General features: G+C 39.9%; 2 long non-coding RNA genes and 1 other non-coding gene across 3 annotated transcripts; 2 read left to right on the top strand and 1 right to left on the bottom strand.

Moving 5' to 3' along the window:
• Window positions 1-36,261: 36,261 nt before the first annotated feature.
• LOC117274672 (uncharacterized) lies at window positions 36,262-56,008 on the bottom strand. Its single transcript, XR_004504818.2, has 3 exons — window positions 55,908-56,008; window positions 55,516-55,827; window positions 36,262-36,519 (listed from the first exon to the last, which is right to left on the bottom strand). It is a non-coding gene; the product is annotated as an uncharacterized lncRNA (long non-coding RNA).
• LOC117274673 (uncharacterized) lies at window positions 54,493-55,870 on the top strand. Its single transcript, XR_011411024.1, has 2 exons — window positions 54,493-54,807; window positions 55,542-55,870. It is a non-coding gene; the product is annotated as an uncharacterized lncRNA (long non-coding RNA).
• A 7,616-nt stretch (window positions 56,009-63,624) lies between the features above and the next one.
• Window positions 63,625-63,731, top strand: LOC117274674 (small nucleolar RNA R71). The gene has a single exon (XR_004504820.1). It is a non-coding gene; the product is annotated as a small nucleolar RNA R71 (small nucleolar RNA).
• The last annotated feature ends 8,358 nt before the right edge of the window (window positions 63,732-72,089 follow it).

The raw sequence follows: 72,089 nt of genomic DNA, 5'->3' as shown, positions 1-72,089 counted from the left end.
ACTTATTTTGAAGCTATATCTTCTTCAGAAACTAATTATTGGAAAGAGACAATAAAAGTTGAAATCAATTCTATTTTGAAAAATAAAACATGGATTTTAAAAAATTTATCTCCTAGTGCAAAGCCTATTGGTTGTAAATGAATTTTCAAAAAGAAATTTAATCCCGATGGATCTTTAGATAAATATAAAGTTCGGTTAGTAGCAAAAGGGTTTTCTCAAAAATAAAATATAGATTATTTTGTAACATTTGCACCAGCGACTAGAATTTCTTCTATTCGAGTTTTAATTGCATTAGCTTCAATCCGTAAGCTTTTTATCCACCAAATGGATGTCAAAACATCTTTTATAAATGGTGATTTAGAAGAAGAAATTTATATGGTTCAACCTGAAGGTTGTGTCATTCCTGTAAAAGAAAATAAAGTTTGTAAATTAATTAAATCTCTTTATGACCTTAAACAAGTTCCTAAGTAGTGGTATGAGAAATTTAACTTAGTCTTACGGAGAGACAATTTTTCTTCAGTGAAGGTGGATAATTGTATTTATACTAAAGTGGTAGACAATGATTATGTGATAATATGTCTATATGTTGATGACATGCTTATATTTGGTACAAGTTTAATATTGTTCAAAGTACCAAATTATTTTTGTCTGCTAATTTTGATATAAAAGATCTAGGTGAAGTAAATATAATATTGGGAGTTAAAGTTATAAGGAGTGAAGATAGAATAATATTGTCACAAGAACATTATGTTGAGAGACTTCTTAAGAAGTTTGAATATTTTAATGTCACACTTGTGAGCACTCCTTTTGATGCTAACTCTCAGTTGAAAAAGAATAATGGTGACCGAGTTGCTCAGTCTAAATATTTACAGATTATTGGGAGTCTGATGCATTTAATGAATTTTACAAGGCCTGATATAGCCTATGTTGTGTGTAGACTGAGTAGATATATTCATAATCCCAACAGAGAGCATTGGTCTGCATTAGATAGACTAATGAAATATTTGAGAGGAACCATGAATTATGGTATCCTATATAGTGGATTTCCTACTACCTTAGAAGGGTACAGTGACGCAAACTAGATCTCTGATTCAGATGACATAAAATCTACTAGTGGTTATGTATTCACCCTTGGTGGTGGTGTAATATCATGAAAATCAGCTAAACAGACGATCATTGCAAGATCTAGAATCAGAGTTTGTAGCTCTGGAGTTAGCTGGTCTGAAGCTGAGTGGCTAAGAAACTTCTTTGCTAATATCCCTTTAATAAATGACGTATTCCCTCCTGTGTCTATACATTGTGATTGCCAAGCGGCAATAGCTATAGCAAAGAATAAATCTTATAATTATAAAAGTAGAAAGATGAAATTAAGACATGATGTCATAAAACAGCTGTTGAGAGATGGAATAATTTCCATTAACTATGTGAAGTCAGAGATAAATTTGCCCGATCCTCTGACTAAACCTGTGAGAAGAAAATTAATTCTTCAAACCTCAAAAGAGATGGGGTTAAGGCCGACATATTGTCAATAGAGATGGTAACCCAACCTATGTGATTGGATATCCCATGAGGTAGGTTCATATGGGTAATAACAAGTCGATATTGGCACTGAAGTACTAAAAGAGAGTGCTTGACTACTACTAATTGAGAGGCTGAATTATAACTCTTAATGAAATTCATTGTCCTTATGGATGGTGTATTTAAAAGCAGTATACACTTGATGAATTTACCTATATGAGAGTGGAGTGGGCCACTCCTATAAGATTTTGGCCTAGTCTCCAGAGCTCTCATAAATAACCAGGCACGCGCATGGCCTAAGTGGCGCAAAACCGCGTTAAACAGCAAAATTGTGAGGGTCAAATTGTGATTAATAAAATCTCTTACAATAAGAATTATTGGTTCATAGAAATATTATATTTCACCAGTAATTCTGTAAGTTATGTTTTATTGGTCTATATTTGGTTCATAGTCCAAAAGACACCAAACCTATTACATTTGGACCATACAAATCCAGCAAGTTTATTTTTAAAGGTCTGTACAATAGTGGGAGACTGTGGCAATATTTTAAAGACTTTTTATCACGACCCAAAATTCAACTAGTCGTGATGACACCTAACCCAACCCGCTAGCTACGCCAATTAATAATTATCCAATTCCAATAATATTAATAAAATAATTAAACAAAAGAAATTATCTGAATCTTATACATTTTTCAAGGACTGATAGTACAAATCATGAGCTTCTAAGAATAAAGTTTACAAAGCTGAAATGAAGTAAATACATCATCTGTTTGAAAAATACATTAACAGAGTTTTATAGATCTAAGGCTACCATGAACAAGAGGCAGCTACAATCGGGACGCAGGTAAATCTTCAAATCCAGCTCCCATCGAACACAGCAATATCAGCAGCCAACATCTGCACACAAGGTGCAGAAGTGTAGTATGAGTACAACCGACCCCATGTACTCAATAAGTAACAAAACTAACCTTAGGTTGAATAGTGACGAGCTAACACTAAGGTCGGGTCTAGCACCAATATTCCACAACAGTTCATAAAAGCATAGTACAAGTAACAAAAGAGATATCTCAGAAATAAAATGCTCAGTTCGTTCACAGTTCCAGAAAAATAGGCATTGCTTTTCAAGTATTTCAGTGAAAACCCAAATCTTTTACCAAAAATTCCAAAATACGAGTAAGTTTGAAAACTGTGATTTTTTCCAAAAAATAATCCTTTCAATAATCAATAAGATGTATCATTTTCCTATCAGATAGCAAGTGTAAAATATCTCTCTATGACCATATGTCAAAATGTATGAGAAGTCATAAATGATGTGATACTATACAGAATGAGGAAAGATGCATCTCTATGCCTGTATGTCAAGTGTGCATGCCAAATGCGATGCAAGTCAGTGATAAACACCATATGGATACTCTCAGAGTATTAATTCACTCAGTCCTCCTTGTCACTCAGTCCTCCCAATCACTCAGTCCTCACAGTTACTCAGTCTTCCCAATCACTCGGCACTCGGCACTCGACACTCGCACTCAGTAGGTACCTGCACTCACTGGGAGTATGTACAGACACCGGAGGGGCTCCTACAGCCCAAGCACTATAATCTGCACGGGCAACTCACTTGCTATAGTATCAATATCTGGATCCGCACGGATAACTCACGTGATATAGTATCAACATCTGCATCCGCACGGACAACTCATGTGCTATAATAAGCCAATCTGGCCTGCTGTGGCGTGCATCCCGATCCCATAATTATCCTCACAATCAGGCCCTCGGCCTCACTCAGTCATCAATGTGTCCAGTCTGTCGGGCTCTCAGTGTCATGAAAAGAATCACCCCAAAAATAATTATGTGATGTATTAATAAATGGTAACAGAGACTGAGATATGAAATGCATATGAATACGTATGACTGAGTATGTAAATGCAATGTAAGCAGATAACTCAACAATAGAAATGACCTCAGTGGGTCTCAGCAGAAGAGGCACGTAGCCTAAACATGGTTTCTAACATGGATCGCAACTCAATAACTCTAGTACGTAGAAATTTCATGGTTACAGATAAGACCAGGTAATTACACAGTACCACATAAGTAATATTTTATAATTCCCATGGTGCACACCCACACACCCGTCATCTAGCATGTGCGGCACCTCCAAATAATTCACATAACACATACAATCAGAGTTCATACCCTCAGCTCAAAGATTAGAGATGTTACTTACTTCGAACAAGCCAATTCCAATACCGAGCAAGCCAAGCGATGCTTCACAATGCCATCCCGCGCGTTCCGACCTCCGAACGGCTCGAAACTAACCAAAAGTAACTCAAATACATCAAATGAAGCCCAAGGAAACAATTCCAAGTGATAAAGATCGAATCCTTAATCAAAATCCAAAATTGGCCAAAATCCCAACCCGGCCCCGCACCTCAGAACCCTACAAAATTTACAAAATCCAATAACCCATTCAATTACGAGTCCAACCATACTAGTTTCACTCAAATTCGACTCCAAATCGATGTTCAAAACTCAAAAATTCACATTATGATACTTTAGGCTAAAACTCCCAATTTCACTTTAAGATTTATCAACCAATAGCCAAAAATGAAGATAGATTCATGGAATAAGATCAAAACCAAGTGTAGAACACTTATCCCAATTTTTGTGATTAAAATTTCTCCAAAAGTCGCCTCAATCCGAGCTTGGAAATGTTAAAATGAAGCCCAAATCGCGAACCCTTGTATTTATCATTCTTCCGAGCACTTTCGCATATGCAGTTAAAATGTTGTATCTGCGACCTTCGCTTTTGCGAAAAAATTTCACTTCTGCGAAAAATAGCCTTGCCTAGCAACCCCCGCCCCTGCGATATTAAACTCCGCATCTGCAAAGACCCTCGCACCTACGCTTCCACTCGACGCACCTGCGCCCCTTTCTCCGCTCCTATGGGCATCCTCATCCAGCTCTCATCCCGCTTCTGTGATGGCGTTGTTGCTTCTGTGACCATCGCACATGCGCAAACCAGCCGCATGTGCGATCACACCAGAACCAACAACTTAGCAATTCTCCAAAAATGTAACGAAATAATCTGAACCTCGTCCGAAACTCACCCGAGCCCCTCGGAACCCCGTCCAAACATGCCAATAAGTTTCATAACAAAATACGGACCTACTCGAGGCCTCAAAACATGCATAACAACATCAAAATAACGAATCACATCTCAAATCGAAATCCATGAATTTTGAACTTTAAAATTCAATAACTTGTGCCGAAACATAGCAAATCAATACGGAATGACTTCAAATTTTGCACACAAGTCCTAAATGATATAACGGAGCTATTCCAATTTCCATAATCGGATTCCGACCCCGATATCAAAAAGTCAACCACCCGGTCAAACTTTCCAAAAATTCAACTTTAGCCATTTCAAGCCTAATTTCACTACGGACCTCCAAATAATTTTTCGGACACGCTGCTAAGTCCAAAATTACCATATAGAGCTATTGGAATCATCAGAATTCAAATGCGAGGTAGTTTACACATAAGTCAATATCTGATCAATATTTTCAGCTTAAGTTTTCAATTATGATCATTTCACTCCAAAATCCTTCCGAACCCGAACCAATTATCCCGGCAAGTCACACAATAACTGTAAAGCATAAAGTGAACAGTAAATAAAAAAACGAGACTTTAATACTCAAAACGACCAGTCGGGTCATTACATTTTTGGACAAATGTCTTAGCCCTTCTATAAGGCTATGTTAAGTGGCAAAAGAAGGGTAAAAAGTGGCAAATCCTCTGCCACGTTTTTGCCATGCAAAAACAAAGTTCCATGCAATTACAACTATAAATAGCCACCATTGGTTACATAATTCTCCATCATGAGAAACAAAAAGCTCTTTCTACTTAGCTTTCTTCTCTTTCTCCCCTGGCTTCTCTTATTTCCAATTTTATTTATAAATTTTCTTTTTCCTTATTCTCTTTTCAATCTTGTTGGATTATTGTAATATAAATATTTTGCTGATTCCTGTATTCTCTAAATAAATAGAGGTAAGCTTGTTTAATCATGGAAAAATATTTCACACTGCTGAAATAGTTTCGTAGGACAGTGCCCAGCACGACTCAAGTTAATTCGTGTAACTGCTCACAAATAATATTATCGCAGCATTGTTGTAATTTTTCGGTGTCATTTCTCTACAGAATGCTTGACATAACTCCAAGATTATGTCTATGGTATAATTTGGTATGACGTTTATTATGTCTATGGAATAATTTGGTATTACGTAAGTGACACATTGAGATTTAGAGTCACTATACACCTCGTTTACACATTTGCTAATGTTTTCAACAAAATGTTCACCTTCCTGCTACACAGACATTATTTTTTTCTTATGCGATCAACTAAATATGCATTATTTGATTAATTGAAATTTTATGTTGAACTTTGTGTTTATGCAATCAGTCAACTCCTAACATCATGAAACCACAATAACAATAACACAGTGAAATTTTATAAGTGAGATTTTAGGAGGGTAATATATATGTATATTTTATCCTTACTTCGGAGAATAGAGAAGTTGTTTCCGATAGACTCACGACCCAAGAAGATGAAAAGGAAAGATCGTGAAACAAAAGAAAAGAGTTCATTCTCTTGTCATGTTGTGCAAACGTATTTCTCGTCTTAAATGCTGTAGATACTATTGTCATTGCTTATTAATTAATTTTAGGCTAGTTGAGAGAAAGAAATATTATACCACATTGATGCTTTATATATGTTTGATTCATAGTATTAGAAGTTTAATTTAAAATAAATATTGATTTTAAACTGAATATATAAACTCTTGTTTCAATTGTATAACATTAGGAATACTAATATATATATATATATATATATATATATATATATATATATATATATATATATATATATATATACTCCCTCCGTTTCAATTTATGTGAACCTGTTTAACTGGGCGCAGAGTTTAAGAAAAAATGAAGACTTTTGAAATTTGTGGTCCTAAACAAGTCAAAAAGGGATCTAGAGTATTTGTGTGGTTATAAAAGCTTCTCATTAAGGATAGAATTGGAAGTTTAAGCTAAATTGTTTCCAAATCTAGAAAGGAGTCATTTTTTTTGGAACGGACCAAAAAGAAAATAGGTTCACATAAACTGGAACAAAAGTTTTATATATATATATATATATATATATATATATATATATATATATATATATATATATATATATATTGCAGTTGGATCTTTTTATCCAAGTATAACTAATTATATTATTATTATTATCACAGATTGAATGTGGAATAAAATAATATAACGATTCTTGTACAAAATAATACATATATTGACCATATATTAAGTGGCAACCAAATAATGTATAAAAGAATATTCTTTTGTAACGAGATTACTTTACCCGATATTGGTAACCAAACGTGTCCTAAGACTCCTATTATAGAAATACAAAAAGGAAAAAGTTTCTTTTGCATTTATCTTTTCACGAAAAACAAAAGTGATGAACACTCAGTGTTATGTTTTCCTCTTCTTTTTTTTTTCCTGTTTCGTTATCAACTCATATTAAAGAAGACTTTTCTTGAGCGATATAAAGCAAATGAAGAGAGTTGTCTTGTGCCTATAAGAATTGTGGTAGAGTTATAAATAATTATTTATTTTTAATCAGATATCTCAAATTCGAATTCGAAATATGAATTTGCCTTCATTAGAAAGCGGTGAAATGCTTTATCTGTCAAAGTAGAAATTTTCAGTGTAAATTTAAATTTAATCGGGCTCAAATACGCGTATAGAACACTAAGTGATAAATCTGAAAGACAAGTTGTCCTTCTTGTTTGACTTGAAACATAGTCATTGGGTACGTCATTTAAGCCTATGCGTATTGAACAGATCAAAAGAGTATATATGCACCACTATTTCAAGATATTTTAGGATAAGGTAGTCCTACAAGTTGAGCAAACTTAAAAATTCTTTATTGCGTGATTTTCCAGTAATATATCAATATTCAATATATTATGATATTATCATCCCACAAGTTCTGTCGTCTCCCCTGATGCCTTTGTGTTTAATTTAGATATCTTTGTTTACACGTAAAACGATATAATTGAATTTGTTGCGAGGTTCATAGATAAGCGAACTGATTTGATCCAAAATGATAAATAAAATAAATTAAAATAAGATTTAGCGTTAAAATCAAAGGAAATGGCAAGCCTCGCTCCGGGAGCAATGCTTTCGAGGACAGCAGTAAGAATAATATCAGGCAAAAAGTAAAGTTGTATTATTTAGCTTGAGAATAAAGTATGACATTAGGTTTATCATAGATTTCGTGTCTTATAATGGTTGTTGAAGCCACTATTTATAGCTATACCTAGTGAGCAACATCCTAGGATCAAACCTCTCTTAAATGACAATAAAGGGGGTCATTGATGAATATGTAATGGCAGACCATGAATGCCAAAGTTCTCTACAACGGGTGCATATTTAATACTGAGGAATATTCTTCATTAAATGCCATATGGTGACAAACATTCGTTTGCTTCCGTTGACTGTGTTTCCTTTGGGATCTACCCGGTACCAATAGAAGTTGTTGTCCTTGGTCTTGGTTTCCACTCAGTTTATCTTCTGTCTGTCTTCGGTTCCACCTGTCATGCAATCATTTGAACATTTAATATAAATCAATTTTACCCTATACAATCTTACGCTTGAATTATTATATACCTATAACCAATAAGGGTCATGGTAGAATGATCGGTAATTATTTTTTCATTCTTACTTAAGCGTTTTAGTTCGAATTCTAAATATAAAGTAGTCTTTATTAAAGAATATTTTCAATGTATAACTTTTCGGCGCAAATTTGATTTTAATCAAGCCCAATAAGTACTAAATACTGGGTGTACATTACCCCCAAAGGAAGATACCTTCACGTTTTATTTTAATTTAATATTCTTTGATATAGTTACGTACCATACATCTTTTTTTTTTTAGTTTGGTTTGTAGGTCGGTGTACGTAAGCCACTTGGTCATACTAAATGGTTAACCATTAATATGGATTATGGACCCACAAAAATAAGGTTGAGAAGTGTTTTGCAGTTTGAGATTCTATACAGGTTGGATTTTATACAACTTGGGGTATTTGTGACTAATATGTATGTCACGACCCAAAATCTAACCCGTTGTAATGGTGCTTATCGTGATACTACGCAAGCCGACATTTTCAAAACACTTTCAACATTGAACAGAAATAAATTAAGACATTTAAAATAATCGGAGTTTTTCATAAAAACGGAGTAAAATCCAAAACATAAGTGCGGAAAAATAGCCCGACATCGGGATGTCACTGAGTACATGAGCATCTCTACCAGAAGCAGTCTAATACAACATTTAAGGAATAAGAACTGAAATGCGAATAAGATAATGAAGGAGAGACAAGGCGTGCGAACGCCATGCAGCTATCTTGATAGTCTCCGGAATCAGCTGCTCAATATCAATACCCACTAAGACCGGGAACACCTGGATCTGCACATAGAGTGCAAGGTGTAGCGTGAGTATAACCAACTCAGTAAGTAACAAAAATAAATAAGGAACTGAGAAGGTAGTGACGAGCTATACAAATATAATTCATTTTCAATAATTCCAGCAAAGAATAGACATGCTTTCAAATCTGGTAGTTTAAGTCAAATCAGTTTTTATACAGTTAAAGTTCAGGTAATACGGATATAGAATCTTTCAGAAATTTCACAACAATAACAGATAGCAACTAAGTGCATCAACAAATGAATAGCAAGTACAACCTCTCAGGGCAACGGTTACTCAACTCGTCACAATAACTTAATCACTCGGCTCTCAGCCCTCAGTACTCACACTCAATAGGTACATGTGCTCACTGGGAGTGTACAGACTCCGGAGGGGCTCTTTTCAACCCAAGCGCTACATCGCTGCGGCGTGCGTCCCGACCCAATCATATAAGTAACCATAAGGCTCGTTGCGGCGCGCAACCCGATCCATATACCTCACATAGCTCACAGCTCGGCACTCAGGCCCAATCTCAGTCACTACCCTCTACAGCCCTCTCGGGCTTTCATAAATCATACAAATCAGCCAAAAGTGATAATAACAAGTATCAACAAGAAAATAAGAGGAAATAGAGATATGACATGCAAGTAAAACTGTGACTAAGTTCAAGACAACAAAAAGCGGCTAATTCATCAAGAACCCGAATGCTGAGGGTCCCAACAGTGATATCATATGGCCTAAGCATGGTTTCTAACATGAATGACAGTCAAATTTCTAGATGACAGAGAAAACATGTAATTAACAATAGGCTATTCGACTCTACAGTCTCACGGGACGGACAAGGTTACAATCCCCCACGATGCACGCCCATACGCCCGTCACCTAGCATGTCTGTCACCTCTGAAATAGTCACACCATACCAAAATCGGGGGTTTCATACCCTCAGGACAGGATTTAAAACTGTTACTTACCTCAAACCGTGCAAAATCCTACTCTGAAATATCTTTGCCCCTCGCATCAATCTCCAAACGCCCCAAATCTAGTCACAAGTAGTACAATATAATTAATATAGGCTAAAAGAATCAATTCCACAAGAAAAACATGAAATTATAAGCCAAAATCCAAAATAGGCTCAAACCGCCCACGTCTCGAAATCCTACAAAAATAACAAAATGTGAACACCCATCCACTCACGAGTCTAACCATACTAAATTCTTCAAAATCCGACATCATTTGATCCTCCAAATCCCCAAAATCCACTCTCAATACTCAATCCCTAAACCCCCAAATTCCACTTCAAAATCTCGCTAATTAGGTGGGAAAATCAGTGGGGAATCAAGATTTATGATAAAAAATGAGTACTAGAAGCTTACCTCAATAATCCCTTCCAAAATCGTGAACCCTTGCTTTTAAACCTTCTCCCATGACTTTTCGCATCTACGGACCTACTGTCGCATCTGCGATGCCGCACTTGCGAAAAATCCATCACGGGTGCGGATTTCACTTAAAATCCCAGATTCCACTCCTGCGGCTACAAGACCGCATCTGTGTTTATCGCCGGTGCAGAAACCCATCGTACCTGCTGCTAAAACTCGCACCTGCGCCCAGCTGCCCGCCTTTACGACCATCGTAGGTGTAGGAAAATCTTCGCACCTGCGGCTTCTGCTCAAATCATCCTTGGCCGATTACACCAGTAACAATAGCACTTCAGCTGCCCTTTCAAATTCAAAACCAAGTCTAAATCCTCCCAAATTCCACCAGAGGCCCCCGAAACCTCAACCAAACATGCCAAAAAGTCATATAGCCCAATACGAACTTAGTTAAACCCTAAAAATCAGTCAAACAACAACAAAAACATGAATCACCCTCCAATCCAAACTTAATGAACTTTGAAATTTCAAAAATCTACAAACGATGCCGAATCATACCAACCCACGTCAGATTGACCTCAAATTTTTGCACAAAAGTCATATTCAACATTAAGGATCTACTCCAACTTTCGGAATCGGAATCCGACCCCGATATCAAAAAATCCACTTCCAATCAAAATCTCCCAAAAATTTAACTTTCACCATTTTAAGCCTAAATTAGCTTAAGACCTCAAATTGACAGTCTGGACATGCTCCTAAGCCCAAAATCACCCAACGGAGCTAACGGGACCGACGGAACTCCATTCTGAAGCCGTATTCACACAATTCCGACTACGGTAAAAATCTCGAGACTTAAACCAAAAACAAGACCTCCTGACAAGCCATATAAGCAGAAACAGATAGGGGGAAAACATTAAATAGGGGATCAAGGCTAATACACTCAAAATAACCAGACGGGTCGTTACATCCTCCCCCTTTTAAAATAATCGTTCGTCCTTGAACGAGCATAGAGACATACCTAAAGTGGTGAAAGGATAAGGTTAACGGCTGCGCATATCATGCCCGGTCTCCCAAGTCGCCTCCTCGACCGGCTGACCCTTCCACTGAACCTTCACAGAAGCAATATTCTTTGACCTCAGCTTTCGAACCTGCCTATCCAAGATCGCCACCGACTCCTCAACATAAGATAAATCCTTGTCCAACTGGACTGAGCTAAAATCCAACACGTGAGACAGATCACCGTGATACTTCCGGAGCATAGAAACATGGAATACTAGGTGAACTCCCGCTAGACTGGGAGGCAAGGCAAGCTCATAAGCAACATCCCTAATAGGCCGCAACACCTCAAATGGGCTGATAAACCTCTGGGTCATCTTGCCCTTCTTTCCGAATCTCATAACACCCTTCATGGGTGACGCCTAGAGCAAGACCCACTCTCCAACCATGAATGCAACATCGCGAACCTTCTGATCCGCATAACTTTTCTGTCTGGACTGGGATGTGCGTAGTTTATCCTGAATCACCTTAACCTTTTCCAGAGCATCTTGAACCAAGTCTGTACCCTATAATCTAGCCCCGCCCTACTCGAACCAACCCACTGGAGACCTACACCGCCTACCATATAGAGCCTCAGATGGTGCCATCTGGATGCTCGACTGATAACTGTTATTGTAGGAAAACTCTACTAGTGGAAAAAACTAATCCGAGGAACCCCCAAACTCCATCACACATGCACGGAGCATATCATCAAATATCTGAATAGTGCACTCGGACTGTCCATCCGTCAGAGGGTGAAATGTTGTGCTCAACTCCACTTGAGTACCCAACTCATGTTGTATGGCCCTCTAGAACCGTGATGTAAATTGCGTACCCCAATCAGAGATGATAGATACCGGTACGCCATGAAGCCTAATGATCTCGCGGATATACACTCGAGCCAGCTGCTCGGAAGAATAGGTAGTCATCATAGGAATAAAATGAGCTGACTTGGTCAGTCGGTCCATAATTACCTAAACTGCATCAAACTTCTGCTTAGTCCGTGGAAGCCCAACAACGAAATCCATAGTGATCCTCTCCCATTTCCACTCCGAAATCTCTAACTTTTAAAGCAACCCACATGGTTCCTGATGCTCATACTTCACCTGCTGGCAATTTAGGCACCGAGCTACATACTCCACTATATCCTTCTTCATTCTCCTCCACCAGTAATGCTGTCTCAAGTCCCGATACATCTTCGCGGCACCCGGATAAATAGAATACCGCGAACTGTGAGCCTCCTGGTGAATCAACTCACGCAAACCATCTACCTTGGGCACACATAGCCTGCCATGCATCCTTAATGCACCATCATCCCCAATAGTGACCTCCTTAGAATCATCGTGCTGGGCCGTGTCCTTAAGCACAAGCAGATATGGGTCATCATACTGATGCTCCCTGATACGAACATTAAGAGAAGGCCGAGAGACCACACAAGCCAATACTTGACTCGTTTCAGAAACATCCAATCTAACAAACTGCCTAGCTAATGCCTGAAGATCCAATGCCAATGGCCTCTCTGATACTGGAAGATATGCTAAGCTCCCCAAACTCTCTGCCCGGCGACTAAAGGCATCGGCCACCACATTGGCCTTTTCGGGATGGTACAAAATGGTGATATCATAGTCCTTAAAAAGCTCCAACCACCTCCGCAAACGAAAGTTAAGATCCTTTTGTTTGAACAGATGCTGCAAACTCCGATGATCAGTGTAAACGTCATAATGGACCCCGTACAAATAGTGCCACCAAATCATCAAGGCGCGAACAATAGTTGCTAACTCAAGGTCGTGGACATGATAGTTCTTCTCATGGGGCTTCAACTAGAGCGAAGCATAAGCAATCACTCTACAATCCTACATCAGAACACACCCAATGCCGATCCGCGAGGCATCACAATACACCGTGTAAGAATCAGAAGCTGATGGTAAAACTAGAACTGGAGCCGTGGTCAAAGCAATCTTGAGCTTCTGAAAGCTCTCCTCGCACTCCTACGACTACCTGAAAGGAGCACCCTTCTGGGTCAATTTACTCAAGGGTGGCACAATAGATGAGAAACCCTCCACAAAACGATGGTAATAACCAGCCAAACCGAGAAAACTTCGAATCTCCGTGGCTGAGGACAGTCTACGCCAACTCTGAACCGCCTCTATCTTCTTTGGGTCTACCTGAATACCCTCACTAGACACCATGTTCCCCAAGAACGCCACTAAACTAAGCCAAAACTCATACTTAGAGAACTTTGCATAATGTTTCTTCTCCCTTAACTGTTGTAATACAATCCTCAGATGCTAGGCATGTTATTCTTGGCTACGAGAGTACACCAGGATATCATCAATTAATATAATAACGAACAAGTCAAGATAAGGCTGAAACACATTGTTCATCAGATGCATGAACGTTGCTGGGGCGTTGGTCAGCCAAAAAGACATCACAAAGAACTCATAATGGCCATATCGGGTCCTGAAAGTTGTCTTAAGAATATCTAAGTCCCGAATCTTCAGTTGGTAATACCCTGACCTCAAATCAATCTTGGAGAACACTATCGCTCCCTGAAGACGGTCAAACAAATCATCAATATACGGCAAAGTATACTTGTTCTTGATTGTGACCTTGTTCAACTATCTGTAATCAGTGCACATCCTCATACTACCATCCTTCTTCTTCTTCACAAATAGAACTGGTATACCTCAAGGTGACACGCTAGGCCAAATTAACCCCTTATAAAGGAGTTCCTGAAGCTTCTCCTTCAATTCCTTCTGTAACGACTCGACTGAGCGTTGACTACTTGATAAGGGGTCTATTCGTCCTAGCGTATCACGTTGGGGTGCACCAGTTCTATTTATAAAGAAGAAGGATGGTTCTATGAGGATGTGCATTGACTACAAGCAGTTGAACAAGGCCATAATCAAGAACAAGTATCCTTTTTCGCGTATTGATAATTTGTTTGACCGGCTTCAGGGAGTGAAGGTGTTCTCCAAGATTGATTTGATGTTAGGGTATCACCAACTGAAGATTCGGGACTCATATATTTTTAAGACAGCTTTCGGGACCCGATATGGCTATTATGAGTTCCTTGCGATGTCTTTTAGGCTGACCAACGCCCCAACAACGTTCATGCATCTGATGAACAGTGTGTTTTAGCCTTATCATGACTCGTTCGTTATTGTATTCATTGATGACATCATGGTGTACTCTCATAACCCGGAGGAGCATGCACAACATCTGAGGATTGTGTTACAGAGATTGAAGGAGGAGAAGCATTATGCAAAATTCTCCAAGTGTGAGTTTTGGCTCAGTTCAGTGGCGTTTTTGGGGCACGTGTTGTCCAGAGAGGGTATTCAGGTGGATCCTAAGAAGATAGAGGCGGTGCAGAGTTGGCTCAGACCATCCTCAGCCATAGAGATTAGGATCTTTCTTGGTTTGGCGGGCTATTACCGTCATTTTGTGGAGGGTTTTTCATTTATTGCATCGCCTTTGACCAAATTGACTCAAAAGGGTGCTCCATTCAGGTGGTCGGATGAGTGGGAGGTGAGCTTTCATGAGATCAAGACTGCTTTGACCGCGACTCTAGTTCTAGTTTTGCCATCAGCTTCTGGTTCCTACACAGTGTATTATGATGCCTCGTGAATCGGTATTGGGTGTTTTCTGATGCAAGGGGATAGAGTGATTGCTTATGTTTTGCGTCACTTGAAGACCTATGAGAAGAACTATCCTGTCCATGATCTTGAGTTAGCAGCTATTATTCATGCCTCGAAGATTTGGCAGCACAACTTGTACGGGGTCCATTGTGAGATCTACACTGATCATCGGAGTTTGCAGCATCTATTTAAGCAGACCGATCTTATCTTGCATCAACTAAGGTGGTTGAAGCTTCTTAAGGATTATGATATCACCATTTTATACCATCCCAGGAGGGCCAATGTAGTGGTCGATGCCTTGAGTCACCGCGTGGAGAGTTTGGGGAGCTTAGGATATCTTATAGCAGCAGAGAGGCCATTATCATTGGATGTTCAGGCCTTAGCTAGGTAGTTTGTTAGATTGGATTTTTCTGAGTCCGAGTCGAGTATTGGCTTGTGTGGTCTCTCGATCTTCTCTCTATGATCGTATCAGGGAGCGCCAGTATGATGACCCTCATCTGCTTGTCCTTAGGGACACGGTCCAACACGGTGATGCTAAGATTGTCACTATTGGGGATGATGGTCCATTGAGGATACACGGTAGGTTATGTGTGCCCAATGAAGATGGTTTGTGTGAGCTGATTCTCAAGGAGGCTCACAGTTCACAGTATTCTATTCATCCGGGTGCCGCAAAGATATATCAGGACTTGAGGCAGCATTACTGGTGGAGGAGGATGAAGAAGGACATAGTGGAGTATGTAGCTCAGTGCCTAAATTTCCAGAAGGTGAAGTATGAGCATCAGGAACCAGGTGGGTTGCTTTAGAAGTTAGAGATTTCAGAGCAGAAATGGGAGCGAATCACTATGGATTTCGTTGTTGGGCTTCCACAGACTCAGCGGAAGTTTGATGCAGTTTGGGTGATTGTGGACTAGCTGACCAAGTCAGCTCATTTTATTCCTGTGATGACTACCTATTCTTCCGAGCAGCTGGCTCGAGTGTATATCTGCGAGATCGTTAGGCTTCATGGCGTATCGGTATCTATCATCTCTGACCGGGGTACACAGTTTACATCACGGTTCTAGAGGGTCGTACAATATGAGTTGGGTACTCGAGTGGAGTTGAACACAACATTTCACCCTCCGACGGACGGACAGTGCGAGCGCACTATTCAGATATTAGATGATATGCTTCGTGCATATGTAATGGAGTTTAGGGGTTCCTCGAATTGGTGTTTGCCACTAGCAGAGTTTGCCTACAACAACAGTTATCAGTCGAGCATCCAGACTTGGTTCGAGCCGAGCGAGGCTAGATTATTGGGTACAGACTTGGTTCAGGATGCTCTGGAAAAGGTTAAGGTGATTCAACATAGATTACGCACATCCCAGTCCAGACAGAAGATTTATGCGAATTGGAAGGTTCGTGATGTTGCATTCATGGTTGGAGAGAGGGTCTTGCTCTGGGTGTCACCCATGAAGGATATTATGAGGTTCGGAAAGAAGAGCAAGATGAGCCCGATGTTTATTGGCCCATTTGAGGTGTTGCGGCGTGTTGGGGAGGTTACTTATGAGCTTGCCTTGCCTCCTAGTCTAGCGGGAGTTCACCCAGTATTCCATATTTCTATGATCCGAAAGTATCACAGCGATCCGTCTCACGTGTTGGATTTCAGCTCAGTCTAGTTGGACAAGGATTTATCTTATGTTGAGGAGTCGGTGGCAATCTTGGATAGGCAGGTTCGAAAGTTGAGGTCAAAGAATATTGCTTCTGTGAAGGTTCAGTGGAGGGGTCATCCGATCGAGGAGGCAACTTGGGAGACCAGGCATGATATGCACAGCCGTTATCCTTATCTTTTCACCACTTCAGGTATGTCTCTATGCTCGTTTGAGGACGAACGATTGTTTTAAGAGGAGGAGGATATAACGACCCGGTCAGTCATTTTGAGTGTATTAGCCTCGATCCCCTATTTACTATTTTCCCCGTATCTGTTTCTACTTATGTGACTTGCCGGGAGGTCTTATTTTTGGTTTCAGAGTATTTTGGGACACTTAGTCCCTAAAACGGAAGCTTAAGTCTTAGGATTTTGACCGTAGATAAAATTGTGTGAAGACGACTCCAGAATGGAGTTTCGTCGGTCCCGTTAGCTCCGTTGGGTGATTTTGGACTTAGGAGCGTGTCTAGACTGTAAATTTGAAGTCTGAAGCTAATTTAGGCTTAAAATGGCGAAAGTCAAATTTTTGGGAGATTTTGATCGGAAGTGGACTTTTTGATATCGGAGTCAGATTCCGATTCCGAAAGTTGGAGTAGATCCTTAATGATGAATATGACGTGTGTGCAAAAATTAGAGGTCAATCAAACGTGGATTGGTATGATTCGGCATCATTTGTTGAATTTGGAAATTTTGAAGTTCACTAAGTTTGGATTGGAGGGTGATTCGTGTTTTTGTTGTTGTTTGACATATTATAAGGGTTCGACTAAGTTCGTATTGGGCTATATGACATGTTGGCATGTTTGGTTGAGGTCCCGAGGTCCTCGGGTGGAATTCGGTAGGTTTCAGACTTGGTTTTGAATTTGAAAGGGCAGTTGAAGTGCTGCTGTTGCTGGTGTAATCGGCCAAGGATGAGTTGAGCAGAAGCCGCAGGTGCATCATGAGTTGGGTACTCGAGTGGAGTTGAGCACAACATTTCACCCTCAGACGGACGGACAGTCCGAGCGCACTATTCAGATATTAGAGGATATGCTCCATGCATGTGTGATGCAGTTTGGGGGTTCGTGGGATCAGTTCTTGCAACTAGCGAAGTTTGCTTGCAACAACAGTTATCAGTCGAGCATCCAGAGGGCACTGTATGAGGCTCTGTATGGTAGGTGGTGTAGGTCTCCAGTGGGTTGGTTCGAGCCGAGCGAGTCTAGATTATAAGGTACAGACTTGGTTCAGGATGCTCTGGAAAAGGTTAAGGTGATTCAGGATAGACTACGCACATCCCAGTCCAGACAAAAGAGTTATGCAGATCAGAAGGTTCGCGATGTTGCATTCATGGTTTGGAGAGTGGGTCTTGCTCTGTGTGTCACCTATGAAAGGTGTTATGAGGTTCGGAAAGAAGGGCAAGATGAGATAGAGGTTTATCGGCCCATTTGAGGTGTTGCAGTGTATTGGGGAGGTTGCTTATGAGCTTGCCTTATCTCCCAGTCTAGCAGGATTTCATCCAGTATTCTATGTTGCTATGCTCCGGAAGTATCACGGTGATTATTCTCACGTGTTGGATTTCAGCTTAGTCTATCTGGACAAAGATTTATCTTATGTTGAGGAGCCGGTGGCAATCTTAGATAGGCAGGTTCAAAAGCTGAGGTCGAAAATTATTGCTTTTGTGAATGTTCAGTGGAGGGGTTAGCCGGTCGAGGAGGCGACTTGGGAGAGCGAGAATGATATGCGCAACCGTTATTCTCATCTTTTCACCACTTCAAGTATGTCTCTATGCTCGTTTGAGGACGAACGATTATTTTAAGAGAGGGAGGATGTAACGACCTGATCGGTCATTTTAAGTGTACTAGCCCCGATCCCCTATTTACTATTTTCTCCGTATCTACTTCTGCTTATTTGGCTTGTCGGGAGGTCTTGTTTTTGGTTTAGAAGTGTTTTGGGACTCGTAGTCCCTAAAGCGGAAGCTTAAGTCTTAGGATTTTGACCGTAATCGGAACTGTGTGAAGACGACTCCGAAATGGAGTTATGTCGGTTCTGTTAGCTCTGTTGGATGATTTTGGACTTAGGAGTGTGTCCGTATTATAAATTTTAGGTCTACAACTAATTTAGGCTTGAAATGGCGAAAGTCGAATTTTTTGGAAAATTTGACCGGGGGGTTGACTTTTTGATATCGGGGTCGGATTTCGATTTTGGAAGTTGGAATAGGTCCATAATGTTGAATATGACTTGTGTGCAAAATTTAAGGTCAATTAGACGTTGTTTGGTAAGTTTCAACGTCGTTTGTGGAATTTAAAAGTTTAGAAGTTCTTTAGGCTTGAATCCGGGTGTAATTGGTGTTTTGATATTGTTTTGAGTGATTCAAAGGCTCGACTAAGTTCATATGGTATTTTAGGATTGGTTGGTATGTTTGGTTGAGAACCCAGGCACCTCGAGTGTGTTTCAGATACTTAATCGATTGAGTTTTGGACTTATGAAATTGCTGAAACCTTCTGATATCTGGTAGTTTAGCACTTGCGGTGGGGAGGCCGCAGGTGCGTACTCGCACGTGGGGAGGCCGTAGGTGCGTACTCGCACGTGTAGAGGAAGGAGCATAGAAGTGGGAGTTGAGGAGATGGTAATGGGTCGTAGGTGCTAGGGTGTTTCCGCATCTGCGAGCCCGCAAATGCGCCTGAAGCTCCGTAGATGCGGAAAGTGAATTGGAGGGGAGGATCGCAGAAGCGGACTTTGGTCCACAGGTGCGCACACGCAGGTACGACCAGTTGCACGCAGATGTAGACCCAGTCCTTTTAGTCATTTCCGCAGGTGCGGCCTCGCAGATGCGACAGAAGGACCGCAGGTGCGGAAGAACTGGGTAGGAAAATGGGATTTCGAGGGTTTGATTCGCATTTCGATTTTGGAACTTTGAGAGCTCGGTGTGAGGCGATATTTCGAGGTATCTTCAAGAAGATTGTTGGGGTAAGTGATTCTAACTCGGATTGGACTATATTTCATGAATCTATTGCTATTTTCATCATCTAATTAGGGATTTGAGTGGTAAATTTGGGGGAAAATGGGAGAAACTTCATAGACTAAAACTTCAAGTTTTTGAAGGTGATTTGAGGTTTGATTCGAGTAATTTTATTATGGTTGGACTCGTGAATGGATGGGTGTTCATATTTGGTGACTTTTTTCGGATTTCAAGACGTGGGCCCGGGGACCGGTTTGAGCCTATTTTGTATTTTGGCTTATAATTTCGTATTTTTCTTTTGGGATTGATTCTTTTAGCTTATATTAATTATATTGTACTGCTTATGGCTAGATTCAGAGTGTTTGGAGATTGATTCGAGGGGCAAAGGCATTGCGGAATAGGAGTTTTGCACGTTTGAGGTAAGTAACAATCTTAAATCTGGTTTTGAGGGTATGAAACCCCGAGAATTGGTATGATGTGAGTGCTTAGAGGTGACGCACATGCTAGGTGACGGGCGTGTGAGCGTGCACCATGAGGGATTGTAACTTGGTCTGTCCCGTTAGACTGTAAAGTCGAATAGCCTTTGTTATTACTTGCTTTATCCTTGTCTTTGAGCAATTGACTGCCTTTCACGTTAGAAACCATGCTTAGGCCATATGATATCACTGTTAGGACCCACATCGGTCGTATACCTGTTGAATTGACTGCTAATTATTGTCTTGTACTCAGTCATAGTCTTACTTGTGTGTTATATCTCTGTTCCCTCTCATTTCTTGTTGATACTTGTTGTAATCCCTGTTTGGGCTGATTACTATGATATTCTGTGAGCCCGAGGCATATGGATCGGGTTGCATGTGGATCGGGGTATACACCACAACAATATTGAATTGGGTTGCATGCCGCAACAAGATTGGATTGGGCTGCACGCCACAACAATATAGCTCTTGGGCTGAAAGAGTCCCTCCGGAGTCTGTACACCCCCAGTGAGTGTAGGTACCTATCGAGAGTGTGTATTGAGGGCTGAGAGCCGAGAGTATGAGATGTTGAGATGAGTTAAGTGACTTCTACCTTGAGAGGTTGTACTTGCTTTTAATTTATTCCTACACTTATATTGTTTTCTGTTATTGTTATTAAACTTCTGGAAGATTCATATTTGTTTTACTCGAGCTTTATCTAATTTGACTTATACCACCGAATTTGAAAGCATGTTCACTCTTTACTGAAAACTTTTGAAATGAACTGTATTTTTATAGCTCGTCACTACTTCTCAGTTCCTTATTTAATTCTGTTACTTGCTGAGTTGGTTGTACTCATGCTACACCTTGCACTTCATGTGCAGATTCAGGTGTGTACGGTTCTGATGGTTGCTGCGTTCGTGCGCGAGCTGATTATCGGAGACTTACGAGGTATCTGCCGGCTCCGCAATCCTTGTTTCTCCTTTCTTATTATCCTTTCTCTCTTGTATTGGCATTTGGCACAGACTGTAGTAGACTCTGTTTCTAGATTGGTTATTAAATGCTCATGACTTAGTGACACCCCGATGTTGGGCTACCATTTTGCACTTGTATTTTGAGTTTTTACCCTGTTATTATGTAAACCTTCAGCTTATTTAATTGCATTAGCTCTTTTCTGTCATATATTGAAGCTTTACTGAGATAATCGGCTTGCCTAGTTCCACGATAGGCTCCATCACGACACCTTCAACTCGGTCGGTGCCAATCAGTACGGTGGAATAGAAATGGGCTGAGTGCCCGGCACCAAATCAATAACGAAATCAATATCCCTGTCAGGCGACATGCCCGGCAGGTCTGCAGGAAACACATCCGGAAACTCTCGCACCACCGGAACAAAATCAATAGCAGGGGCCTCTGCACTAACATCCCTCACAAAGGCCAGAGAAGATAGACAACCCTTCTCAACCATCCGCTGAGCTTTCAAGTATGAAATCACTCTACTGGGAACATAGTCTATAGAGCCTCTCCACCCAACCTTCGGCAACCCGGGCATCGCCAAAGTCATGATCTTAGCGTGACAATCTATAACAACATGACATGGAGACAGCCGATCCATACCCAAAATCACATCAAAATCGACCATACTAAGCAACAAGAGATCCACTCTAGTCTCCAGACTCCAAATAGTCACCACACATGACTGATATACGCGGTCCACAATAATAGTATCACTCACTGGAGTAAATACATGAACAAATGAAATTAGAGACTCACGGGGCATATCCAGATAATGAGCGAAATACGAGGACACATAAGAATAAGTGGAAACATGGTCAAATAATACAGAGGCATCTCTATGGAAAACTGAGACAATACCTGTAATTACAGCATTCGAAGCAATGGCATATGGTCTGACAGGAAGAGTATAGAAATGGGCCTGGTCGCCCCCTGATTGGCCTCCCCCTCTCGGGGCGTCTCCTAGCTGATTGGGCTCCACCCCGAGCTGGCAGATGGTGAAAAAACTGGTGCTGATGTCATAGACTGGCTCCTATGCTGGGCCGGACCTCCCGTAAAGTGGGGATAATATATCCTGATATGGAAAAACTCTCCACAACCATAGCAACTCCCCGGTTCTGGTGCTGGGGACTGAAGGGAGACCCAAGCACTGGGATAACTGGTCGAAGGACCTAGAATAGACGAGCCCTGACCCGATAGAGCACGAGACAAACTTTGAGCTGGGAGGGCGCTCAGAGATGAATGGCCATGCTGATAACTGTGTGAACCATGGTTAGATGATGCACCACGGTGAACTGGGCTAGCCGTCTGAGCATGTCTGAAAGGACGACCCCTACCGTGGTGGAACTGCCCCCAAAAGGAACACCGCTAAATCCACCCTATCCACGAGACCTTTTGGCCTCCCTCTCGACCCACTCGTGGCTGTGAACCATCTCAATCTGACGAGCAATGTCGACAACCTCATAAAAAAAGTAGCACCAGACACTTTCTCTTTAGTCATAAGCAATCGCTGTAGAAAAGTTAGGCCATCTATGAACCTCCTGACCCTCTCCCTGTCCGCGGGAACCAACCAGATAGCATGATGGGCCAACTCTGAAAATCTCATCTCATATTGTGTCACGGACATATCACCTGGACGAAGCTTCTCTAACTTCCTACACAGCTCCTATCTGCAGGACTGTGGCACGAACTTCTCCAGGAATAGATCGGAGAACTGGTGCCAGGTAAGGGGTGCTGCACCGACTGACCTACGCCTCTCGTATGTCTCCCAACAACTGAAGGCATCCCTAGAGAACTGAAAAGTAGTGAACGAGACCCCACTGGCCTCAAGAATACCTGTTGTACTGAGTATCCTCTGACACCTGTCCAAGAAGCCCTATGCTTCATCTCCCTCGGTACCACTGAAAGATGGAGGCTGGAGTCTCCCAAACCTCTCCGATCAATGATGCTCATCATCAGGCATGACAGGAACCACATAGTCCTGAGCAGCTGCAACCAGTTAGGCTGTTGGTACCCCTGGTGTCTGGAATCCCTGTACCACCTGCTCTGGTGTGCGGGCGGCGGGAGTTTGAGCACCTCCCCCAGCCTGAGAAGTGCTGCGGCCAGAACAGAAACTGCCTGAGCAAGACTGGTACACGCGGTCAGAATCTGAGCTAAGGCCTCCTGAAGGCCTGGAATCATAATTGGCAGGGGTGGTGCCTGAGCTGGTCCCACAGTCTCGTCCACAACTGGAGCCTGCTCCTGAACTGGGGCAATTGGTGGGTCTGCAAGTGCTGCCCTAGCTGCGGTGCGAGCTACACCTCTGCCCCTACCGCGGACTCTACCGTGACCTCGGCCTCCTGTGGCCCTGACTGGTGGTACCGGTGGCTATCCATCCTGCCCCGTAGTATGCATCCTCACTATCTGTGAGAGAATTAGAAAAACAAAAATTTAGTTAATAGAATCAAAAGATTCGCATGACAAGAATTCCAGAATGTGAAATTTCTTAAGGGTTCGGCAGCCTCTCGAAGATAAGTACAGACGACTCCGTACGGATCCGTAAAACTCTACTAAACCTGCTCATGACTCGTGAGACCTATATAACCAACGTTTTGATACCAACTTGTCACGGCCCAAACCCTAACCCATCGTGATGGCACCTATCATCATACTAGGCAAGCCAAAATTTCCAAAACACTTTCAACATATAACAGAAATGAATTAAGACATTTAAAATAATCGGAGTTTTTCATAAAAATGGAGTAAAATCCAAAACATAAGAGCGGAAAAATAGCCCGACATCGGGGTGTCACTGAGTACATGAGCATCTATACCAGGAGCAGTCTAATACAACATCTATGGAATAAGAACTAAAATGCGAATAAGATAATGAAGGAGAGCCAAGGCCTGAGAACGCCATACAGCTACCTCGATAGTCACCGGAATCAACTGCTCAATATCAACACCCATTACGACTAGGAATACATGGATCTGCACACGAAGTGCAGGGTGTAGCGTGAGTACAACCAATTCAGTAAGTAATAAAAATAAATAAGGAACTGAGAAAGTAGTGACGAGTTATACAAATACAGTTCATTTTCAATAATTCTAGAAAAAAATAGACATGCTTTCAAATCCAATAGTTTAAGTCAAATCAGCTTTTATACAGTTAAAGTTCAGACAATCCGGATATAGAATCTTTCAAAAATTTCACAACAATGACAGATAGCAACTAAGTGCATCAAAAGATGAATAACAAGTACAACCTCTCAGGGCAACAGTCACTCAACTCGTTAGAGCAGCTCAATTACTCGGCTCTCTGCCCTCAGTACTCACACTGAATAGGTACCTGCGCTCACTAGGGGTGTGCAAACTCCGAAGGGGTCCTTTCAGCCCAAGCACTATATCGCTACGGCGTGCAGCCTGGCCCAATCATATAAGTAGCCATAAGGTTCGTTGCGGCGTGCAAACCGATCCACAATCCATAAATATCCATAAGGCTCATTACGGCATGCAACGTGATCCATATACCCCACATAGCTCACAGCTCCACACTCAATCCCTATCTCAGTCACTACCCTTTCCAGCCCTCTCGGGCTTTCAGAAATCATGCAAATCAGCCAAAAGAGATAATAACGAGCATCAACAACAAAACAAGAGGAAATAAAGATATGACACGCAAGTAAAACCGTGACTAAGTTCAAGACAGCAAACAACGGCTAACTCAACAAGAACCCGACCGCTGAGGGTCCCAACAGTGATATCATATGGCCTAAGCATGGTTTCTAACATAAATGACAGTCAAATTTCTAGAAGACATAGAAAACAGATAATTAACAATAGGCTAATCTACTCTACAGTCTCATGGGAGGGACCAAGTCACAATCCCCCACGGTGCATGCCCACACGCCCGTCACCTAGCATGTGCGTCACCTCCAAAATAGTCACATCATACCAAAATTCGGGGTTTCATACCCTCATGACCAGATTTAAAATTGTTACTTACCATAAACTACACAAAGTCCTACTCTGAAATGCCTTTGCCCCTCTAATCAATCTCCAAACTCCTCGAATCTAGCCACAAGCATTACGATATAATTAATATAGTTTAAAAGAATCAATTCCACAAGAAAAATATAAAATTATAAGCCAAAATCTGAAATAGGCTCAAACTGGCCTCCGGGCCCACGTCTCGAAATCCGACAAAAATCACAAAATGTGAACACCCATCCACTCACGAGTCTAACCATACTAAATTCCTCAAAATTCGATATCATTTGGTCTTTCAAATCCCCAAAATTCACTCTCCAATTCACAAGCCCTAAACCCCCAAATTTCACATCAAAATCTCGCTAATTAGGTGGGAAAATTAGTGGGGAATCAAGACTTATGATAAAAAAAAAATGAGTACAAGAAGCTTACCTAAATAATCCCCTCGAAAAGCTTCTCCAAAATCATCTAAGTTCGAGTCTCAAATGGTGAAATAAGACTAAAATCGTGAACCTTTGCTTTTAAACCTTCTACCCACACTTTTCGCATGTGCGGACCCACTGTCGCATCTGCGACACCGCACCTGCGAAAAATCCATCGCAAGTGCGGATTTCACTTAAAATCCCAGATTCCGCTCATGTGGCTACAAGACCGCATCTGCACCTATCGCAGGTGCGGAAACCCATCGCACCTGCAGCTAAAACTCGCACTTGCGCTCAGCTGCCCGCCTTTGCGACCATCGTAGGTGCAGGAAAATATTCGCACCAGCGGCTTCTGCTCAACTCATTCTTGGCCGCTTCTGCGAGCTCGCACCTGTAGTTCCCACTCCACAGGTGCGATTACACCAACAACATCAACACTTCAACTGCCCTTTCAAATCCAAAACCAAGTCCGAAACCTCCCGAATTCCACCCGAGGCTTCCGGGACCTCAACCAAACATGCCAACAAGTCATATATCCCAATACGAACTTAGTCGAGCCCTCAAAACACGTCAAACAACAACAAAAATATGAATCACCCTCCAATACAAACTTAATGAACTTCAAAATTTCCAAATTCTACAAATGATGCCGAATCACACCAAACCATGTCCGATTGACCTCAAATTTTTGCATACAAGTCATATTCAACATTACGGACCAACTACAACTTCTGAAATCAGAATCCGACCCCTATATCAAAAAGTTCACTTCCGGTCAAAATCTCTCAAAAATTCAACTTTCTCCATTTCAAGCCTAAATTAGCTTCGGACCTCAAATTTACAGTCTGGACACGCTCCTAAGACCAAAATCACCCAACGGAGCTAATGGGACCGACTATGGCTGTCCAAGGGGACGGGAAGGGACAAAATTAATGGAACGGGACGGGACGACATTTAGCCGGGATGGTGGCGGGACAGGACGAAACAGGACAGGACAAACAGGACGAAACGGTAGGCCCATCCGGTCCCTCTAACAAACAGGATGGGATGGGACAGGACTAGACGGGACAAACGGTAGGCCCATCCCGTCCCGCTAACAAACGGGATGGGACAGGATGAGACGGGACGGGACGGGTTCGCGAGTCTTAAGTGCCGTTTTAAAAAGCATTTATTTAAGCATTAAGTTTGGCAACGACTAATTTTTTGACAATGACTATGTTTTTAATGTTTGCAACGACTAATTTTTTGACTTATTTAATAAACTTAAAAATTAAACGAAAATTAGGAAACTAGGTAAAGAATTATAAAATATTAAAATAAAAGATTTGTAATGAAATATTCTAGTAATTATAAATTTATAATAGAGTTATAATTTATTTAATATAATTTCAAGTCATTAAGTAACTAAGTAAGAGTGTAAGACAATTCATAAAAATAATTTAATGCTTAGAGCCTTTTATTTTATTAATAGAACTTTCAAATCTCACATACAAATATAATTCTTTTGAAGAGCACATAATCTACGCAGCCACCTTCTAGGAAGGGTTCTATTTGAACTAGGCCTCTTAGTAACCAATTACAAATTATCATACTAATATTTGTAAGCTCCTATATAATTTCGTTGTAACTTATCTATAATTTCTCCCGGACATTGTTCTGGAATTGGCAATGTTAATTGATGTTCCATGAGTTCCATGCCATCATCGCTCCCAGTGCTAAGTATCTCATTGTATTCTTCTTCTTCCCTAGTGGTTAATTTTTTAAAACCATGATTTCTTCTTTCTGAATTAATCCAATCTCTGAATAATACGGAAATCTCTAGGCTGTCCTCCGCTAATGAATGTCTATGATCTCCGATTTGAAATCTTGCTGCGCTAAAAGCATCTCCGATGCTACTGATGATGCTTGAATAGCAAGGATATCTCGGGCCATTATTGAAAGTGTTGGAAAAGTCTTGCCAAAAGTTGTTTATTGCCTTCTTCGCCTTTATACTTTCCAATCCTTGATTAAGATAAGAATCAAGGTCATCATCAATAGAGGAATCAAAACTTGTTATATCATCCATATTTTCCCATAGAACTTCTACTCTAAACTTAGAAGTAGAAGGAGCAGTTTCACCACCTGTTATTTTTATATATTTATATTTATCAAACATTGATATAACATAAGAATATATGTTAGCTTGGCAGTCTTCGAGAGATGGTTGTTCATTTTGTTGAATTGCTAAATTCTCATAAATTTTACGAACAAGTCCCTTTGCACCTCTTAATTTTAAAGATGGGTTAAATATAGTAGAAATTAAATAAACTTGGGGAATAGGGTAAAAATATTTTTTAAATTTTACAATCATTTCATTAATAGCCGGTGCGTAAATTGGATTAGTTTTATACTTACCAAATACAATAGAAATTCCACAAATATACCATAATATTTGTGAACAGTAGAATAATATATACCAGAGTGTAATTTAATAAACTTAAGGGTTATATTAAAAGTTTGGGGAAGGGGGGGGGGGGCAATTATAGCCGTTTTTGGCCGTTAGGAATAACTATTTTTGCAATTGGAGCCGTTGCCCAACAACTAAAATTTAAAAAAACAAAAAAAAGGGACGCGGGACAGGCGGGACGGGACAAACGGGACGAAATGGCCATCCCGTCCCATCCCGTGTCCCGTTTAACACGGGCCCATCCCGTTAAGAATTAAGTGGGATGGGACAGGACGGGACGGGACGGGACAGGACCGGGACGGGACAACCCGTCCCGTTGGACAGCCTTAGGACCGACGGAACTCCATTCCGGATTCGTCTTCACACAATTTCGATTACGGTCAAAATCCTGAGACTTAAGCTTCCATTTTAGGGACTAAGTATCCCATAACACTCCGAAACCGAAAACAAGACTTCCCGGCAAGTCACATAAGCAGAAACAGATACGGAAAAAATAGTAAATAGGGATTCGGGGCTAATACACTCTAAACGACCGGCCGAGTCGTTACATCGTACCTTTTTTCTTCCACCTGGTTTTCACATCTTATTAGAACTTGATTAATTTGCATTTGCAGTGAAAAGATCCTGTTTAGATATAAAGTCATTTTTTACTGAAGGCGATTTTATTTTTAAGTTTAAACTCGAAACTTAAAATTAAAAATAAATATATTAAATTTATATTATTTAATTGATATAAATATCAAATTCGGACTGATATTTACTGGTTGTGGCGTGGTGTGTGTGAATGCAATTTGGATTTTGGGAAATAAATATATTAAAATTGTATTATTTACGTAATTGATATAAATGGCGTCTGTGAATGCAAGTTGGGAAAAGGCCAAACATGAACAGCCGTTGATAAGTCAACAGATAAGTGACTGTTTGACATCTTCTGCTGCATTATCTGTTTCTTCACTCATGTTTAAATTTGTAGGTCAGCAACCCCTTGCACGTGGTTTGACGATTCCGATTCTCTCTCAAGTACTTGTTCTTAAATTAAAAATATGTATAAAGTATTAAAAATACTTTTTATGGCATAAAAGTTATTTTCTCCGTTTCAATTTAAATGATGTAAGTTGATTTGGCATAAAATTTAAGAAAAAATAAAGATCTCTTATATATATATATATGGTCTTAATACTTTGAGAATTATTAATACTTTTAAAACATGTGATCCTAAGAAAATGAAATTTAAATTTATACTTTGAGAATAAGCGTGAGTTCAACTCTTCAAGAGAGACGTAACGAAGATTTAAAATTTAAGATCCGGTCATGACCATCAAATTGTTCCTTAGGTTGTTTTTGATGGTCTAGAAAAATTTTAGGCGGTTAAGATCCGGTCTCGCGGATGCATGCAGATGAGGTAGGCTATAACACATGAAAATTTGAGAGATGGGCAGAATCCCAATTGTATGGCCATAAAACGATAAAAAATGAGGAACATTCGTGGTGAAGCGATATCTATTGTTCCTTAGGTCGTTTTTAATGGTCCAGCAAAATTGTAGGTTGTTCAGGTGATGACGTCCAAATCCACTACTAAAAAGTAAATGGACACGGTCGCATGCAATATAATTTTCTCAACTATGAGTTGGGGTCGAATCCCACAGAGAACAATATATAGGCGATTAGGACTGTAAGAGAATTATCACTTATTATGCAATGCCAAACAGTTAGAATGGTTGTTGAGAAAATATTATAGATAAATCCAAAAGCGTAAACTAACCTAGAAAGCAAGTAAAATGATCAATGGATACAAGCATGGGTGCATCGGAATTTACACTCAAGTAACGATCCAATATATTTCACGATTTTATAAATATGAACGAGTTTATTATTTATTAGCCTCAGATAACAATTCTATATTAGCTTCTCTCGAAGACTAACAAGACTTCCTAATTGAATTATCCCTAAAATAATTAAGAGATTAAGCACACCCGAATATGGCTACAAGTAGTTCATTCCTATCCTTAGGTAGAATCTATAAAGTGAGGGTTAACGCCTTAAGTTCTTGTTAATTAATCTTTTCCAACCCCGAATTATTTTTTTCAAAATTAATCCGAAGTGAATGGGCGAGTCCTAGGGTTAGCTAATCCCTTTGGAAATATTTAAGAACAAGAATAATTAAAGAAACAACAACTCGCTTCATAATAAATAAAAATCGTTCAATACATAAGCACAACAAGGTATTTAATCCACACTTTAAATATGAATATTTCCATAAACAAGATTCAAGTGTTGAAAATAAATACTACACACTTAAATATATAATACAAAGCACAAAAATGAAGAAATGAGCATAAAAGAGTAAGAAATTCTCAACCAAAAGCTTCAAATCTTTAAGGCCCAAGCGTGTGGGCAAGAACCCTAGCTTCCAAAACTTGTTCTATCTAGTGTATGGACTGAAAATAAGCCAAAGATGTTTCAAGATATGATTTTATCGTGTATTTGTGGGTTTGGAGGTGAGAAAATGTGAAATGTCAATACTGCCCAGGCCAGAAACCCGTTAACCGCACCTACAGAAAGATCCTCGCAGGTGCGGCTCCGCAAATGCGGGCCTTCAATCGCAGGTGCGTGAACTCAGGGGATTTTGCCTACTCCGCAGATGCGGACATTGTGGCGCAAGTGCAACTCCGCAGATGCGGATAAGCCATCGCAGGTGCGAGCCCATGTAGAATTCCCTTTCTCCGCAGATGCGAACAATATAGTCGCACCAGTGACTCCGCAGGTGCGGAGTTTTGCCGCAGATGCGGTCCCAGTGAAGCTTAACTCCGCAGGTGTGGCCTTCCAGCTCGCAGATGCGAGGTCGCATATGCGGACAGTGTTCCGCAGATGCAGAATCACTGAAGGATTTTGCACTTTTGTACAATATTTTGCTCAGTTCCACTTCACTTGAATTCAAGTCTCTTCGTGGCATCAATTACCTGAAAATCTAGAAGTACACACCATAAATAACCTCATATTATAATTAAAGGACTCAAAAACTAAAGAAAAGAGATTAGAATGAGTGGTAAAATCACCACTTATCATCAGGTTCGGTTGCCCTGATGCATCCAGATGGCGTAGGTTATAACACACAAAAATATAGGAATTGGAAGAAATTCTAGTTTTATGGCCCTAAAATACCAAAAAATGAGGACCGCTCATGGCGAGGCTATGACTATTGTTCCTTAGGTCATTTTTAATGGTCCGAAAAAATTTTAGGCGATTCGGGTCTGGTCTCCTAGATGCACGATAGCACACTAAAATCTTAGAATCAAACGATATTCTAGTTTTATGGCCCTAAAACACCAAAAAATGAGGAATGAACATGGCGAGGCGATGACTGTTGTTCCTTAGGATGTTTTTTATGGTCCAACAAAGTTTAAGGTGGTTTGGGTGCGACCACCGGAATGTATGCTGTAACGACCCGGCCGGTTATTTTGAGAATTTGAGCCCTGATCCCCTAATATCTGCTTTCCCCATATTTTTTTTCTGCTTTTGGGATTTGCCGGAGTGTTTGGTTATGGAATTCGGGGAGTTTTGGGACACTTAGTCCCTAGTTGTAAGTTTAGGCTTAGAGTTTGGACCGTAGTCGAAACTGTATGAAGACGCATCCGGAATAGAATTCTGTCGACTCTGTTAGCTCCGTTGAGTGAATTTTGGGGTTCGGAGTGCGTCCAGAATATGTTTTGGGGGTCTGTAGTAGATTTAAGCTTGAATTGGCGAAAGTTAGTTTTTCGGCGATTTCGGCCGATAGTGGAAATTTTGATATCGAGCTCGGAATGGAATTTCGAAAGTAGCTGTAGGTTCGTAATTTCATTTGTGATATGTGTGTAAAATTTGAGGTCATTCGGATTAGATTTGTTGTGGTTCGGCGTCGTTTGTAGAATTTGAAAATTTTTAAATTCTTAGGCTTGAATCCGTGCTTAATTCATGATTTTGGTGTTCTTCGACGTGGTTTAAAGGATCGACTAAGTTCGTATGGTATTTTAGGATTGGTTGGTATGTTTGGTTGAGGTCCCGGGGGCCTCGGGTGTGTTTCAGATGCTTAACGGGTGAAAGCTTGGATTTAGAGGAATTTCTGATTTTTGATGGTTCTGGTGTTTTCGCACCTGCGGTGGGGAGTCCGCAGGTGCGGCCTCACAGAAGCGAGGCTTGGATCGTAGGTGTGCTTTTAGGCCGGGGAGTCAGTGGTCGCAGATGCGACGAGCGAGCCGCAGGAGCGGAGTCGCATCTGCGGAAGGGCAGTCGCAGATACGGAGGTGAGAAGGACCCAAGGTTCCACAGAAGTGGGCGATTGAGCGCAGAAGCGCATCCGCAGGTGTGGACTCAAGCGCGCAGGTGTGGACCCAGCCCAGATAAGTGACCTTCACACCTGCGATGATTTTTCCGCAGGTGCGTGACCGTAGATGCGGCCCCATGAGTGCAGGTGCGAAAATAGCTGGGCAGAAAAGAGGATTTCGAGGGTTTGAAATTTCATAACACAAAATTCGATTTAGAGCTCGGTGGGAGACGATTTCTCGAGGGTTTTTGTAGGAGAACTATTGGGTAACAAATTCTAACTCTAATTTGATCATAATACATTTATCTATTATTGTTTTCCTCGTCTAATTAAGGAAATTGAGGGTAGAAGTTTGGAAATGGGGGAAAAGGGTTCCCCAATTGAAAATCTGAGATTTGAATGGAAATGGGGGAAAAGGGTTCCCTTAAGGTGTTTGATATTAATTGATGTGTGGGCGCTGTGTACGTGAGGTGACGAGTAGGTACACGGGCTATTATTGCAAAAATTCCGTTTTTCCTTTCTAAATCGTAAATTATTTTTCCTTATTAAATTGCACTAATACGTTTAATTGTGAAATTTAGACTAGAGAAGCATGCGTATGTGTTTTAACTGCCTAATTGACATTCTGTGTGTCATGTTTATTTAATTCCTTATTTGCCTTATCTGTGTCTAGTATAAACTGTATAACTCAATGTCATACCTGCCATTTCATCTTGCGTTGCATATTTAAATTGGGACTACGGACGTATTCCGGGAGATCCCCCTATACTGCATATTTACTTTGGGACTACGGACGTATTCCGGAAGATCCCCCAGCACTGCATATTTACTTTGGGACTATGAACGTATTTCGGGAGATCTCCCTGTACTGCATATTCATTTGAAACTACGGGACAGTATCCCGAGAGATTTTCCACTGTGTTTACGGGACGGGCTCCCTTAACTGTTAAATTTTTGAGAATTTCTTTAACTATGTTACCGTAAAGTTTACTTATATCTTTTACTTTTTAATTTAATATATTTGTTCCGGTAGGGCCTTGACCTGACCTCGTTACTACTCGACCTAGGTTAGGCTTGGTACTTATTGGGTACCATTGTGGTATACTCATGCCCTTTCCTGCACATGTTTTCATGTGCAGATCCAGGTACGAGCTATCAGCCTTGGAGTTAGCGCATGCTGCTGATTCTAGGAGACTTCAAGGTACTTCTGCTTTCGTCCGCAGATCTTCGGAGTCCCCTTCTACTCCCTCACCAAGAGACTTTCTTTATTATCTTCAAATTTTTGTATAGAACTATATAGATTATAACAGCTTGTGACTTAGTGATATTCCGGGTCTTGGAAAAATATTTTGTATATGTCGAGTGGTACTATTTTTGTTTGGCTATTCACAATACGTTGTTTATCTTTAAGATGTTGTGTTTTCTTTACATTTTTCGTAATATTAGGCTTACCTAGTCGTAAAGACTAGGTGCCATCACGACACCTTATGGAGGGTTGATTTGGGTCGTGACACATGTTGATGGCATGATTTACAGCACATGAAAATCTAAAAACCGGGCAAAATTCCAGTTTATTGACCTAAAACGCCTAAAAACGAGAAACAGACATGGAGAGACGATGACTGTTGTTCCTTAGGTCATTTTTTGTGGTCTGGAAAAATTTTAGGCTATTCAGGTCCGGTTGCCCGGATGGATGCAGATGGTGTGTCCTATAGCACACGAAAATCTGGGAATCAAGCGGAATTCTAGTTTAATGATCCTAAAATACCAAAAACGAGGAACGATCATCGTGAGACGATGACTAATTATTTCTTAGGTCGTTTTTTATAGTCCGGTAAAATTTTGGGCAATTCGGATCCGGTCGCCCAGATTCATGAAGATGGCGTGAACTATAACACATGAAAATCTGGGAATCGGGCCGAATTCCATTTTTATGACCCTAAAACACCAAAAAATGGGGAACGGTCATGGCGATGACTGTTGTTCTTTAGTTCATTTTTGATGGCTGAGCAAAATTTTAGGTGGTTTGGGTCCGATTGCCCGGATGCATGCAGATGGTGTGGTATAGCACATGAAAATCTAGGAATCGGGGAAAATTTTAGTTTTATGGCCCTAAAAAGCTAAAGCTACTGGATTCCTCCTAAATCTTCAGCAATACTCTCCCTCTACCCCTGATTTCCAGTGCGACTTCAGATTTAATCGGATTCCAATACAGATAAATAAAAAAAACATTTTGAAGGTGCTTTATGAAGTTGAGTTTAATAAACAATCTATATATCCAGCTTGCAGCTACCAACTTAATAACATGTCTGGTATTCCATTAATGTAATATTTAATCTTAGCCCCCAAAATATTCAGATGATGATGCTATAAATAGACGCAAAATGTTCATTAATTCCCTCATATCACAAACTAAAGTAGTACTACCTCCATTCAAGTTTATGTGAACCTATTTTCTTTTTGGTCAGTTCCAAAAAGAATGACCCATTTCTAAATTTGGAAATAATTTTACTTAAACTTACAATTCTATCATTAATGAGAAGTTTTTATAACAACACAAATACTCTGGGCCCCTTTTTGAATTGTTTTGGACCACAAATTTCAAAAGTCTTCATTTTTTTTTAAATTTCGTGCCCAATCAAACATGTTAACGTAAATTGGAACGGATATAGTAGTTTATATAGTTTTCAAGCAAGAAAAAGAAATGGGACTAAAAGCATTTATGCTTCTAAGCCTTGCTTTGGCTATTTTACTTGCGATAACATTAGAGGTTGTAGCTAGGCAGTTGGCTGAGAGCCCCACAAGTTCTATGGGCAAATGTGAGATTCCTTCCTTTTAAGACCTTTTCACTTCCTACAAGTAAAATATAAAGTTTACTCCCTCCGTCCCATATGTAAACAGACTTTGACTAGTACGAAATTTAAGAAATAAATAAAGATTTTTGAAATTTATAGTCTAAAATAAAGGTAACGTATTAGGTAGCCGAGCGTTGTCCTTGTCTGTAACAATAGTTTTAGTACATGACTTAGTGTCATTTGTGTATTTTCGTATTCCTTGACATCTGTTATTACATCTTATTGCTTTTGTTTCGGCTTTTTGATTGTAGTGCCTAGTGTTAATTTTGTATTTTCTCTTCGATTTTTTGATTTGTGTGCTTGTTGTTGCCCTTCGTTTTACCTTTCCTAAGTCGAAGGTCTACCGGAAAACTGTCTTTCTGCCTTCTTGAAGGTAGGGGTAAGGTCTTCGTATACACTACCCTCCCCAGACTTCACTTGTGGGATTACACTGAATTTGTCGTTATTCTTGAGAGCAGTACATTTCAAGAGTTTTATTTTTCATTTTAAACCAACCCCTCAAGTTATGAGGTAACTCTAGCTCTAATAAAGTAATTCATTATGTGTTCCACTACAAGAGAAGTGATTTTTAGCGAGGAAAAATTCAGTCGTTAAAAGTTCAAATATGGTCACTAAAGGTATTTAGTGACCGGACAAAAACTAGTCGTCGCCGGTCACTAAATGTGCCGTCGTTAAAAATTAATGAGCGGATTGGAGTTCGATCATTAAAGATTTTTTAGCGACGACATAGTTTATGGTCGTTATACTTACTCTTTTGCAGTCGAATTGTTCCCTCGTTGATTTGTCATCCGGTCATTAAAGCTCGTTAAAAACAACCACAAGTTCAATTACTATAATTACTTTTAGCGATCGGAGTTTCCTTTCGTTATTTGTATGTTACTTTTAACGATAATATTTTTATCGACCAATTTTTTCACTAATACCTGTTCAACAATCTGACAATCCAATTATTAAATAGTTGTAAGGGCCATATTTTCCTTTGCTAATATGAAATTTTGATAAATGCAATTAGATAATTCATAACTTTTTCTCTGTGTTTGCGCAATATCATTCGTTATTTCATATACTTTTACACACACATCAAAAGAATGATAAATAACCACATGTATTAACATAAAATTAGTCAGTCAATTAGAAAGAACTAATAAAACAACACATTACTAGAATATATACCCATCTAAACTATATGGCTTTCTCATTATCAACTCCTAAAAGAGAGAAAATAAAATTGCAACATATGTACAAATGACAACATCCCTACACAATCGCTAAGAAAGCTATAAAATTTAATATGCATCAACTTGCTCTGTACTTTCTTCAATGACATCTTCATCCTTCAATTTTTTAATCTGTTAAAAGAATAAGCTCATGCCTGTATAGTAAAAACTTCTCTAACTATTTTATTTAAAAAAATAAATGAATAAATTTAATCACCATATTAATTGAAAAATTGGAGTAAATAAATCAAACTTGGTGATTATAAATTGTAAAGCATAAGACACAAAATTTTCTGCAATTCAAATAACCTTGATTAAAAAGTCCCAAAAAGAGCTAAACCATATGTAAGCACCATCTCCATTTATGATGTGCCTTTGTTGACACCTTTTTCCTTTTTCCCTAATATTATGGGGGTTGGGGGAAGGAGACAACAAGAATGAAGAGGCAATGTCACGATCCCAAATTCTCTCCGCAGAAAATCGTGATGGCACCTAGTGTTTAAAACTAGGTAAGCCTTCATGCAGAATAATTAAAATACCAACTTAAAAACTCAAAACTCCAACAACTACATAAGTAACATCTGTAATTCAAAATGTACAACTCCCAAAACCTGGCGAAGTATAAGTCACAAGATTTAATAACAATTCTGAACAACCCTATACATCACTGCCTAAGGTAGTGTAATGAAATAAGGAAAATTGGGATAGAAGGTGACTCCGATACCTGCGGACGCGGGCATGTGTACTTTGAAGTCTCCAAAGTAACCTCACCTGACTAATGCCGGGACTGATAAGAATTACCTGGATCTGCACAAAACGATATGCAGAAGCATAGTATGAGTATACCTCAACGGTACCCATTAAGTATCAAGTCTAACCTCAGTAGAGTAGTGACGAGATTAGGTCAAGGCCCTACTGGAGATAATAAGAAACCAAGGAGAAAGATATAATGATATACTAATAAAGCCAATGGAAATCAAGCAATAAGGAAATTTACGGAAATTAACAATACATAATCAAGACAGTTAATACAACATGAAAGGAAGCAAGGATTAACATGTTAAGAAAACAAATAAATAAGGCAACTACAACAAATAAAGAAAGATCAACAAGGGCCACTACCGAGGTACCACCACGTAGTCCCAAATCATAAAAATAACTCACAATATTTTCTTATATCACCGCGGGAGCCTTTACATTTAATTTTAAAAATTATTTTCTCGAAATAGCATCCGGCGATTTAGCCCATCTTATCACACCGCATGACTTCTAGTAGTTCCCCTAATAGCCACGTGTATGAAGCCCACCTTATCTCACCGCATGCATTTCAGCACCCAGACCTTATACCACCGCATGCGTATCAACATCACAATGTATCACAATTCGCACCTCAAGTGCCCAAATATCACAATTTGCCAGAAAACCAAACAATAATAAAATTTCACAATAAGGAGCCCACGACTCAACCACTATGTCCACAAGTCTCAACAATAACAACCGGAGAGTAACTCAATAAAATGATGTCTCACAACTTTCACTTTGCCTTAATAGGAACCGCGACCTTTGCAACCCAATACCAAATTCAACAACATGATATTTCAAGAATAGCAATTTCAAGTAAAAATTGAACAGTTAAATAATGAATACGGAATAAAAGAAAGTAAGTAATTGAACTAAATATGTAGGACAAATTTCAAATAAGAGATAAGTCAAGTAGACAAGTAAAATTAGACTAATTATGAGGACTACAACATGTTAAAGTAACTCAATTAAGGCATGAAAGAGAACTACATAACTAAAAACCGAAAATTTCACATTTAGCTACGCACTCGTCACCTTGCGTACATGACTTTCACATATCACAATTATCACAAAAATACCAAATCCTAAGGGAAGTTTCCCCCACACAAGGTAAGACAAGTCACTTACCTCAAACAATGCTAAATCAATCAACTAGAAGGCCTTTATCTCGATTTTCCAACCCCAAACGGCTCAAATCTAGCCAAAATAATTTCATACTATAAATATAACTATAGAAAACTAATTTAAACAGTGAAATTATGATCTTTGAAAAGAATTAAAAAAATTGAACCAAAATGTCACCCCGGGCCGCGTCTCGGAACCCGACCAAAATTATAAAATCCGTAGACCCATTCGATATCGAGTCCAACCATACAAGAATTATCCAAATCCGATTTTATTTTTCCTTTCAAATCCAAAAACTTAGTCTAAGAATTTCTACTACTTTTTCCCAATTTTTTCAACTCCAATCCTTAATTACATGATAATAACAAAGATAGATTAGTGTATTTTAATCAAAATCGAGTTAAGAATTCTTACCCCAATAATTCTTCTGAAAATCCCTTGAAATTGCGCCTCAAACGGAGCTCTCAAAGTCCCAAAATGAATTATGAAATCAAACCCTCGAATTTTCCCTTTTCTGCAGCGATCCTCGCATCTGTGGCCCTTGTGCCGCTTTTGCTACGCCGCACCTGCAGAAAAACTATCCAATGTGCGGATTCTAGTTGAGTCCAAGTCTTCTGCTTCTGCGGTCCATGGCTCGTACCTGCGAGCCCGCTTCTGCGGAGAAGGAGACCATACCTGCTGTCCTGTCCTAGGCCCCTCCTCAAATTCCGCTTCTGCGAAGAATAAGGCCACGCTTGTGGAAGTACATCTACGGTCAGAAGACCGCACCTGGGAACCGAAGCCTAGGCTGGATCCTTTGCTTCTTCGATGACCAAGGCGCACCTGCGGCCAGTCCCTCCGCAGGTGCGAAGACACTAAAACAACATCACTTCAACAAATCACTAAGTCCAAAAATGAACCGATTTTCATCTAATTCACATTGGGGGGGGGGGGGGCTCGTTCGAATATACCAACAAATTACAAAACACATGATGGACCTACTCGAGGCCACAAATCACATCAAACAGCACAAATTCTACGAATCGCAACCCATATTCAACCCTATGAACTATGAACTACCGAATTCCGAAACCAATGTCGATTTATACCAAAACAACTCCGATAGATACCAATTTTTACACACAAGTTATAAATGACATTACAGACCTATTCCAACCTCCGAAATCGTGATCTGACCACGATATCTATAACTCAACTCCCGGTGAAACTTTCCAAAAATCTTTCATTTTTCAACTTTCGCCAAATCATGCCGAAACGACCTACGGACCTCCAAATCAACACCCGGACACGCTCCTAAGACAAAAATCACCATACGGAGCTATTGGACCATCAAAACTCAATTCTAGTGTCATCTTCACACAAGTCAAACTACAGTCAACTCCTACGACTTAACCTTCCAACTTAGGAACTATGTGTCCCATTTCACTCTGAAACTCACCCGAAACTAAAACCAAACAACCCGGCAAGTTACGTAACTACAATATAACATAGACGAGGCAGTAAATAGGGGATCGACGCTAATACACTCAAAACGATTGGTCGGGTCGTTATATCCTCCCCCTCTTAAAATGAATATTCATCCTCGAACGAGTATAGAGACATACCTGAAGTGGTAAAAAGATGAGGATAACGGCTATGCATATCATGCTTGGTCTCCCAAGTCGCCTCCTCAACTGACTGACCCCTCCACTGAACCTTCACTGAAGCAATGTTCTTCGACCTCAACTTTCGAACCTGCCTACCCAAAATGGACACCGGCTCCTTAATATAAGATAAACCCTTGTCCAACTAGACTGAGCTGAAATCCAACACATGAGAAGGATCGCGGTGATACTTCTGAAGTATAGAAACATGGAATACTAGATGAACTGCAACTATACTGGGTGGTAATGCAAGTCTGTAAGCCACCTCTCCAACCCCCTCATGAATCTCAAAAGATCTGATGTACCTAGGGCTCAACTTGACCTTCTTCCACCCTTCATGGGTGAAACCTGGAGCAAGACCTGCTCCTCAACCATGAATGCAACGTCGTGAACCTTCCGATCCGCGTAGCTATTTTGTCTGGATTGGGTTGTATGAAGTCGATCTTGAATCAATTTCCTACCCAATAGCCTAGCCTCACCCGGCTCGAACCAACCCACCGGAGATCGGCACCTTCTACCATACAAAGCCTCATATGGGGACATCTAAATCTACAAGACTCTACTAAACCTGCTAGTGATTCATAACACCTATGAACTTAGAGCTCTGATACCAACTTGTCACGACTCCAAATTCCCTCAGTAGGAAGTCGTGATGGCAACTTGTCTCTAAAAATAGGTAAGTCTATCAACATGCGAAATAATTGAAATAATAATGTAATATCTCAAAACTTCAACAACTGCATAAGTAAAATCTGTAATTCAAAATGTACAACTCCCAAAACCTGGTGAAGTATAAGTCACAAGATGTAATAACAATTCTGAACAATCCTATACATCATTGTCTAAGATAGTATAATGAAATAAGGAAAAAAAGGATAGAAGGGGACTCCAAGGTATGCGGACGCAGGCACGTGTACCTTGAAGTCTCCAAAACAACCTCAGCTGACTAATGTCAGGACTGATAAGAAGTACCTGGATCTATACAAAACGATGAGCAGAAGCGTAGTATGAGTACACCACAATGGTACCCAGTAAGTGCCAATCCTAACCTCGGTAGAGTAGTGACGAGGTCAAGTCAAGGCCCTACTGGAGATAACAAGAAAACAAGGTGAAAGATGTAATGATTTACTAATAAAGACAATGGAAATGAAGCAATAAGGAAATTTACGGAAATTAACAACACAAAATCAAGACAGTTAATACAACATGGAAGGAAGCAATGATTAACATGTTAAGAAAACAAACAACCAAGGCAACAACAACAAATAAAGAAAGATCAATAAGGGCAACTACCGAGGTACCGCCTCATAGTCCCAAATCATAAAAATAACTCACAACCTTTTCTTATATCACCGCGGGAGCCTTTATATTTAGTTTTAAAAATTATTTTCCTGAAATAGCATCCCACGTTTTAGCCTACCTTATCACACCACATAGATTCTAGTAGTTCCCCTACTAGCCACGCGTATCAAACCCACCTTATCTCACCGTATGCGTTTTAACACCCAGACCTTATACCACCACATGCGTATCAACATCACAACGTATCACAATTCGTACCTCAAATGCCCAAATATCACAACTTCCCAGAAAACCAAACAATAACAAAATTTCACAATAAGGAGCCCACGGCTCAACCACAATGTACACAAGTCTCAACAATAACAACCGGAGAGTAATTCAATAAAATGATGTCTTAGTACTTTATGGCCTTTTCAACCCAATATCAAATTCAACAACATGATATTTCAAGAATAGTAATTTTAAGTAAAAATTGAACATATAAATAATGAATACGGAATAAAAGAAAGCAAGTAATTCAACTAAACATGTAAGATAAATTGCAAATAAGAGATAAGACAAATAGGCATGTAAAATTAGACTGATTATGAGGACTACAACATGTTAAAACCAAAAGTTTCACATTTAGCTAGTGTACGCACTCTTCACCTTGCGTACACGACTTTTACATATAACAATTATCACAACAATACAAAATCCTAAGGGGAGTTTCCCCTATACAAGGTTAGACAAGTCACTTACCTCAAACCATGCTAAATCAATCAACTAGAAGGCCTTTCCTTCGATTTTTCAACTCTGAACGCCTCGAATCTAGCCAAAACAATTTCATACTATAAATATAGCTATAGGAAACTAATTTAAGCAATTCAATTAAGATCTTTGTAAAGAATTGAAAAATCGACCCAAAAAGTCACCCCAGACCCGCGTCTCGGAACTTGACAACATTTATAAAATCCGAACACCCATTTGATATCGAGTCCAACCATACAAGAATTATCCAAATTCGACCTCATTTTACCTTTAAAAACCCAAAAACTTAGTCTAAGAAGTTCTACTACTCTTCCCCAATTTTTCCAACTCCAATCCTTAATTACATAATAATAACAATGATAGATTAGTGTAATTTAACCAAAATCGAGTTAAGAATTATTACCTCAACAATTCCATAGATAATCACTCGAAATTTTGCCTCAAACCGAGCTCTCAAAGTCCCAAAATGAATTATGAAATCAAACCCTCGAATTTTTCCTTTTCTGCCCAGCGATCCTCATATCTGCGGCCCTTGCGTCGCTTCTGCGACGCCGCACCTGCCGAAAACCATCGCAGGTGCGGAGTTGACTTAAGTCTAGAGGTTCCACTTATGCGGTCCATGGCTTGCACTTACGAGCCCGCTTCTGTGGAGAAGGAGACCGAACCTGCGGTCCTGTCCCAGCCCCTCTCCTCAAATTCAGCTTCAGCAAACGGCCACGCCTGCGTAAGCACATCTGCGCTCAGAGGTCCGCACTTGTGAAACTAGGCCTGGGCTGGCTCCTCCGCTTCTATGATGACCAAGGTGCACCTGCGAGACTGCACCTGCGGCCAGACCCTCCGCACGTGCGAAGACACCAGAACAACAGTACTTCAGCAAATCACTAAATCCAAAAATGATCCAATTCACACCCAGGGCCCCCAGGACCCCATTCGAATATACCAACAAGTTCCACAATACATAACAGAGTTACTCGAGTCCACAAATGACATCAAAATGCACAAATTATAGGAATCCCAACCCAAATTCAAGACCATGAACTTCCGAATTTTGAAACCAATGCCGATTCATACCAAGACAACTCCGATTGACACCAAATTTTGCACACATGTTATAAATGACATTACAAACCTATTCTAACTTACGAAATCAGGATCCGATCCCGATATCAATAAAGTCAACTCCAGGTCACTCTTTCCAAAAATTTTCCATTTTCCAACTTTTGCCAAATCGTGCCGAAACGACCTACGGACCTCCAAATCAACATCTGAATATGCTCCTAAGGCCAAAATCACCATACAGAGCTATTGGAACCATCAAAAATCCATTCTGGAGTCATCTTCACATACGTTAAACTGCGGTCAACTCCTATGACTTAACCTTCCAACGTAGGGGCTATGTGTCCCATTTAACTTCGAAACTCACCCGAAACCAAAACCAAACACCCCAACAAGTTACGTAACTATAATATAACACAGAGGAAGTAGTAAATAGGGATCGGGGCTAATACACTTGTCACGACCCAAAATCAACTGTCGTGATGACGCCTATCGTGGAACTAGGCCAGCCTCTACTTAACAACTCATCACAGTAAGAATAACCTTGAAAATAAAGACGGAAGCAGTTAACATTAAAGAAACCTTTTTGAAAATAGGCTAAATCCCAAAATACGATGCAATCCAACTCAAAACCGGGGTGTCACTGAGTACATGAGCGTCTAAATAAGAATACAGTACACTATAATGACAAGAGAAATAAACTAAAAATATATCTAGTGATAAAGAAGAAGAGTCAAGGCCTGCGAACGCCGTGCAACTACCTTGGTTGTCTCTAAACTCTGAAGCCTAAATCAGCAACCGCCGACGTGACCAGAAACGCCTGGATCTGCACACGAGATGCGGGGAGTAACGTAAGTACATCCAACTCAGTAAGTAATAAGTACAAACTTTGGACTGAAATTTAGTGACAAACTCATGTGGTACAGATAAAATAGAAATAACTGTAAATAAACGTAGGCATTCTTTCAAATTAAATAGGCAACTCAAAACAGTAAAGTACAGCAGATCCGAACAGTGTAAAGAATATAACTCTGCTATCTCTACATGCTAATGCACATGTTGTATATGATGCACCATGCTGTCAGCCTCATGTGCTCACCCTCTCGAATGCTCAACCACTTCGTACTGTATATGCACTATACGACCCAGGGAAGATCCATCCCGAAATATACACATCACTGACTATAAGTCACCCAGTACCGAGGAAGGCCAATCCAGCCCTGTGGAGAAGATCCATCTCCAGGTATCAAGTACTTCAAACAAGATCCATGTCCTGTGAAGATCCATCCCTCAATAATATCAATCGCGCTCACTAGGGGTGTGTACAGACTCCGAACGGGCTCCTACAGCCCAAGCGCTATCATAAGATCTATATAACCATTGCAGTGTGCAGCCCGATCCCATAACTGTCACTCATAATCAGGCTCTCAGTCTCACTCAGTCATCAATCTCTCCAGTCTCACTCACGGGCTCACAATATCATGAAAACTAGCCCGAAACAATGATGTGATGTATCAATAAATAACAACTGAGACTGAGATATGATATGAAATGCATAAACATGACTGAGTACATAATATCAATGAAATCAGTGAGATGAGAGTAAGAAACGACCACTAGGGGTCCCAATAATACCGCCATAAAGCCTAAACATGATATCTAGCATGATTGACAGCTTAATTACTTTATCACATGATGAAAACACGGATATCAACAAGATAGAGTCACTATATAGTGCCATGGAATCAATCAGGCCACAATTCTCACGGTCCCGCATGCCCGTCACTTGGCATGTGCGTCATCTCAATACCAATCACATAACACATAATTTGGTGTTTCGAACCCTCAGAACCAAGTTTGAAAGTGTTACTTACCTCAAACCGAGCAAATCTCTACTTCAAAATGCCTTTGCATCTCAAATCGGTCTCCAAATGTCCCAAATCTAGCCACAAGTAGTACAATACAATTAATATAAGCTAAAGGGATCAATTCCACTAGAAAAGTACTAAATCATAGCTAAAAATCCGAAATCGGCTCAAACCCGACCCCCGGTCCCACGTCTCGATATCCAACAAAAGTCACAAAACCCGAAATCCCATTCACTCACGAGTCTAATTATACCAAATTTATCAAAATCCGACATCAAATGGCCATTCAAATCCCTAGCGTCAAATCCCCAAATTTCACCTCAACACCACACAATCTATGTGGGAAAAGAGGGGCAATGGGGAAACAAGGTTTATGATAAAAAAAATGAGTACAAGAAGCTTGCCTCAATAATGCCCTCGAAAATCCTCTCCAAAATCGCCTAAGTCCGAGTTCAAAATTTTGAAATAAGACTAAAATACCGAACCCTTATTTTTTAAACATTCTGCCCAGGCTTTTCGCACCTGCGGAGCTGCTTCTGTGGTAAACTTTCCACTTCCGCGGAAGTCACTTATCCATCTGCCTCCGCTTTTGCGATCACCGGACCGCATCTGCGCATATTGCAGGTGCAGGAAATCCATCACATCTGTGCCCTTCTGCCCGCTTCTGCGACCATCGCAGGTGCGGAAAAGTTTTCGCTCCTACGACCTCTGCCTAACTATTCTTAGTCGCTTCTGCGATTCATGCCACGCTTCTGCGTGCTCGCACCTGCGGTGCCAACTCTGCAGGTGCGGTTACACCAGTAGCAACAACACTTCCAGGTCCTTCATCACTCAAAATCAAGTTCGTTAACCACCCGAAATTAACCCGAGGCCCCCGGGACCTCAACCAAACAAACTAACAAGTCTCATAACCCGATACGAACTTAGTCAAGTACTCTAATCATCTCAAACAACATCAAAAAAATGAATTACACATAGATTCAAGCCTAATGAACTTTGAAATTTCCAAATTCTACAAACGATGTCAAAACCTAGCAAATCACGTCCGATTGACCTCAAATGTTGCACACACGTCATAAATGACACCACGAACCTACTCCAACTTCAGAAAATCTAATCCGGCCCCGATATTAAAAAGTCCACTCCCGGTCAAACTTTTTAAAATTCCATCTTTTGACATTTAAAGCCTAATTCCACTACGGACCTCCAAATCACAATCCGGATGTGCTCCTAAGTCCAACATCACCTAACGGAGCTAACATAATCATCAAAATTCAAATCCGAGGCCGTTTGCACATAAGTCAACTTCCGATCAACCTTTCTAACTTAAGCTTTCAAATAAGAGACTAAGTGTCTCAATTCATTCTGAAATCACTCCGAACCCGAACCAACTAACCCGATAAATCATAATACAGCTTTAGAACACAAAAGAAATAGAGAATTGGGGGGGGGGGAGGGGGGCTACCACTCTCGAAACAACCGGCCGGGTCGTTACATCCTCCCCCTCTTAAACAAACATTCATCCTGGAACGGGTCTAGAAACATACCTGGAGCCATAAATAGGTGTGGATAGCTGCTCCGCATCTCCCGCTCGGTCTCCCAAGTAGCCTCCTCAACTGGATGACCTCTCCACTGCAACTTTACTGAAATTATATTCTTTGACCTCAACTTCCGAACCTGCAACCCAGAATAGCCACCGGCTCCACATCATAAGTCAAATCACCATCCAACTGAACTGTGCTGAAATCCAAAACATGAGACGGATTGCCAATGTACTTCCAGAGCACAGAAACATGAAATACTGGATGAACACTCGACAATCTAGGTGGCAAGGAAAGCTTGTAAGCTACCTCCCCAATCCTCTAAAGTACCTCAAAAGGCCCAATGAGCCGATGGCTCACCTTGTCCTTCTTTCTAAACTGCATAACACCCTTCATGGGTAAAACCTTCAGCAGAACCTTCTCCCCAACCATGTAAGACACATCCGGGACCTTCCTGTTGGCATAGCTCTTCTGCCTAGACTGTGCCGTGTGAAGCCGCTCCTGAATCATATTAACCTTGTCCAATGCATCTTGAACCAAATCAGTACCCAATAGCCTAGCCTCACCAGGCTCAAACCAACCCACTGGAGATCTATACCGTATCCCATCTAAAGCCTCATACGGAGACATCTGAATTCTCGATTGGTAGTTGTTATTGTAAGCAAACTCCACGAGTGGCAGAAACTGATCCCGAGAACCCCCAAAATCAATAACACAAGCACGCAACATATCCTCCAATATCTGAGTAGTGCGCTCGGACTGTCCGTCGGTCTGAGGGTGAAATATTGTACTCAACTAAACCTGTGTACCTAATTCTCACTGCACTGCTCTCCAAAACTGTGATGTAAACTGCCTGCCAAGAGTTGTTCCTAAACCTTCGAATCATCATTCCACCTTACCATACACATACCCAGGGGTGATCCCACGTCTCCTATTCCATATAGGCCTTACAACACAACACAATTGATGATCATTAATTTAACCTTAGTCCGTAAAACTTAGAACCCAATTTCCAACATCCAAAATTTCTTACAAGACCCGAGTCTAACATCTACACATTGTATGAGTTTGAACAAGCTGTATCAAGCCATAACCATAACTCCAGATATAATCGCATAACATACTACACAAGTCGCATACTCGCAACACCATTCTCAATCACCGTAACTACTCAAACCAACCAAGTACTAGTAGAAAACCCCACATTCAACAGAACCTCATTCCAAAATCTTCGTACACCACCGATAATGAAAGAAACATATAGGAACTCACAATCACTAACAAAATCAACAGGTCTTGGAGCTCATTCGTTCAACAAGTACCATAGCCATTTATTTAAGCCGAATTCTAAATTATTCCCCCAAACATGCCGTAGTCAAACTTGATAGTACTTATTCTAGATCCAATGACCTTATATTATCGAACACAACTATTCCAGAGACATGCCACACCAATATAATTTAAGCCACAAACTGAGCAATCTGTGTACCTAAAAATGGAAAATGTCTCAAAGAAGAGAGCCGTTTTGCAGATTCAACAAGAACCACCACAACCGTAATGTTATGAGCTCATCTCATATAGTAGAACCAAGACACACGAATCTAATAACGGTAGCCAGCTCTCCCATAGCTCACATTAACATCACCCGCACGAACAACTCACATGCTATAGTATCAATATCTGGACCCGCACGGACAACTCACGTGCCAATAATATCAGTACATAGATCTGCACAGATAATTCACGTGCCAATAACATAATCCACCTGGCATGGTTACAGGCCTTCAGTCTAATCATATCATACAGGAGCAATCAAATAAGTACACATGTACATGATAAATGAAATAAGATTCACATGCTCCTGGACTGGTATAAATAACACGCCATAGAGTAGGCATGTTCAAAGTGTGCTATCACAACTCAAATCGGCAGGCTAATGCAGAAATAGTAACTACCCAGTTTATTGAGGGAATCGGCCTTTTTGTAACCTCAAGTATGTCCTAGATAGTTCTCAACAAAGGTATGAATATGAGAAACGTTATAACTTTACACTTAACAGTCAACTCTAGGCAGATCATAGCCTAAGCATTCTTCCAAGTATGAATACTCGCTCCGATGCCCGCACATGGGCTCAAACCCCACATATATGCAAACTCATAGCGCGTAGCTATCACAAATAATTAGCGCAACTAGTGCCTCCACTAAGTTTAAATAAAACACTCACCTCAAGCAGGCCGTAACCCTGAAACAATATACTTCGGAGAACTCCCAGTCTCCAAATTCATAGAACACATGAACCACCATAACTGATCCCAACTCCAACACTCGAATGACTAACACGTCTTTCATGCACGATCATCCCACGAGGAATACTTTCATAATTCTTTTGTGCCACATAGAAATAATTTGAATGTCAGCAGTCTATCAACCAGGTGAGTACCGCAATACCAATGAACATCCGTAAGTCAAAACACAATTCGCCTACTGAAATGCGCACCCTTCTCAAGGATTACCGAGCATATATAACATTCATCTAAACATCTGAAATTGACCATTCTGTCCATAATTCGTGATCTTCCTTTTAAGACTGAACTGTCACCTTGTACATGTAAATCTTAATCCCACACAACACACCACATTTATCATGACATCATGTGACAAGCACAAGAATCTCGTTATCAACTCTAGGTAACTAGCAAATTACATACCCGGTCATTTAGAAACCTTCCTCTTGCTTCCTTCCAGGGGAAAATCATAATACACAACACGTTCCCCACACCGGTAGAAAATATCCAGTTCAAACCATGGTAGAAACCATCAAGAATACTTAAAAATCCATTTTCACCTAATCAAGCCCTCAGAACTAAATTCTTCTGACTCGACCAAGCCACGTAGATCACCAAACCCAAGAATATTGCCACCAAAACATTCGTAGATCTCACCACATTATAATTACCCTCAAGTTGACACTTCTCCTTGTCAGAACACAATGATCCTTACCCAAAGCTCACTACAAGACATCCTAACATAAAATGACACCGTCCTATGGCCCATAAGCCATTGTATTCTTCTTAAGCACCACGAAGTACCACAACCGAGACACCCACTTTGCTCAATTCCAAATTGCACCTACCAAACGGGCCGAAAGACACATGCCCCGTTAGCACAACAACACCCAAAAAGGTAACCCTGCTTTAACATCACCAATAAAATTTATACTTTGTGCATACTACATTCTTCAAATTAACAAATTATTCATTCGATGATTTTTTTTTTTATAAAGTGCAATGTAGCCCATATTCAGAAATTTCCTTACTCGAGCCATCCTCAATCTTAACCTCTACAAGTCATAACTAATCCAGAAGTATGCCTGGGGCAAAGACCAATACAACACATAATCATGAAATCAAATCGTAGATAGCAGACTCCCCCACTTGGCTCAAAGTCATATAATAAAACATCTGATAACTCACCATACCCATACTCTACTATTGTCATAATCCCGCAGTCGATTCAACGAAAATGCTTCATGAGCTCAGGTAACACAAACCATAAAGTACCTCAATTACCCACTAAGCTCGCATTTATTCTCTTGACAGTCAAGTCAACTTTCTCACCCAGATTCAAATTCAAATCTCAACACATACACTCCGCTGGTAGAATAGAAACTCTCCCGCTCAACATTATAAGGAACACACCTACATAGATTACTCTGCAAGAGATTACCCCCTGCTTAGCTTCAAATTGGCACCTTGCTATACCCTTTCGCAGCCACAATTACTACACAAGCACTTAATCTTCCTGAGTCCAAACTCATTAACAAGACATGGGAATTTTATTTGTTCCACAATTAAACAACGTTAAAGATCCTTCAATACACTCACAACTCGACACTATACGTCAAATCAAGACAGAAATCAAATACCCCATAGCAAAGTCTTGAGTCAAGAGTAAACTTTATTCGTCATATTCAATCCATCTGAACACACCCGCAGTCACATGACACTCATCATATAGCCATTCGACAGCTCATCGAGCCACAATTTTCCACTCATAGGGACACTACCGGTTGCATGAGTCCAAACTCACAAGTTCTCATAACCGAAACTACCAAACTTAAGCAGCGGTCCAACCCTGGCCTCAAGTCCTCTAGACTGGCCCATTACCAAAACACAGAATACTCATCTCGAACCTCGTTTATGGAATCACAAGCCAGTGATTCACAACCAATACCGAGCGCTCACATGCGCACACGAATGTGTGGAAGGAATTCAAGGAGTTATGTTTCAAGCTGAATCAATTCTGCACGATAGAATACAAGAAAGTGAAATCTTCCTAAGGGTTCGACAGCCTCTCGAAGATAAGTACAGATGTCTCTGTACCGATCCGCAAGACTCTACTAAACTTGCTCATGACTCATGAGACCTATATAACCTAGGCTCTGATACCAACTTGTCACAACCCCAAATCAACCATCGTGATGGCACCTATCGTGGAACTAGGCCAGCCTCTACTTAACAACTCATCACAGTAAGAATAACCTTGAAAATAAAGACAGAAGCAGTTAACATTAAAGAAACCTTTTTGAAAACAGGATAAATCCCAAAATACGATACAATCCAACCCAAATTCGGGGTGTCACTAAGTACATGAGCGTCTAAATCAGAATATAGTCCACTATAGTGTCTATAAAAATAAACTGAAAATACATCTAGTGATAAAGAAGGAGAGTCAAAGCCTGCGAACACTGTGTAGCTACCTTGGTAGTCTCCGAACTCTGAAGCCTAAATCAGTAACCGCCACCGTGACGAAAAATGCCTGGATCTGCACACGAGGTGCAGGGAGTAACGTGAGTACATCCAACTCAGTAAGTAACAAGTCCAAACTTTGGACTGAAAGGTAGTGACGAACTCAACCGATACAGATAAAATAGAAATAACTGTGAAGAAACGAAGGCATGCTTTCAAATTAAATAGGCAACTCAAAACAGTAAAGTACAACAGATCCGAACAGTGTAAAGAATATAACTCTCCTATCTCTACATGCCAATGCACATGCTGTATGTGATGCACCATGATGTCAGCCTCATGTGCTCACACTCTCGAATTCTCAATCACTCGGTACTGTATATGCCCTATGCGACCCAGGGAAGATCTATCTCGGAACATATATATCACTGACTATAAGTCGCCCAGTACCGAGGAAGGCCAATCCAACCCTGTGGAGAAGATCCATCTCCAGGTATCAAGTACTTCGGACAAGATCCATGTCCAGGGAAGATCAATCTCTCAATAATATCAACCGCGCTCATTGGGGGTGTGTACACACTCCGAAAGGGCTCCTACAGCCCAAGCGCTATCATAAGATTCGTATAACCATTGCGGCGTGCAGCCTGATCCCATAACTGTCACTTATAATCAGGCTCTCAGCCTCACTCAGTCATCAATCTCTCTAGTCTCACTCACGGACTCACAATATCATGAAAACTAGCCCGAAAAAATGATATGATGTATCAATAAATAACAATTGAGACTGAGATATGATATGAAATGCATGAACATGACTGAGTACATAATATCAATGAAATTAGTGAGATGATAGCAAGAAACGACCACTAGGGATCCCACCAGTACCGGCATAAAGCCTAAACATGATATCCAGCATGATTGACAGCTTAGTTACTTTATCACATGATGAAAACACGGATATCAACAAGATAGAGTCACTATATAGTGCCATGGAATCAATCAGGCCACAATTCTCACGGTGCACACTCGCACGCCCGTCACTTGGCATGTGCGTCACCTCAATACCAATCACATAACATATAATTCGGGGTTTCGAACCCTCAGAACCAAGTTTGAAAGCGTTACTTACCTCAAACCGAGCAAATCTCTACTTCGAAATGCCTTTACCTCTCAAATCGGTCTCCAAACATCCCGAATCTAGTCACAAGTAGTACAATATAATCAATATAGGCTAAATGGATCAATTCCACAAGAAAAGTACTAAATCATAGCCAAAAATCCGAAATCGGCTCAAACCCGGCCCCTAGGCCCACGTCTCGAAATCCGACAAAAGTTACAAACCCGAAAGCCCATTCACTCATGAGTCTAACCATACCAAATTTATCAAAATCCGACATCAAATGGCCATTTAAATCCCCAAAACTCACTTTCCAAATCCCTAGCCTCAAACCCCAAAATTTCACCTCAACACCACACAATCTAGGGGGGAAAAACAATGGGGAAACAAGATTTATGATCAAATCCGAGTCCAAAATGTTGAAATAAGACTAAAATCGCAAACCCTTATTTTTTTCAGGCTTTTCGTACCTGCAGCCATCTATCTGCACCAGCGGAGCCGCTTCTGCGGTAAAATTTCCTCTTTTGCTGAAGTCACTTATCCAGGTGCCTCCACTTCTGCGATGACCGGACCGCATCTGCGCATATCGCATGTGCGGGAAATCCATCGCACCTGTGGATGAAACTCGCATCTGTGCTCTTCTGCTCGCTTCTGCGACCATCGCAGGTGCGGGAAAGTCTTCGCACCTTCGACCTCTGCCCAACTCTTCCTTGGTCGCTTTTGTGATTCATGCCACACTTCTGCGTGCTCGCACCTGTGATGCCCACTCCGCAGGTGCGGTTACACTAGTAGCAGCAGCACTTCATCTGCTTCATTAACTCAAAATCAAGTCTGTTAACCACTCGAAATAAACCCGAGGCCCCCGAAACCTCAACCAAACATACCAACAAGTCTTATAACCCGATATGAACTTAGTCAAGTCCTCTAATTACCTCAAAACAACATAAAAACACGAATTACACACGGATTCAAGCCTAATGAACTTTGAAAATTTTAAATTCTACAAACGACGTCAAAACCTACCAAATCACGTCCGATTGACCTCAAATTTTTTACACAAGTCATAAATGACACCACGAACCTACTCCAACTTCCGAAATTCCAATCCGACCCCGATATCAAAAAGTCCACTCCCGGTCAAACTTTTCAAAATTCTAACTTTCGGTATTTCAAGTCTAATTCTACTATGGACCTCCAAATCACAATCCGGACGCGCTCCTAAGTCTAAAATCACCTAACGGAGCTAACAGAACCATCAAAATTCAAATCCGAGGTCATTTGCACATAAGTCAACATCTGGTCAAGTTTTCCAACTTAAGTTTTCAAATAAGAGACTAAGTGTCTCAATTCATTCTGAAATCACTTCGCACCAGAACCAACTAACCCGATAAACCATAATACAGCTGTAGAACACAAATGAAGCAGAAAATAGGAGGGGAAGAGGGGAGGGGAGGGGACGGGACTATAACTCTCGAAACGACCGGCCGGGTCGTTACAACACTCAAAATCGTTATAGACAAGTTCCTAAAAATAGAAATTATTAAAAGAAAACAAAATATATCATTACACATAATTACATTGAGAAAAAAAATATCAAACACGCTAATTCATGAAATTTCAGTTATCTTTTATCTACTATTGTTCTGTTTGTTTGTATCTTGAATGATACTATCTAATGCTTCTTAGTATCAGAAAGAGTTGAAAAGAAAAATAAAAAAGGTCGCTACTTTTGGGTTTCATGAAAATTTAATTTTTGGACCATATATGATATGCAGGTGGATACAAGTTGAGTGTTGATCCCGGAAAATCTTACTTGTTGCGAATTATCAATGTTCCACTCAAAGAAGAACTCTTTTTCAAGATTGCTGGCCATAAAATGTCTGTAGTTGAAGTAGATGCTACCTACCGTAAAACCTTTCAAAATAGACACAATTGTGATTGCCCGTGGCCAAACCACAAATTAATTGTCACAGCTAATCAAGGTTTAGGAAAATACATGGTTGTTGCTTCTCCATTCGTGGATGCACCCTTTACAGTCGATAACGCGGCTGCAACAACAACCACAAAATGTGGCACCCTAACAAACACTCCGCCCAAAAATGCGACCCTGTGGCTAACAATTTTATTCACTCTCTTCGAAGCCTCAACTCGAAAACAATACCCTGGTAAAGTTCCACAAAATGTGGGCCATTCATTGTTTTTCACGGTAGGGTTAGGAATTAATCCATGTCCAATTTGCAAACAGGCTAATGGAAGCAGAGTTGTTGCTAGTATAAACAACGTTACATTTGTCATGCCAACTACAACAGTTTTACAAGCACATTTCTTTGGCATCAAAGGAGTTTACACAACAGATTTTCCTCAAAATCCTCCAATTAAATTCAACTATACTGGAACACCACCAGCAAAATTGGCTATGATCGATGAGCGGGATGAAGGTTTATTGATCTACCATATCTAACACATATGGTAGAGACACTACCATATCTAACACATATGGTAGAGACACTACCATTTCTTTTTGTACCTAGAAGAACTTGCTACTGCTTTTTATATATTACTGAAACAATTATGTGCTAAAGCATATATGAAAGTTACACTTCTGAAGAACAAAATAGAGATCTCTGTAGAAATTTAGGAGCAGAGGTATCTGATTACTTAACTAATATCTAGTAATATGCCAGTGAATTAAGAATTCTCTGAATACTTGAAATAAGTTCACTATCTATGCATAAATATTTGTGAAAAATTTATAGCACATTCTTGAGAGTAGAAAAGTACCAAAGTTAGATAAAATACTATATAATCGTGTCGATTTAACATAAAAGAAAAGGAAAAAGTTTAGCTAAAGAAAAATAGATTCTATAAGTGATCGATAAATAAGAGATTGAGAAATATAAAATCCTTTCATAGTGAAGTTGGATGGTGATCAACAAGTTCATGCATAGCAGTTATTTATTTATTTCATCCTTCAACAAAAAAAGACAAGGCACCTGAATTGTTTACATGAAAAATAGTAGAAAATTCTATTTATTCATTTGATATAGAAATACTCATCATATTATAGTAGAACTATAATTTGCATAAAGAAAGCCATGGCAATAGAAAGTGATAATGTCGCTAAATAAATGAATATAACATGTGATAGTTATAAAAGATTGGTAAAAGTTTTCTAACCTTTCAAATGCTTGTATCTGGTTCAGTTGAAGATGGTGTTGATGAAGGCTCACTAAAGTATGTGCTTGCAAGTTGTGTGACTATATCCTCCAAGTTATCCAGTCGTCGTTTTAGTGATAGATTTTCTTTTCGAGTTGTATTCAGCTCATCCAACAGTGCAGCCTTAGAGGAATTACCATATTTTAACTCCTTACCGGTTATCCCACCCCCAAAACCAACCACAATGCTCTTGCATTGAGGTCCAAAGCACCTTTCTACAACCTCAATATTTGAAAGAGATGACTCGGATTGTACAAGTTCTTGAATTTCGTCCTAAAAGATTATAATCGTTGAAATAATGCAATACTTTGATAAATGGAAGGGTGTAAAATGAAATTTAACAATCAACATACATATTTTCCATTGGTTTTAGGTTCGACAAGCTTATCGTCCTTCTTATGAGTCTAAAAAAAAATAGTCGCTATATCTAGTGGATTACTATCTTTGCCTCCCTTCCCATTTAAATAAACAAGTCAAACAATTTCTTTTAAACAAAGACGGGGTTTCTTAATACAATAGAAGTTTAGCTACTCATATTCATAGTAACAATTTTTCAAGTAATTTGCATAAACAAATTACAAAAAAAAGATGAAGGAATGAAGCACTCGATGATTCTCTCCTCCAAAAAGTGTTCCACGTGATGTTCTTGCCTCTGGTCGCCAAAACATCCTCTAAAAATGGTGTTTAATGACTATTTATATGTGTAGGAAAAAGACCTAGACAAAATAATCAAGTCCAAAACCAAAAAGGAGACAAAATAAGCTTTAAAACCCGGAACACACGAACACCTTGCCACAGACCGTGCGGCGCCAGCTCAAATGCGCGCTCCATCTCGCCTCAGGCCTCGCGGAGCGAGCTTCACCGCGCACCTCACCTCGCTGTACACTATGCCTCGCAAGCTCTAACGCGAGCTTGATCTCGCTTTAACCCAGGCGACGCGAGCTCTCCATCTCACTTTCCACTGTGCGACACGAGATCTATTGCGAGCAAAATCCCTCGCTACGCCTGTTCCTGCTTCGCTTTTCATTCTGTTTCTTGTCTTTGTCCTCAATAATTACCTTATCATTATATAATCATAATCCCATTGTTTTAGTGCATTAATTACACTTTAAATATTTACTTTGCTCCAATTTCATCTCCAATATAACTACACATAAAATTAACCCAATTAAGCACACATATAATATAGTTTAGCATTAAAGCACCTAAAATGTAAGGTAAGTAATGCACTAAAAATATGGAATTATAGCCAAACATCACTACTCCACACTTAAATGTTGCTCGTCCTCGAGCAATTAAACTACACTTTATATAGACACGACCTTTTTAAATAATTCTCCTAACTCATCACACCAAGAATCTTTAAAATAGACTAAGCACAAGAGTGTAATATCTTCACCTCAAAATTTGGCTCACAAGTACCATGCATTATTCATAACTCACTTACTTACTCCAACATAGAGGTCAATGATATTATCTTTTCTTCATGAATCAAGTGCCCTCACACAACAAAAGAGATTAGTTCCACACACAATAAAATTTAAGAACATAGGAACTCAAGATAGGAAGAATTCACTCACTCTCAGAAATAACATTCATATGCCACAAAGAATGCAACATAGGCTTGCCCGTAGTATATTACTCTATTAATCGAGCTCATTCAGTCTAGGATCAAATATGACTTTAATTGGTTGTAATGTAGGTTGCGGGTCGGGTAAGATACATTTGGATATAAGAGTCGCTACACCTCACTAAGTACTTTAATACATATACTTTAACATTCAAACCCATACTTATGTCAAACCATACTCCACCATCACATCAATGTATATTAACTTCATACATCTTTAAGTACAATTACATCAAGAGTCACCACTATCAAGGAATATTTTTCATGCAATACAACTATTTTTTTCTTTTCTTTTTCACTTCAAGTGGCTCTTATTTTTTTCAAAACAATGCACCTTTATCCTTATTTCATTAATTCCACTCAAAAACCAAACCAACCACCCCACACTTTAACTTTTACAAAGTTCATAAAAATTCAAGTGCTTATGAGAGGTTAAAAGGTTCAAATAGATAGTTAATTCAAACAAATGGGTAAAGCTTGTAATGTGGTTGCCAAAGAAGCAGGATTACAGGCTCAAAGGGTTAACTACGATACATAACAATTAGGTGGGTAAAAGCATATAACTGGCTCAACAAAGAAACGCCTATATCACTTCCACGACTGAACAAAACTACTATTTCGCTTTGCAAACATACGGGGCAAGTTCTAGACATCAAATGCAATGCACAGAATTACACACAAACCTCACACACACATGGCACATAACTCACTCAGGATTAGATTCATCAAGACACTCTAGTCAAAGCAGTTAAGCAAATTTAAGGTACTTATACAAGAGTCAAAAATTAAGCATAAGCGTCACAACCAAAGTACTCACTATTCTCAAGATATAACAAAGTCAAGAGATATTTCTTCAATTCAATTCATCTCACAATAGATCCAACTCCTAAAATAAATAAAACTAACTACACCACACCCGGTTCAAACAAAATCCTTGAAAAAGAACTGCGGCACGAAGAAAAATCAAGAGGAAATTACTATACTACCTACAAAGAAAATCTTTTTGTCCTTTTTCTTTAGACTTAACTCCCTCAAGAAAACTGTCTAGGAGATCCATCGTTGGGAAAGGTCCAATCTTTCTACTTGTTTTTTTTTTTTTTTGATTTTTCATAGCTACTAAAATACTACACAACTACGAAAATAGAAATAAGATGTTAACATTTTTCTATATCCCACTACTAATTATCTAGAGAATTCTCCCACCCCATACTTAAAAGAGTGCAGTGTACCCAATGCATAAATAAAGCAAAACAATAATGAGGGTGGACAATAAACTCCCTGAAAGGCCAAGGGCGAAGCAATCATGGCTCACGGGGTACTCAGACTTCTCCCAGGCATGGTCCTTAGTGTGACACCTTATCTAACTCGCTTTTGCACTCTTCCAATGGCTTTTCCTCCCATGCGTATAATCCTACAAAAAAAAACAAATACTACGCCAATTATAATATAAAAATAAAAATAGAAGAAAGCAGTAAAGATGGGTTGCCTCCCAATAAGCACCCGATTTCACGTCGCGGCACGATGCAGACAATCAAATTTAAGGTTCACTCAACATTTTTGGCTCTTGCAAATGAGTCATCGATACCACATTTTCCTCATTCATGCCCAAGTAATGTTTCAACCTTTGACCATTGACTCTAAACTTGCGAGAACCATCTTCTGATGCAATTTCTACGGCTTCGGTGGGATGCATCTCTCGCACATGGAATGGTCCTGACCATATTGACTTCAACTTTCCCGGAAACAACTTCAATCTCGAATTGTATAATAATACCATATCTCTAGGTTTAAAACTTTGCTCAAGAATGTTTTTGTCATGCACCAACTTCATTCTTTCCTTATATAACCTTGTACTCTCAAAAGCATGGTAATGGAACTCGTCAAGATGCAGCTCGGTGACTATACTCGTTCTAGCGGCCTCCAAGTCCAGATTTAATTGTCGTAATGCCCAGAAAACTTTATGCTCTAACTCCACCGGTAAGTGACATACTTTTTCAAACACCAATTTGTACGATGACATGCCAATCGGAGTTTTGAATGCAGTGTGGTAGGCCCATAGCACATCATCCAATTTTCTCACCCAATCAGTCCGAGTAACATTTACAGTTTTGGTCAAAATACTCTTGATTTCTCTGTTTGACACCTCCACTTTGCCACTTGTTTGTGGGTGGTACGGAGTAGCAACCTTATGGCGAACGCCATATTTCTCTGACAACTTTGCAAAGGCCCTGTTGCAGAAGTGGTGCCTCCATCACTGATGATCGCTCTTGGAGTATCAAATCGGGTGAAGATATTTTTTCTCAGGAAACCAATAACTCCCTTCGCATCATTTATTGAAAGTGCCACGACTTCTACCCATTTCGAGACATAGTCCACAGCTACCAGTATGTACTTGTTACTATATGAGCTGACAAATGGTCCCATAAAATCGATTCCCCATACATCAAATACTTCCACCTCTTGAATTGGGTTCATGGGCATCTCATGTTGGCGTGAAATATTCCCTGTCCGTTGGCAGTCATCACAGCTTTTCATCCAGAAGTGTGCATCTTTAAACAACATCGGCCAATAAAAACCCGACTCTAACACTTTAGCAGTTGTCCTTACTCATCCAAAATGACCTCCATACGGGGAAGCATGACATGCCTTCAAAACAGAAGGTTGGTCTATCTCGGGAATGCATCTCCGGATCATGTTATCAATACAAATCCTAAACAAATATGGTTCATCCTAGAAATACATGCGACAATCACGAAAGTACTTTTTCTTTTGCACAGAGGACATGTCATAGGGAACAATACTGCTTGCCACGTAATTTGCAATATCTGCATACCATGGCGTTACCTTAAGGCTCGTGGCTAAAATTTGTTCATCTAGGAAAGTCTACATGATCTCTTCCACCTCAACCTTCTTTTCAGCTCCTTCAAGCCTGGACAAATGATCAGCAACTTCGTTTTTCGTTCCCTTTCGGTCACGGATTTCCAAGTCGAACTCTTGCAGCAGTAGCACCCATCGAATTAGGCGCAGCTTTGACTCCTTCTTTTCAATTAGGTACCTGAGAGCAGCATGGTCAGTATAAAAAATTACCTTTGAGCCTATCGGGTATGACTTGATTTGGTCAAAAGCGAACACTACTGCTAGTATCTCTTTCTCTATCACTGTGTAATTCAGTTGGGCACCACTCAAGGTTCTATTTGCATAGTTGATTGGATGCATGACTTTATCTTTTCTCTTCCCAAGAACTGCTCCCACAGCATAGTTGCTTGCATCACACATCAACTCAAAAGGTTGTCCCCAGCCGGGTGCCACTATGATTGGTGCAGTCACCAGTCTCTTTTTTAGCTCCTCAAATGCTACCCAACAGTTATCAGAAAACACAAAGGGGTGATCTTTTTCAAGCAATTTACACAAAAGGTTAGCAATTTTGGAGAAATCTTTTATAAACCGCCTATAAAAGCCGGCGTGACCAAGGAAACTTCTTATAGCCTTGACAGAAGTGGGTGGAGGTAACTTCTCAATTATATCAACCTTAGCACGGTCCACTTCAATACCCTTACTTGACACTAGATGTCCCAAGACTGTACCTTCTTGTACCATGAAATGGCATTTTTCCCAGTTCAGTACCAGATTAGTCTCCATACACCTCTTCAATACTCTTTTCACGTTCATGAGGCAATCATCGAATGGGTTCCCCACCACTGAGAAGTCATCCATAAAAACCTCCATTATTTCCTCTACCATATATATGAAAATGGTCATCATGCACTTTTGGAATGTGGCGGGTGCGTTGCATAAGCCAAACGGCATTCTCCGAAAGGCATAGATGCCATACGGGCAGATGAACGACATTTTCTCTCTATCCTATGGGGTAATAGAGATCTGGTTATACCCTGAGTATCTATCTAGGAAGCAAAAATGGGACCTCCCCGCTAATCTGTCTAGCATCTGATCAATGAATGACAGTGGAAAATAGTTTTTTCGAGTGGCTTTGTCTAATCTTCTGTAGTCCATACAAATTTGCCATCCTGTGACTGTTCTTGTTGAGATCAGCTTGTTGTTCTCATTTTGCACAATTGTCATTCCACCTTTCTTTGGCACACACTGAACTGGGTTAACCCAGTTGCTGTCGGAGATGGGGAAAATGATTCCCGCATCTAACCAGTTGATCACCTCCTTTTTCATGACTTCTTTCATGTTGGGGTTCAACCTTCTTTGATGTTCTCTGGAAGGTTTGTGCCCATCTTCCAGAAAAATTTTGTGCATACAGAAGGCCAGGCTGATCCCCTTAATATCTGCAATGGTCCAACCAATTACAGTTCTGCACTCTATTAACACCTACAAAAGTTGTTTTGCTTGTACATCTAACAAACCAGATGAGATAATAACAGGTAAAGTCGAGTTAGGTCCTAAGAAAGCATACCTGAGGTGAGATGGTAGTGGTTTCAATTCCAACTGTGGTGGCTCTTTGATCGATGGCTTAGCTGGAGGAGTCTGTCTCTCTTCTAAGTGTAAAGACTCGAATTCAAGCTCTCTTTTCCAGTATCCTTGGCCTTCAAGAGCCAACACCCACTCTGCCATGTCCTCACCATTTACCTCTTCTAAGTTCATGAGGCAGGCCGTAAGAGGATCTTTTTTATTAAGTGCCTCATCATCTTCCTCCATGATCACATCCACAACTTCTATCAAAGAGCAATTTTCAAACTCACTGGGTCGCCGCATAGACTTTTGCACATTAAGTGTTATCTCTTCATCATTCAGTCTCATCATTAGCTCCCCAGTTTCATAATCAATTAGAGCTCTTCCAGTGGCCAAGAATGGCCTTCCCAAAATTATGGGAATCTCCTCGTCAACCCGGCAATCTAGAATGACAAAATCTGCTGGAAATACAAACTTTCCAAACTGCACCAGTACATCATCAAGTATACCTGATGGCCTCTTCACCGTTCGGTCGGCTAGCTGTAGTAACATGGACGTGGGTCTTGCTCTTCCAGTGCCTAACCTTTTATAGATATCCAAGGGCATCAAGGTTATGCTCACCCCCAAATCACAAAATTCTTTAGCAAAAGCATAGCTGCCTATTGTGCATGGGATTGTGAAACTCCCTGGGTCGGACAACTTCTAAGTTATGGCTCTTGTCACGACAGCACTGCATGTCTGAGTTAGTGTAACAGTGGCGAAGTATTGAATGTCGACCTTGCGAGACATCAAGTCCTTCATCAATTTTGCACACAGGCATCTCCCACAAGGCGTCAATCAATGGAATGTTCACCTGGATTTTATTCGACATCTCCATGAATTTCTTATACTGCTAATCCTTCTGATATTTGGCTAATCTCTGTGGGAAGGGTGTTGGAGATCGCTTCTTTCCTGTGACTTGAGTTTGATCCTGCTTGGGCACTGTTTCTAATGCCTTCTATTGCACTACCTCAGTCTCCTCCGCAACCTCTTTTTCTTTGTTTGTTTCCTCTTGTGCATGTTGTACTGTTACCTCTGTTAACCCTGTTGAATCATCTAACCCAATTGGTACTGGCATAAGTATCTCAGTTGTTCAGCTTCCTCGAGCAATTTCTTGCTCTAGATCAAGATCTCTACCATTTCATTGACTCACTGCCATAAGCTGCTTCGAGCCCTGCACTTTTGGATTGACATGTGTATCTGCAGATAACGTCTCTTGTGGACGATTATTCAGAGCCATTGATATCTACCCTAATTGAATCTAAATACCTTTTATCAACGAGTCATGTGCTTCCACCTTCTCTTGCATTTTTCCATTGGACCCAATCAGTTGTTGCAGCATACCTTTAATTTCAGACAACCCATAATCTTGTCTCACTATCTGTTGTTGTTAAGGCTGTTGATAAGCTAGCTGTTAATTTTGCTGATTGTATCTTTGGTAAGGCACAACTTGACCCTGTGGTCGCATAGCTCCAGGATTGTTGTTATTATTATACTGATGTTGTGCCGGTCTATACTGCTGATTTTGCTGCCCCCAATTCTGACCACCTTGCCTTTGTCTTCCATAGTTGCCCACATAGTTCATATTTTCCTGATATTTCTGGTTATCACTTTCACCACTTCACGAGCCCACATATGGTTGGTTAATACATGGTGTACATAAGCCTTCATTAGTCATGTCAATTATATGTACCTGCTTCTGGCCTGATTCGTCAATCTTCTTGGTGAGGATACTCATTTGCGTCATCACAGTGGCCATATTCTTGGCTATGGAGTTTTTTGGGTCCAAAGCCACTGAGTGAACTACAAGGGTGATTATAGTGTCTCTTGTCATCCATCCTGAGTTTTGAGCCATTTTATCTCGTAGGACCTTACACTCTCTAAATGATTTGCTCAAAAATGCTCCTATTGCTGAAGCATCAACATTGGCCTTCAAGCTATCTGCCAATCCCATATAAAACCTTTGTCCCAATATCTGATCTGGAATGCCATGATGTGGACACTTAACCAGCATCCCCTTGAACCTCTCCCACGTATCTTGTAGTGTTTCAATTGGTTTCTGCCTGAAGCTCAATATCTCATCAACTTGCTTGGCATTCTTATTTGGCGGGTAGAACTTGTTCAAGAACTGCTTGACCAATTCCTCCCATGTGGTGATGGAATTTATGGGGAGCGAATTGAGCCAAGTCTGAGCCTCCCCAGTGACTAAGAATGGAAACAATAACAGTTTGATTGCTTCCGGTGTCACATTTGGTTGTCTTTGAGTGACACAAATTGACAAAACATTTTTCAGATGTTGCTGTGGATCTTCAATGTATGACCTTGAGAACAGTCCCTTGTTCTGCAACAGATGTAGCATGTTGTTTGTGAATTGAAATGTCTCCGCTTGTATGTTCGGGACTACAATTGCGGATGCCAAATTTTCAGCGGTGGGTTGTGCCCAATCATACAAGGTCGTTTCTGGAACAAGAGGTGCTACACCCTGATTGTTCAGGCCAGTCACATTGTTTCGGTTGTTTTGGTCGTCTATTACGTCACCCATGTCTAGTTTGATTCGTTCTGTTGAGTTCTGTTGCCGTTTGTTCTTCTTGTTTGCACGATTTAATGGCTTGAAAACTTTCTCAGGATTCGATAATGCTTCAAACAGTGCACCAGTTCTCGAGGAGTTTCTAGGCATGCACCTGTAACACCCAAGAGTACAAACGTTAGACTTTCAATATAATTAATTTAAAATGAAAAAAATTGATTAAACTAAGAATCCTAGAAATTCTTCTAGTTGTAATTAATAACACCGTTAATTCTCCGGCAACGGCGCCAAAATTTGATCATGCCCAACTATGCCTCCTAAGAGGTCTAGCGGTCGTTACAAATATAATCTGGTTTACAAGTCCGGAGTCGAATCCCACAGGGAATTAACCTACTAATTACAACCACTAGACTCGTATGAATTCAAGTAACCAACCTTCAAAAATATTAAATAATGAATTGAGTGTTTAATAACTAAGAGCAAAGTAATTAAAATGTAGTAATTTATAACTAACAGAGGAAAGGTTGTGGACAAGATTTGGAACAGTCTAAGGTTATGATTTCCCCTATTGTCGGAATCCTCCTCGCTACGTTTCCTATAAATTTGCCTAAGTATTCTCTACCGATCGTGAGTACTTTGAGTATCATATTTCTCTTCAGAGTAACTACCACAATTTACTAGACGTATTCTTCCAAACTACGCTAGCTGGTTCTAATTCACCGCTCACTAGGATCGCACCATGATTTTGTTATTCCTAATCCTACCTTTAAACCCTCTGTATTAAGTGCTCACGTACGTTAGGAGTGATGTTGTTCAACAACTACCTAAATATGTATTCTTTTCCCAGCAATACACACTAAATAGGCACAGTCGATTGAGAGCTCTTCAATCAACCACAATGTAAACGTAGTTGAATAAGTAGAGAAAAAGCAAAGGCAAATCTATATTAAACCTAGTAGAAAATCATCCTCCAATAGGTTCCATCAAACTCTAGATTAGAAGTTTAGCTACCCATATTTGTAGTAACAATTATTAAGTATTTTGCAGAAATAAATTACAAAGAAAAGATGAAGGAATGAAGAACTCGATGATTCTCTCCTCATAAAAGTGTTCCACGTGATGTTCTTGTCTCCGGTCGCCAAAAACTCCTCTAAAAATGATGTTTAATGCCTATTTATATGTGTAGGGAAAAGACCTAGATGAAATAACCAAGTCGAAAATCAAAAAGGAGACAAAATAGGCTTTAAAACCCGGAGCACGCGAACACCTCGCCACAGACCACGCGGCGCCAGCTCAAATGCACGCTCCATCTCACCTCAGGACTCGCTGCGTGATCTTCATTGCGCGCCTCACCTCGCTGTATACTGTGCCTCGCAAGCTCTAACGCGAGCTTGATCTCGCTTTAACCCAGGCGACGCGAGCTCTCCATCTCGCTTTCCACTATGCGACGCGAGATCTGTTGCGAGCAAAATCCCTCGCTACGCCTGTTCCTGCTTCGCTTTTCATTCTGTTTCTTGTCTTTGTCCTCAATTATTACCTTATCATTATATAATCATAAGCCTATTATTTTAGTGCATGAATTACACTTTAAATATTTACTTAGCTCCAATTTCATCTCAATATACCTACACATAAAATAAACTCAATTAAGAACACATATAGTATAGTTTAGCATTAAAGCACCTAAAATGTAAGGTAAGTAATGTACTAAAAATATGAAATTATAGCCAAACATCACTATCCTATAAAAACAACAGAAAATAGAAGGTGTGATCTTCCGCTTAAAAAATTAAGATGCTATAAATATTTATGAAGCCATACCTTAAACTTTTCAAATAAGAAGTGCTCCTTGAACAACCATTCTCAATCACTCTTGTCGACCCCTCTGGCACATCCTTTAGAACGTCGCGCAATGGCTTAGACTTCACAATCATGCGCAACGACCCTTTCCAGTTATTCCATAACCTTTTTTTATGTTTCAAGACATTATCTCTTTGACCATTTATGTCAGCACTATCAAATTTGTCCTATAATATTTTTAAAATATCATCAAACAGGTGTAACTCAAAAGTTTTAAATAAACAAAAAAATAAAAACTGAACCAACAATATGAAATTAAATATTTGAGAGTTACTAGTAACAAATTAATTTATCTCTTAAGATGACATGATTATTAAATGTGAAAACATGCTCGACATCATAATTTGATATTATATGAACATTTCCAAAACAATATGAGAGGAGAGTAGATTCATCGATATGATTTATAGATGTGTTCTTTATATTTGTAGATTTCCATCTCTAGCAAATACTTTCATTAGGAGGAAAAATCTCATTCTGGATCTTAATTATTACTCAATGACGAAACTGATCTTTGGATGCTATCCTTAATCATTTCTATTTGTACTATAACTTAAAGACTAAATAGACGAAAGCATCAAAGATTATCATTGGTCGCTAGGTTTATGCACCAAACTATCATACAAAAAAATAGTTTACTCACAGCAACGTGAATCTTAAGGAACAAATGTTAATAAATGAGAAAAACTCTATGGAAAGGAGAAGGCACATATTCATTAGTGGTTGTACAAAAAGCTCAACGTTCTCTAAGCACATGCATGCTCTATCTGATGTAGGAAAGCAGGCTGCTAAAAGATTTAGCCAACAAAGCCTTCTTTTACTAATTGACAAATTTGTTAGGCAAAGTATCAGTGACAAGTTTCCAAGCTAAACAAAACGACTGCACCTATATATGCCGAGGAGTTTCCACTTTTGCATATAGAATTCCTAGTGGAATTCAGTATTAAGTAATGTCGAATGTCAATCAAGTCACCTGAAATAACTATAAAGAATCATGTCACCTCAAATATACTCTAACATTGTACCAACTGACAGCTTACTATAAATGAAATAGAAGACAATAACTATATATGCTGATGAATTTCTACTTTCAGTTTATTATTCCTAGTGGTATTCGGTATGTCTTGGAAGGCCATAGTTGATTTACTCTCAGTGAGAGTACACCATTTATAACTTGTCCAAGAAAAATTATTGGATATGACTACAGAGAGTGAAATCAAATTTATCTCATTCAGTTTGCCCAAGAAAGTTTGATGTGTCATTCTTGCTGGATGACTACTATGGAAAAATGTCATTACAAACATATCAAACTTATCTTACACAGTTGCTTGTCCATCTCCCTAAGTATCACTTCCTGCCCAGCGAGGAGGAATTTCATATTTTTATTTATTTATTTATTTACCTTTGGATGCTAAAGAGAAATGGATATTTTTCTCAGTTTATGATGCAGAAGAAGTAGGATATTGGGGTTTTTCTGGAAAGCACAATAAACTATATGTTTCTACTCATTTAATTTTCTTTTCGAATTCTTACAAACCAAAAAAAAAGAACTCGATAGATGCAATGATGTAAAGTCACTAGTATTTTCTTTTCATTTGTGAAAGAAGAAAAGGAGAAGTCAAAACAACAAGGTAATACTTTAAATTCTTACAGTAATAGCTTCCCACATATGGTCCAGCTTATATTCTTCGATGTCCGCCCATGAGTGTACGCACAATGGACACATATTACGGTCACGAACTAATATACCTAAGTGTCTCACAAATGAGGTCGAATGCTTCTTCAACTTTTCTCCAACTTGAAGTCCTAGAACATTTTTACACATGTTCTTTCCTCTCACTTTTTTTTGCCTTTTCAGACTCACATGGACCTGCTAATTTCAAATTTAAGTCAAACAATAAAAAAGTGCCAGTGCAATAACAACAAAAAATATATTACAACTTGAAACAGTGAAATACTTATTTCGTTTCTCGGAGTGTCTTGCATCACTTCAACTTCTTGCGGGAGGAAAACATCATCTTCTATAGGATCAAAACCAAAAGGTGCAAGACTCTTATTCTGGGCTAGCTCGTTCAGATAAGAAACTGCTGCATTACGATTTTTACTTTTGCCAATCGGGAGTCTCTGTTCAGCATTTACTCTTACCGAACCCAAAGTTCTAAAGCTTTGCCCTCGTCCCCTTGCTAAGGCGCCAGGTGCAACGTGTGAATGCTTAACCGTCTTCGTTGTAGATTCCATTTCAAACTTTTGAGATTTTGATGGATTCATCTCAACCTAATACAACAAAAGAAAGCAGAATATTATCGTCATAGATACACTTATAACGATCGGTTTCAAATCCTTTCATTAGAATTTGGTGGTTAAAAGTCAATGTTCTTGTAGTGTTCCATTTATTATCATACTTAATAAGTATTCAGGTGTCACTTTTAATTTTATTGTGCGCGTGTGCGTTTTCTTTCTTAATAAAATTGATGTTTATGCTCGATACTTTTGCTATCCAACTTCTAAGCATATTGCTTGTGGTTATATATATATATGGTCGTTATGGATTCGGTTTAATTTTCTTATCACCTTAATAATGTAAATAATTATTACGCTATCAGTAGTACAATTTAACCTGTTGTTTAAGCTTCACGAATAATGCAGTCCCTTGATATCAGTTAAACTGATGTTTTTGCTCCAGTACTTTTACTTTTTCCGTTTTAACACATATATTCTACTTGCTAATGATTATGGTCGTTAGACTCGGTTTATTTTGCATTTGCTTATATTCTTAACAACTTCACTACTATAAAAGGAATTAAAAAAACCACACTGCCCATCAACCTGACATGCATATGTATGATGGATTACAATGACAGCATAATTGTTTTATCTATCGATATAATTGAATCGTCTATAATAGGTAACTACTCTACTTTTTTATCATGCATATCAGCCTTGCTATGAAAAGTACTTACTAATTATTGTATGTCAACTTAATTAACTCGATGAGGTAAACCATGTGTAACGACCCGACCAGTCGTTTCGAGAGTTGTAGCTCCGTTCCCCTTTTTTCTGCTCATTTTTGTGCTTCGCTATTGTTTTATGACTTATCGGGTTAGTTGGTTCGGGTCCGGAGAGAATTCAGAGTGAATTAAGACACTTAGTCTCTTAATTGAAAGTTTAAGTTGAAAAAAGTCGATCGGATATCGACTTATATATAAACGACCTCGGACTCGAATTTTGATGATTCTGTTAGCTCCATTTGGTAATTCTGGACTTAGGAGTGTGTCCGAATTGAGATTTGGAGGTCCGGAGTAGAATTAGGCTTGAAATGGCGAAAGTTAGAAGTTTATAAAGTTTGACCGGGAGTGGACTTTTTGATATCGGGGTCGGATTCCGATTCCGGAAGTTGGAGTAGGTTCGTGGTGTCATTTATGACTTGTGTGCAAAATTTGAGATCAATAGGACGTGGTTTGATAGGTTTCGACGTCGTTTGTAGAATTTGGAAATTTCAAAATTCATTAGACTTGAATCCGTGTGGAATTCGTATTTTTTTATGCTGTTTGAGGTGATTTTTGGATTCGACTACGTTCGCATAATGTTAAAGACGTGTTGGTATGTTTAGTTGAGGTCCCGGAGTCCTCGGATTGATTTCGAGTGGTTAACGGACCAAGGATTGAAGTTAAAGAATTGCTGAAGATTTGCAACTTCTAGTGTAATCGCAGCTGCAGATTTGGAACCGCAGATGCGAGTTCGCAGAAGCGAGAAATGGGACGCAGAAGTGAGAAAGGGGACGCAGAAGTCGCCAAGAAGAATTTGGGCAGAGGCCGCAGATGCGGGCATATGGGCGCAAAAGCGCTTGCGCAGAAGCGGGAGGACGCGCGCAGGTGCGATGGAATTTCCGCACCTGCGAAGGCGCAGATGCGGTCCAGGGATCGCAGAAGCGGAGGCAGCTGGGCTAAGTGACTTCCGCAGATGTGCAGTTTTCACCGTAGAAGCCGATTTGGGACCGCAGGTGCGGTTTGACTGGGCAGAACATATAAACATAAGAGCTCACGATTTTCTTTATTTTCTAACATTTTGAGCTCGGATTTTGGCGGTTTTTGAGAGGGCTCTTCCAAGGGAATTCTTGAGGTAAAATCCTTAGGTTCATTTTTCTTCAATGATTATGTTTACCCACTGATTTTACACCTAGTTGGTGAGTTTTTGAGGTGAAATTTGGGGTGTTTGAGGCTAGGGATATGAAGAGTTAATTTTGGGGATTTGAAATGCGATTTGATGTCGGATTTTAACAATTTAGTATTGTTAGACTCGTGAGTGAATGGGCTTTCAGTTTTGTAACTTTTGTCAGATTTCGAGACGTGGGTAAGGGGCCGGCTTTTGACCAATTTCGGATTTTGGCTAATAATTTCGTATTTTTCTTGTGGAATTGATTCCTTTAGTCCGTATTGATTGTATTGTACTGCTTGTGGCTAGATTCGGGATGTTTGGGGGCCTATTCGCGAGGCAAAGGCATATTGGAGTAGAGTTTTTCTCAGATTGAGATAAGTAATGGTTTTAAATCTGGTCATGAGGGTATGAAACCCAGAATTTTGGTGTTATACGATTGTTTTGGATGTGACGCACATGCTAGGTGACGGGCGTGTAGGTGTGCACCGTGAGAATTGTGACTTGGTCCATTCCGTGAAACTGAAAAGTTGAATAAACTTGTTGTTATATATATGCTCTTCATGTGTTATAGAAATTTGATTGTGAATCATGTTAAAGACCATATTAAGGCTATGAGTTGGTACTTTTGGGACCCACAGAGGCCGTGTTACATGTTGAATTACCTACTAAATTCTATTTCTACTCAGTCTAAGTTTTATTCGCATATCATATCCCAGTCTCTATTATTCTTGTTGATACATCATATTATTGTTGTTTGGGCTGATCTTCCCGATTTCTGTGAGCCCGAGAGACTGGATTGATACAACGCTTGGGCTGAAGGAGCCTCTCCGGAGTCTGTACACACCCCCAGTGAGCGCAGGTACCTACTGAGTGCGAGTGTCGAGTGCTAAGTGACTGTGAGGAATGAGTGGTTGTGAGATATGAGTGATTGTGAGGTTGGAGTGAATGGGAGGACTGAGTGATTGTTGCCCTGAGAGGTTGTATATGATTTCATTATTGTTGCACATCATTGACATACTTCACTATTTGTTTTGAAAAAACTTCTGAAGGATACTTTAACTGGTTTTTACTTGAATTTGGCACGAATAAACTAATTTGACTAAATTTGCTGGATTTGAAAGCATGTCTATTTTTCTTGTTGAGACTACTGAAAATAAATTATAACTGTGTAGCTCATCACTATCTTTCAGTTCCTTATTTATTATTGTTACTTACTGAGTCGGTTGTACTCACGCTACACCATGCACTTCGTGTGCAGATCCAGGAGTTTTTGGATGCGGTGAGTGTTGATATTTCGCATAGCTGACCGTTGGAGATATCAAGGTTGTTGTGTGGCGTTTGCAGTCCCTGATTGTCCTTCCTTATCCTTTCTTTCGTTGTATTTGGATCCAAACTATTACAGTCGTTTCATTTCTAGACTGATTATGTATAGATGCTCATGGCTTAGTGACACCCCGATATTGGGAGCTATTTTCGCACTTGTGTTTTGGGTTTTATCCCCTGTTTATGAAAACTTGCCTATTTCAAATGTCTTGATTTACTTTTCTGTTAAATATTGGAAGTATTTGGGAAATGACGTCTTGCCTAGTACCATCGATAGGCGCCATCACGACAAGTTAGGATTTGTGTCGTGGCAAGTTAGTATAAGAGCCTAGGTTACATAGGTCTTACGAGTCATGATCAGGTATAGTAGAGTCCTTGGATCAGTACAGAGACGTCTGTACTTATCTTCGAGAGGCTGCCGAACCCTTAGAAAACTTCACATTCTTGAATTATTGTCGTGCAAATCTGTTGATTCCGGTAACTAAACTTCTGTTGTTCTATTCCCTGGGTAGGATGGACAGCCACCAGTACCACCAGTCAGGGTCGCGAGAGGCTGAGGTCGCGGTAGGGGCAAAGGTGCAGCTC

Source organism: Nicotiana tomentosiformis, chromosome 9, assembly GCF_000390325.3.
Source record: "Nicotiana tomentosiformis chromosome 9, ASM39032v3, whole genome shotgun sequence".
Classification (NCBI taxonomy): domain Eukaryota; kingdom Viridiplantae; phylum Streptophyta; class Magnoliopsida; order Solanales; family Solanaceae; genus Nicotiana; species Nicotiana tomentosiformis.
This window is presented reverse-complemented; position numbering and strand designations above follow the sequence as displayed.